At 38.7% G+C, this 72,089-nt stretch overlaps 2 protein-coding genes across 3 annotated transcripts; both read left to right on the plus strand.

Annotated features, from left to right (window-relative positions):
* The first annotated feature begins 3,047 nt into the window (after nucleotides 1-3,047).
* rbm20 (RNA binding motif protein 20) lies at nucleotides 3,048-55,620 on the plus strand. The gene is made up of 15 exons (XM_051945945.1): nucleotides 3,048-3,112; nucleotides 3,277-3,354; nucleotides 31,860-32,904; nucleotides 34,922-34,986; nucleotides 35,384-35,493; nucleotides 37,649-37,749; nucleotides 44,807-44,953; nucleotides 46,156-46,287; nucleotides 46,366-46,445; nucleotides 46,575-47,241; nucleotides 47,323-47,403; nucleotides 47,504-48,083; nucleotides 48,961-49,026; nucleotides 52,189-52,310; nucleotides 54,364-55,620. The coding sequence occupies exons 1-15, from the start codon at nucleotides 3,048-3,050 to the stop codon at nucleotides 54,430-54,432; spliced, it is 3,408 nt and encodes a 1,135-aa protein (XP_051801905.1). The 3' UTR covers nucleotides 54,433-55,620.
* A 4,862-nt stretch (nucleotides 55,621-60,482) lies between these two features.
* On the plus strand, nucleotides 60,483-71,737 carry pdcd4b (programmed cell death 4b). Of its 2 annotated transcripts, none has more exons than XM_022189469.2 (12): nucleotides 60,483-60,605; nucleotides 61,044-61,148; nucleotides 61,439-61,756; nucleotides 64,073-64,167; nucleotides 64,396-64,509; nucleotides 64,696-64,917; nucleotides 66,242-66,339; nucleotides 69,678-69,792; nucleotides 70,323-70,430; nucleotides 70,756-70,866; nucleotides 70,989-71,128; nucleotides 71,232-71,737. In XM_022189469.2, exons 2-12 carry the CDS (start codon nucleotides 61,106-61,108, stop codon nucleotides 71,290-71,292), a joined length of 1,425 nt encoding a protein of 474 aa, XP_022045161.1. In that variant the 5' UTR covers nucleotides 60,483-60,605; nucleotides 61,044-61,105; the 3' UTR covers nucleotides 71,293-71,737. The 2 variants fall into 2 exon arrangements, with proteins under 2 accessions (XP_022045161.1, XP_051801687.1); XM_051945727.1 differs by having other exon boundaries at nucleotides 60,542-60,605; nucleotides 61,073-61,148.
* Nucleotides 71,738-72,089: the final 352 nt, after the last annotated feature.

Genomic DNA, 72,089 nt, shown 5'->3' on the forward strand with positions numbered 1-72,089 from the left:
ATTTTTTTGTGGACCCCTTTTACGCTCTCTTAATAGACTGTGCATTACCTCAGTCACTTTATACATATGAGCAGTTAGTGTATGTGACAAATGATATAACGCATTTAGCAGTCCTTTCAAAAGGCCGACCTCTGACAGTATATAGCACCGACCGGGAGCACAGCTGCAGTTGCTCTGCTTGGCTGCGCTGGTCAGGCTGCAGACATGATTATTGCTCAGACTTTGGCTGCATTTGTGGTTGACATTGATATGTCCAGCTTTATGCAGTAATTATCTGAACTTGCAATGCTTCTCTCCAATGTGTTACCAATACATAAAGCCAGCACAAACGTTCACCCGACACACAACTGCTGCATGTAGTTAGTTTTACACCCATTGTAAGTTACTGTATCTTTGCCAGAATTGTTAGAGCCGAAGTCCAGCCGAGCCGTACGGCCACAGTCACAGCGACAGCCATGTCATCCCACGATGCAGTCATAAATAATCACAGCTACAGCCCGTCTCCGTCTGCCTCAGTAGCAGTGTTTGAGGGCAGCTTTCTTTTTTTTTCTTTTTTTTTTCAATCTACACTGCAGATTGTTTCTGAAGAGACACGTGAGGATGAGTTCACTCCTGCTCTGGTCACAAACAGCATCAGCCTTCTGCATTATACATACAATAGAATCACAATGCAGCTATTTTAACAAACTGAAAAACATGCTGAAGAGCACTCAGAACTGCAACCATTAATGTCTTCTTAATTGTCATTTATGTGTGACTGTGTGTACATGTGGGCTTTTAAGAGAGTGTGTGTGTGTATAATGTTTTGACTCACTGTCATGTATTTTAGTCTAGCAATGTTCTTTTAATTGGCATTTTTGTGGGAGTGTCTGTGCTTTTAAGAGTGTGTGTACATGTGTGTGTGTGTGTGTGTGTGTGTGTAATATTTTGTTTCACTGTGTCATGTACTTTTTTTTATAACATTGTAATGTTGTGATGTTTTTATTGTGACCTAAGGGACTGCAGATGAAAATTAGCTCAAAGCTAACTCTGGTACAATACATCAAATGGAAACATTTATGTTTAATATTGTACATGGTCTCTTTTTAAATAAACTGATAATAAATAAACAGCATTTGTCTGTGTACGTATAAGATGAAATATGAAACGTGTTGCCAGAGAAGCATAAAAGTAGTTTAGGGAGGAAAAAACAACAACAAAAGAAGATCCTTTGGAAGCTCAAGAGGAACCAAACCAGGACTTATGATTTATAGCTAAGATAAACTTTATTAATCCCATTTAATGTCAATTTAGAAAGTTAGAGTTGCAAATGTATAGAGAACATCAGAAGAAATCAACAAAAAATAATACATAAATACTGATTCATACATGTTTGTGTACAGGTAAAATAATCCTCTGGATGTGGATGTGTCGCCTTGGGGCTTGCTCTGGGGATCAGGCATATGGGTTCTGTAAAGCGTCTTGAGACAATTTGGATGTAATTGGTGCTATATAAATAAAATTGAATTGAAAATAACGGTATAGGACATATCAGTGGTATAGCAGTAGAGATTCTTTCATAAGTAAAAATATTGATATGATTTACTGATATTATTTACGTTATCTAGACTGCACAATTCTTCTTCTTATTGATTCCACTTGTTGTTTTAATTGCGCTATAATTTTAATGTAACCTTCCATCTTTAATCATCTGAACCAAGCTGTGCAAACCAAGCTACAATTTATTATCAAGATAAAGGCTGCTGAGTCAAGAGTCTTAATTGGTTGCAGAAAGATTTCCATTTTGTTTCATCCATTTCTGTCGGGCGAAGAGCTCTGCTGTTGCGCAGAATGCATCAACAAGAACAGCACTCAAAAGTAGTGTAGCAAGTTGTGTGTCTGGTGTTAAGAATAGTAATTACATGTCATAGTAACTGCATGTTCTAGAAGTCCAAGGACTGTACACGATATTCTCTTTTGAGAGCAACTATCCATTTTTTTTGTCAGAAGCCTTCTTTTCTTGCTGCTTTTCATGTTATTTTGTAAGGGTGATAATATTTTTATTATGTAAATCATCAATCCTTTACCTCAGACTAAAAACAAACCCACTCTGGTTTCTCAATGGGTCTTGAAAATCATTATAGAAAAATGTACAAAAAGCAATCTTTTTTGTTTCTGTGAAATAGTCCACTTGTGTTTGTCGTCATTTTCCCGACAAGGTACTGTGTAGGTAGTGAGCTGTAGGTGAGCTGAGTACGTGGGCACTCTGCATGAATTCAGCATAATTAATGCCCACATTTGCCTCCATGAGTCTTAAGTGAGTCAGACGCTGCTTTCAGATCTTGTCAGTGCTGCTGCTGAGCTATTTTCCTCCGACAAGGCCAACATTAGCAGGAAGCCTCTGCTTCTAGTTGTCAGTCAGACGCTGGGGGTATTTTTTCAAGATATCAGGAAGAAAGTAAAGAGGGAGGATTAAAGGCGGGTGTTACTTTGTTGACACTTAGAGTAAAAGAACTTGAGCTGACAGCTTTGTCACTTTCTCAAACTGACTGTTATGAAGTTTGCTTCTGCAGTGGAAAATTTGTTCTCCTCTAGATGTTGTTAATGAAATTTGGCAAATGCACAATGGCGACTTTTCTTGTTACATTTTTTTATTTCATACAGCTACACACAGTTCTGCTTTACTGTAGCAAAGACGTACTGTAAACGGTCTTATAGATGCTTCAGCTGACAAAGTTTACATCAGTTCCAATGCTAATAACTACGAGGATTTAAAATATTTGCCAAAAAAGTGTGTTTTTATGAAGTGCACATTCTCAGTCTACTCTAGCACTAAAGTTCCACAGTTAAAGCCTTCAAAACAAGCTTCTGTTTAGCTCCTCTTTAAAAATAAAATGACTCAGCCTCTGTGTGTCAAACTGACTGTGCATTTGAAAGACATGGCAGGTGATGATTTCCCAGTTTGACCCGGAAATAAGATGCTATTTGAAACCTGAAAGCTTTGAATGAACTGCTACATTATTAATTACAGGACGGCACTGGCCTGCAAGTCTTCTTAATTAATAGAAATGACTGTCTTTGACATCAGTCTACGATACAGCGATGATACGGCGATGTCAGCCATCAGCGCAAGGTCACACTTTACAAACACAGTCCAATGAACAGCCTCAGTAGTGAATCCAGAGAATGTACTGAATGCGTGTTGCCCTGCAGGTTTAACAGTAGGGGTGTCTAAGTGACACATACACCCACCCCCTGTTTTAAGTCCCACACAGCCACTCTGTGCTGCTCTGTTAGGCCGGCACCAACAGCTGAGGCCGGGGGAGATTGGAGCACGTGTGCTCACCCCAAAGGCATCTTCCTTTCATCTGCATGGTGAGAGGGCCACAATACAGGAAATCAAATTTACTGTATCGTCGTCACACACAGGTGGAGCTCAGACACACAGAAGGGTGAGAAATGCTTTTAGTAGAATGACAGATTTAAAGACTATGCCATCAGTGTCTCTTGTATACATTTCTATAGGCTGTTTCTGCAAGCCTTATAAAAATATCTTCTTTTTCCACACAGTTCACACAAGCATGACTTTCCTCCATCCCAAGATTATTTTTGTATATAAGCTGAAGGTTTGCCAGTACAGTCTGACCCTTTGTGCAGCACATTTTATAGCTTTCCATGAATCATCCACAGGGACTCGGAGGGACTAGTAGAAACATTCACCTATAACACATGACAAAGAAAGCATTCCTTTTATCACACACATATACTTTTAATGTTTATTTTATATAACTTAGAGGCATAATTACATCGCAGTTTGCCACAAAAATGACGAATGTACATAGAGATTTGCTGTTTTAGCTGATTTAGATTTGATTCATGCTTTTGTTGATGTATGAGTTTAGTCTGTAAGTGTATATTTGTGTTTGTGTGTGTTTGTGCATGTCTTGTGTGTCTATGTCCAGAGCAACACAGCTTAGCCTGATCTCACACAACCTATTACCATCCATGAATGTGTGCTACTGCATGGCGATAATCTCTGTTAATACAGACTGTTTTTATCCAGGAAAAGCAGAGCTGAAAATAAATATAAGACTAATAGAACCAGGAGTCTGTTGTGCTCTGACTTTACCCAAACCTTAATTTTAGGATTTGAAATTATTTGGTTATGTAAATGGAAAAAGCTGGAGTGTTGATGGTCATTGAATTAGGGCGTGAATTCTGTTCAATGTAGAGATGAGGGCTCTGGCTATGTTTAGGTCCCTAATAGCAGAAATACTGGGATCATCATCTCAGCCCTGAAAGAGATGCTGCTGAGGAGGGAAAAACTGAAAGCAGGAGGGAGGAGAAGGGTGATAATTATCTATGTGTAGTTATTTATAATCACCAGCTAAATGATGCATGTGGAACATGAGTCATTCATCCTGATTTCAATCTGCTGAGTGAAGGGGTCTGATTGTTGTTGCTCAGTGATTTTGATCAGGGAGATGTTTGTGTGTTGATTAATCAAAACAACACATGCAATTCAAAAGTTCTACTATCTAGACAGCTGCTGCTAATAACTATTGTTCGTGGGTGTTTAAACTTTACACCAGGTTCGGTGATAGGGAAGATGGTGAGATAGAAATAAATTTGTTACATGTACAATACAGTATCATCCACATTAACACTGACTGGGATCTTTAGTTGTGCACACATGTGGCGGATATGTGACTCTTTGTCTTGCTCATTTCTACTACACTATCATCACAAAAAGGTTTCAGTTCATTAATGATGACTAATGTCTGTTTCTAGTCTGCTTTGAGTGCATAAAGTACCCAAGCATTATTCAACTGATTGTTTGTTTGGCTAAGAATTACTGCTTAGATAGTGTGTTGGACACTAGTGGTTTAGTTTGACTTTATTGTCAGCTTTTTAATACACAACAAGTTGGCAGTCTCTTAAAAAGATATATTTTTTTGAAGGTTTAATTCTTTTTTATGTAAATTTCTATGTGCGAGACCCTGCTACTAATTGGTGCTGTGTCATCCAGGCTGTTTCTCTTCCCCCCTCATGCCGTTGTCTGATTGGACCAGCAGCAAACTGCTCACCTCCAATCAAGTCACATAAATTTTCCCAACACCAGTGTTTAAAAGCACTGCCACACTGTCATTAATCTGTCTCTCATTGCATTTCTTGAGACGCTAGTTTCGCAGCAGGATATTGCTTAAAATTAGTGACTTTTTTGTTTGTTTGTCTTAAATCTGTAGCTTGATTAAAAATGTTAGACATTAGATAGTGGTGCTTCTCCCTTTTGTACCTTTTGTTTTGGCTGGCATCGATAATGAAACTCTGGATTTGATATGGGGACTTTTATTTTACTCATGCTGTCAAGGTATTAGTGTATTTAACTTCTAGTAAAAGTCCTTCTTTCAGTATATTATTTTCGTTTATCTGAGTAGCATCCTCTCCTTTTTTATGACCTGTATTTGTGTTAATTACCTACATGCAATATAAAATCTAATCAGTTATGTTAAACAGCGTCCACGTCCCTTCTCTTTCCCCTTGCGAGCTTTGTTTTAACAGATGTTTTGGCAAATAAAGAAATGGTCACCAAGCGATTCATCAGAACCATTCAAGTTGAGCTACTGTTTAATCGCTGGGAATAAATAATAGATCTAAAGGCACAGTTCTCACCTTATTAAACTGAAGCACTTAACTGAAAGATGTTTTCAGAAGTATTATGAGGACATGTGTTTGTAGCTTTAATAGCTAATGTCCTTACATCTGGAGGAGTCTAAAGCCAGGTTACTTTGTGTCACTCATCACTTTTTGATTTACCATCAGAACACATACTGATTTGCAAAGTTCCTCTTGTTCCTTCTTGGGTTTTGTAAATGTAATATGAAGTAAGCACCGGTGGACACAGTAGAATGTGGCATTTCTTTCACTGTGGGATTTTTCTGAGAACTAAACGGCGTGAAGTAGGCATGTGACTGAGCAGCATAACTCATAGCTCACAGTGAGTCCCACACACTGACACTTGTACACGAACACATGAGAGGCAGGAACACAGAAGTAAATGCTTGAACACTGAACTTGTTTTACACTCTTATAAACTATTTGATCTACTCTGACCAGAATCTGATTAGAATCATTGATAGTGTATTATATGGCTGATCTGTGACTTTGTTTTCACTTTCTATTACTAACTTGTACTATTATTGTCATCAAAAACACTTTTTAGATCACTTTTGATTATTCAAGTTGATTTCCTAATAAGTTTTTAATGGAAAGAGGGCCCAGGAATGACCAAACTCTGGTTTGGCCATAAAGCAGCATGTGTACATTCTAAAACTTCTACGTGTCGTCTCACTTGTCTTGCAGATCCAGATTTATAGGTTTGGGGTCAGCAAGTTGCCCACCAGGAAGTCTAAGTTGTTTTCCATCCAGGGGATGCTATTACCACCATTAGAGCAACTGAGTCTAATTAACCGCCGCTTTTTTTTTTTTTTTTTTTACAAAATTATTAATAATAATAGATTAGATTTATATAGCACTTTTCCAGACGCTTCACAATGGATCCATTATTCATTCACTCACACATCCTTACTCTGGTGGTGGTAAGCTACATTTGTAGCCACAGCTGCACTGGGGCAGACTGACAGAAGCATGGCTGCCAATCTGCGCCTATAGCCCCTCCAACCACCACCAACATTCACACGCATTCGTACACCAGTGTGAGAGCAGCATTGGAGGCAAGGCGGGTAAAGTGTCTTGCCCAAGGACACAACAGCACATGACAAGGCGAGAGCGGGAATCGAACCGCCGACCCTTCGATCCTCGGACGACCCGCTCTACCACGTGATCCACAGCCGCCCCTTAAAACACTAATTGCACATGATTTCATGTCGAGGAAGGCAAATAGACAGTGTTCACATATATATATGCTTTTGACCATATGTGGCAATGGGTCTAACATGGAGGAGTTGGTGATTTGTGCTGGTATTAAGATACAGTGGGACATGTAATATCATTGGCTCATGTTGCTTTTTGACCCGTTCCCATTGGTTTTAGCCCTTCTAAAAGTGAGCGGGGTGTCTGGGCCTAGGCAGATGATGGTAGAGGCTGTTCTCAGTTGGATACATTCAGAAGCAAGGCAGTGTGGAGGGCACCAGGTGGGTGATGCATAAATTAAATGAGACATGCCACATCCTCAGGCCTCCCTGCAGCCCTCTCCAACACCAGCGGGGGGTCGGGAGTGTTCTTAGTAGTCGAGTTAATATATAACTTTGCAACTCAGCAATTGTAATCGTAGATACACTGCTACCAGTGGTAATGTATAGCAATGTGTGATACCCAGTGTGGAGAGTTCGGTCGCTTCAGCTTCTGCCAACAGAGGAAGCAGGTGAGCAGGACCACTGACATATTGACAGCTGAGAGCAGGCAGCTTACAGTTGTGAAGATAAATGAAGGTTGTTGCTACTGTGTAGAGATGTCAGAGTGACTTTCAACATTAATATCCAGTTGATTCGATGAAGCACAATGCATTTGAATTGACAAGTAGTTGTTGTTCATGTGTGTTTAATGATCCAGTTTTGGAACAATCCGCACAGACAAGCATCAGAAACATTCAAATAAGGCAACTATGAAGTAATTCATGACAAAAAGTCAAAGAAAGCGTGAAGAAGTCTGCAGCACAGGCTTGGGAAAGCTTTAATACAGAAGATACTACTGACTGATATCTGGGGATTGTCCACTGTAAAGAATTTGTAACCACAAATGAAGTTCATGTTAACTTCCTAAATTACTGGGAGACTATAAAAAGACCACAGTTATTTCACAGCTAATCTTGACTTTAAAGCTGAGAATTAACACTCAAACCTCCCTGTGTCATTTGACTTCATTGTGTTGAAGTCAACCTTCCGTCTCCTGGGTGCCGTAAAGAGAACAGCTAATGTGATGAAGGAGCTCTGTTTGGCAGAAATGCATCAGCTACAGTTACACATTAGCTTAAAAGCTCTTCTTCTTCTGTACAATACAAGATCTCACAGAACTTTGGAGAGAATTATTTTCAGGGATTAGATGTAAATGTGCGAAGCAGGACGGCAACAGGAAGAATGTCTCACAGGAGACCACATTGCCACCAGTGAGAACCAATCAATCTGTCACCAAAACCACTTTGTATTATCTTTCTTGTAATCAAAACCATGGCAACATGCCAGACTCTCTGCTCCGATGAGTGGATCACAGTTATTTATTTTAAGTATTATTTCAAAACTCGGAAAAATGGTAATTTTACAGTGAATCCCTCAGATAGTACTCGTAGCTATACTGTTGTTTTTAGAATCCGAACATTCCTTCTTATTTGATTAAATTGTGCTAACCAAAAAGGAAATCGGAGCATGTGTTTACATACTGTACAATAACATAGTTATGGGCTGACAAGCAGTTGGTCAGTAATCAGACGCCTCCTAAACCCACCATGTGTTGAACTAAGACTTGTAAATTTAAACTGCATTAAAAGTAATGAGCTATAAATTCCTTGAAGCGATACATGACTCTGCAGCTTGAGGCTTTTTATTTTTCATCTTTTTCAGTCAGACCATTTCAACAGATGGCTTCATGAGAGAACAGATGTTTTCTTCGTTACAGTGTTTGGATCTCACAAATAACTATATCTGTGGATCTGTTTGATTACTTGGATGTGTACCCGAGGAAAGAGGTTTCTCCATCAGATTTAAAGCTGAAATTATGTCATCTTAATCTGATAAAGGACAAAACGTTCATTATTCTTCATCTGCTGGCCAGAACCAGAGTACGTTGAGTTGCTTAATAAGGAACGATCTAAACTGGGCTAAGAAGGAAATTGCTTTCCCTCACTTTACACCCCAGATATTACTGCCTGTCTGCACATTTTTCCTGCACAAACCTATCTAACTGTAAGGCTGCCTCTTCATATGCATTTATTCACTGTATCATCTCAAATGGATTTCCAAGCTCACTCACTTACACACTGTTTGCTACACAGAAGACTCACTGGGGGATAAGAGCGGACAGCTGTTGATGAATTTCAGACTTGGATGTAACGTTTCTACACAACTATACATCGGATATTCCTAATTATCTCTGTAGCATAAACAAACGACAGAACATCTGCACCACGTCTGAGGCCCTGGACACCACAGAGTTGCTATTTTTGGACGTAGTATTTGACATATGTCTCTACAACAGTGAAATACACCTTTATAGCAGAAATCTGTGCACACCCAGCTTTATTTACAACATATTCTGGCTGTACTGTACCCAGCAGTGAAGGTGCCTGTAGCTGTAATGATGATGTTATATGCTAATCTTCAGTAAGAAATTTTTAATAAAGTTTTAAAAAAATGAAAAGAAAATTGCAAAAATGACAGCAGCTAACATCTGTCGTCTTATGTCAACAGAGACAGACTGTATTGTATGACTGATGTAGTGTACAGCTTCTGGTTACTATATTTTGTTATGTCGTGATGATTTTGTGTTGTTGCCACTTTATTCAACATTTACAGCAGTTTTTGTCATGTCTGCTTTTAGCATTTTGTGTTTGTTTTCTGTCTCATTTGCATCATTTTGTTGTTTCTGTCTCTATTGTGTCATTTGTGCCTGGCTTTTATTATTTGTTGTGGTTTTTTTTTTTTTAATTTTGTGTCTCATTACATTGTTTTGTGTTTGATTTTAGTCATTTTTTTGTCAATTTTAATTTTTTTGTGTATAGTTTTCATCATTTTGTGTCTCATGTCATTTTCTTTCTGGTTTTGGTTGTGTGTGTGATTTTTGTCATTTTGTGACCAATTTGTGTTATTTTTTTGTGTTGTTTTGTGTCTGTTTTATGTGTATTGCGTCTTTTGTATATGTTTTGTTATATTTGTGTCGTTTCTGTCACTTTGTGTCAGACTTTGATATTTTGTGTCGTACTTTTGTTAATTTGTGTCAGATTTTTGTCATTGTGTGTCATTTTGTGTCTTGTTTTTGTCGCGTTGTCTTGCTTCTGTTGTTTTGTTTCTGTATTTTTTGTTGTTTTGGGTCTCATTTGTGTCTGTTTTGATCTAATTTTGTGTCTCTTTTAATGTTGTGACTGACATATTTTACACCTTCCTTGTACTACATTTTGTGTGTCATGATGTTTTCGTGGTGCATTTCATAGTGGATGGAAATTTACAGTTTTGAACCCACTAGAAAATCTCTGAATCACTGTGCACTGGGCTAATGGCTGCTCTGAACAGGGAACCAGAATAGCTGCACAGCTTCACTCAACCCATGAAGTCTGTAAACATGCAGATTTCTAAGGAGGTAAAATTCAGTTTACCTGGAGAAGCTTTTACAGTCTGATGCAGAAGCTTAAATCTACCTTTGGTTTGCAGATCTCCATTAGTTCCAAGAGTCTGATCTGTGACCAAAGTCCTGCTAAAATTTAAGTGCTGTTCAGTGTCCCAAGGAGTGGAGCAGCAGGGGTTCAGATTTTGGTATATTTTTGAGTGCAGTGATGAGTCACGTAAAGGTTTGTGGGTCTGGAGTGAGTCACTGCGCTGTCTGTCAGCACAAACCTTACATAACGCTCAAACACTTACTTTGCAAACTAGGCCAGGTCATTCATCATCGTTGATGTCACACTTCAGAGTTTTTTTCTCTTGTCTCATGGAGGTAGTATTTTTGTTAAAATGCTCTGAGCTCTTTGGCTCTAATAGCAAGTTCATAATTACTTTGGCAGCTTATCTATCAACGTAGGCTAACGACAAAAGAGCGAAAGCAAAAGGATCCTCTTCACTTTGTCATTACACTTGACTCATCCCTGTTGTGTAACTCTCTTTTATACTTTGTTCTTTTTCTACAATTGCCACCTTGATGCATGCACATTTATGTGCATGTGCATGCACTCACCCACACTGGGTTAGACGGCTGTGCAGAGGTGTGATCGCACCTGTTGTTTGTTCCAACCCACATCAGAAAGGTTTACAGCATATTTGCATTTATTTACTTTTGCTCTTGCTTTGATTTTAATTAAAGGCGTCAATGCAAATTTTATTCCAGTCGATCCAACTTCAAGAAAAGATGAGAAACTTGTCATCAAGAGTGTTGACAAGATATGACAGGGAACATTCCCACAACGTTGGCTAACATTATCTACAATCATATTTTAAAGAAAGCATTTTATTCTAATGCTTAAAAGTTGTTTTAAGGATATTTCTCATCAAACAATGTTCATGAACATTCAAAGGATGCTTGAAGGATGTTCTAAAATCAACATTCAAAACGTGTTTTCAGGACTTTATCAAGACCTCAGAAGTATTTTTTATAAAAACTTTTCTGTAATGTGATATATTAACAACGGTGAAACCTTTTGCCTGCAATGTTCTGAAGATGTTTTGGGGATGTTGTTGAGGTAACACATAATATATGTCCTTCCATAAAACAAGATAACAAGGGAAGCACGTTCTCAATGCAACAGTCAGATAATGTTTTAAGAAGAGTGTTATGAGATAACTATGAACAATAAGAAATATGTAAGGAACATCAGCAGAAAAACAATAAATATACAATTCAATTCAATTCAATTCAATTTTATTTATATAGCGTCAATTACAGTCAAATCGTCTCAAGACGCTTTACAGAACCCATATGCCTGACCCCCAGAGCAAGCCCAAAGGCGACAGTGGCAAGGAAAAACACCCTTTTAACAGGGAAGAAACCTCGAGCAGAACCCGGCTCTAAATAGGGGGGACCCATCTGCCTGCTGGCCGGGCGGGTTGAGAAGGACAGAAGAGGGCAAGGGGGAGGGATGGGAGAAGAGGGAGGGGTGAGAAAGCAAGGAAAACACAACACACATTTGAATACATGCATGACAGGATATGTGACACAGACAAAGTATAAGCTAACATTGAAAACTGACTCATAGTTTACTCTTATGATGTACGGCTCTGACATTAAACATACTCCTTATATAGCTAGCAGTAAAATTCAAACAGTATGTAAGTTAGCATAACAGTATATTGAAGGCGATGCAGAGTTGACTCGTGGAAAAAGGGAATTGGAAGCAGAGGGCTGGTGGAAGGTCAGTAGCAGCATCCCACAGTGGACATGGTGGAGACTGGACCAGCTGGTGGAACATCGACCGCAGATCTGAAGCATCCAGCTCTGGGACCAGGGACACTCGGAGAAATAGCACAGGGGGAAACAGAGTGAATGTACTGCAATAACGGTATACATATTAAATGTAAAGGTAGATAGAGAAGGGCTCAGTGCGTCAAGAAAAGTCCCCCAGCAGCCTAGGCCTATAGCAGCATGACTAGGGGCAGAACGAAGGGACGTCCAAGAAGGAGTCAGCTGTACAATGAAGACACAAGCCGAACCTCTGTGGGTCACCCAGTCAGCCCCAACTATAAGATTTGTCAAAAAGGAACGCTTTAAGCCTGGTCTTAAAAATAGAGAGGGTGTCTGCCTCCCGAACCCAAACTGGGAGCAGGTTCCACAGGAGAGGCGCCTGATAACTGAAGGCTCTGCCTCCCATTCTACTTTTAGAAATTCTAGGAACAACAAGTAAGCCTGCAGTTTGAGAGCGAAGAGTTCTACTAGGATAATAAGGTACTATCAGATCTTTAAGATATGATGGAGATTGGTTATTAAGAGCTTTATATGTCAGAAGAAGGATTTTAAATTCTATTCTGGATTTAACAGGAAGCCAGTGAAGAGAAGCAAGTATAGGGGAAATATGATCTCTTTTGCTAACTCCTGTCAGTACTCTCGCAGCAGCGTTTTGGATCAACTGTAGATGTTTGAGAGAGCTATTTGGACAACCCGATAATAAGGAATTGCAATAGTCAAGCCTGGAAGTAACAAAAGCATGAACTAATTTTTCTGCATCACTCTGAGACAGAATGTTCCTGATTTTTACAATATTACGCAGGTGAAAAAGGAAGTTCTACAGACTTGCTTTATGTGTGAGTTAAAGGACATGTCCTGGTCAAAAATAACTCCAAGATTCCTCACAGTAGTACTGGAGGCCAATGTGATGCCATCCAGAGTAACTATTTGCTTTGAAAGCGAGTTTCTAAGATGTTTGGGGCCAAATACAATGACTTCAGTTTTGTCTGAATTTAGCAGTAGGAAGTTAAAAGTCATCCAGGTTTTAATGTCCTTAAGACAATCTTGCAGTCTAGCTAACTGATCAGTTTCATCTGGCTTCATAGATAAATACAATTGTGTGTCATCTGCATAACAATGGAAGTTAATACAATGCTTCCTAATAATATTGCCTAAAGGAAGCATGTATAATGTGAAAAGTATCGGTCCTAAGACAGAACCCTGAGGAACTCCGTGATTAACTTTAGTCTGCTCAGAAGAGTTATTGTTGACATGCACAAACTGGAACCTATCTGATAAGTAGGATTTAAACCAATCCAGTGCTGTCCCTTTAATGCCAATTGAATATTCTAGACGCTGTAATAAAATTTTGTGGTCGATTGTGTCAAACGCTGCACTAAGATCTAACAAAACAAGTATAGAGACTAGTCCATTATCTGATGCTATGAGAAGGTCATTAGTAACTTTCACTAGAGCTGTTTCTGTGCTATGATGCACTCTGAAGCCTGACTGAAACATTTCAAACAAATTATTCCTTTGTAGGTGTTCACACAATTGATTTGCAACTGTTCTTTCCAGAATTTTAGAGAGAAATGGTAGGTTGGATATCGGTCTATAGTTAGCTAACACATCTGGATCTAAAGTGGGCTTTTTAAGCAAAGGTTTGATGACAGCAACCTTAAAAGCCTGTGGTACATAGCCTGTTACTAGAGAGAGATTAATCAGATCTAACATTGAAGAATTAATTAAAGGTAAAATCTCCTTGAAGAGTCTAGTTGGGATAGGATCTAAAAGACATGTTGATGGTTTGGATGTAGAAACTGTTGAAATTAGTTCAGAGAGACATATAGGAGTGAAGAATTCTAAAGATTCATCAGGTCTAACAGCCAATTCAAAAGCATCTGTGACATTTGTAGGAAGGGCCAGATTAATTTTATCTCTAATCATAACTATTTTCTGTGTAAAGAAGCTCATGAAGTCGTTACTGGTTAAAGCTAAAGGAATACAAGGTTCAACAGAGCTCTGACTCTTTGTCAGCCTGGCTACAGTGCTAAAGAGAAACCTAGGGTTGTTCTTGTTCTCATCTATTAAAGATGAATAATAAGTTGTCCTGGCATTATGAAGAGCTTTTTTATAGATTACTAGACTATTTTTCCAAGCCACATACACTACCTCTGAATTAGTGGAATACCACTTTCTTTCCAGCTTTCGGGATGCCTGCTTTAAAGTCCGCAGCTGGGAATTATACCAAGGAGCAAGTCTTCTCTGAGATATAACTTTCTTTTTTACAGGTGCAACACTATCAAGAGTTGTACGCAGTGAGGCTGAAGCATTATTAACATAATAATCCACTTCTGTGGGGGTAAAATAATAATATTTGCCTTCTGATTTATCAGTAAATGTTGCTGAAGTAAACAGTGAGGGTATTATTTCCTTAAATTTAGATACTGAATTGTCAGACAAACACCTACTGTAATGATATTTGTTCTCAGCTGCTAAACAATCCTTTACTTTAAATTGAAATGTTATCATAAAATGGTCAGAAAGAAGAGGGTTCTGGGGAAATACTGTTAACTCTTCAATTTCTAAGCCATAAGTCAGGACAAGGTCAAGAGTGTGATTAAAACTATGAGTTGGTTTATTTACATGTTGAGAAAACCCAATTGAGTCTAATAATGAATTAAAAGCTGTTGTAAGGCTGTCGCTGTCTACGTCAACATGAATGTTAAAGTCACCCACAATAATAACTTTGTCTGAACTGAGCACTAATTCAGATAAAAAGTCTGAGAATTGAGATAAAAACTCAGAATAAGGAGCAGGAGGACGATATATAACAACAAATAAAACTGGTTTCTGAGCTTTCAAATTTGGATGAGAGAGACTAAGAATGAGATTTTCAAATGAGCTGTAATCAGGTTTAGGCCTCTGGTTCAATTTTAAACTAGAATGGTAGATTGCTGCTACTCCTCCTCCTCGGCCTGTGATTCGAGGAATATGACAGTTAATATGACTAGGGGGAGTTGATTCGTTTAGGCTAACAAATTCTTCCTGCTGCAACCAGGTTTCAGTCAAACAGAACAAATCAATCTGGTGATCAGTTATCAACTCATTTACTAGCAGAGATTTAGACAAGAGAGATCTAATATTTAACAGACCACATTTAATTTTCCTGTCTCTTTGCTCTGTTGAAATAGAGGTATTAATTTTTATTAAATTTTTGTGGTTACTATTTCTTTTGTATATTTTTGATTTGATTAATTTATTGAATTTTGGTGGTCGGGGGACAGACACAGTCTCAATAAAATTAACTGAATTAACTGAATTACTGGAGGGTGACAGCTGTGAGGAAACTGCAGAGAGGTGTGTAAGACTACAGCTCTGCATCCTGGTCTTAACTCTGGGTTGTCATGCTTTAGGAGTACTAATAAAATCAGCCATATTCCTAGAAATGAGAGCTGCACCAGCCAAAGTGGGATGGATGCCGTCTCTCCTAATCAGACCAGGTTTTCCCCAAAAAGAGCTCCAATTATCAATAAAGCCCACGTCGTTTGATGGACACCACATAGACAACCAGCGGCGAAACGACGACATGCGGCTAAACATGTCATCGCTGGTCAGATCAGGCAAGGGTCCAGAGAAAACTACGGAGTCCGACATGGTTTTGGCGAAAGTACACACCGATGCCACGCTAATTTTGGTGACCTCCGATTGGCGTAACCGGGTGTCGTTACCGCCGACGTGAATAACAATCTTACTATATTTACGATTATCTTTAGCCAGCAGTTTCAAATTTGCTTCTATGTCGCCCGCTCTGGCCCCTGGGAGGCATTTAACTATGGTCGCTGGTGTCGCTAGCTTCACGTTTCTGACTATGGAGCTGCCAATGATCAGAGTTGGTTTCTCAGCGGGTGTGTCGCTGAGCGGGGAAAAACGATTAGAAACATGAAGCGGTTTGTGGTGAGCCGGGACAGCAGGCTTGAGTTTAGGACTGTTTTTCCTACGAACTGTCACCCATCCACCCGGCTGTTCGGGCGCTGCTAAGGGACGGCTAACAGATGCTACACAAGCTAAGCTATTGCGGTCCGCACCGGCTAAGGGGGCCTGGCTAGCTGCTAGCGGGTTATTTTCCATGGTGCGGAGCCGCGATTCCAATTCGGAGAGCCTCGCCTCCAGAACTACAAAAAGGCTGCACTTATTACATATATCGTTATCACTAAAGGAGGCAGAGGAATAACTAAACATGTGGCACACTGAGCAGGAGAAAGAGAGAGAGGGAGAGGGAGAGGAAGAAGCAGAAGCCATGCTAACACCACAACACAGTGCTGGAACAGGAAATGACGCAATACGCTCACCGTAACGTCAGACGTCCAGGGAAGAGGGACGTCCTTCGCTCCGTCCTCATGCAAAAATAGTTCTTTTATATGTGGGTATTCAGATTGTTCAAATTTGTCTGAATGTGGAAATAAGAATATTGCACATTCTTTCATGAGTAGAAATACTGACGGTGTATCAATATTGCATTAATTTGTCTGTGAGAAGAAAATATTACAATAGCACAGTGTTGTATGTCACTATATTGAGACTAAATGGAGCTTTGCTGTCTTTTTTTTTTTTTTTTACTATTTAGTATAGAAATCAAGTTTTGAATTGTTGTCACTCTAGTTTAAAAAAAATCTTAAAAGTCAAGCGGTGTTATTACAGACGTAGTTTGTGATTTTTGTTCAGAATCACATTGAACTCCTGCCCCATAACGACAACTCTGCATTCTGAAACTCTCCATTTCCAGAACTACCTCATGTTGCTGCCTCCAAAGTAGAAACAATGATACATCAGCCTCCTATTCCTGGCTGCTGCTATCAGCCACTCTACTCTTGCTATCATCGAGTGTCAGGCCTGGATGATGAAGAGACGTCTGCGTGTCTCTGCCGAGGGAGGAGGGGAAGCTTGTCTGCAGAGAGAGTGAAGCACAAACAGGAAGACAGACAGTGAGATAAGAGTAAAGATACATCCCCAAACACAAGGAGAAAATCACAGAGCCATGCTGTCATTTCCAGGAGTTTGAGGAATAGATTAGGAATCAGGCATGCTAATGGAACGCCGAAAATACCCAGTGTGATGAGGGAGCAGGCCTGGAGGGTTTCTGTTTGTCATCGCAAGGTCAGAATCCAAACCAAAGAGCTTCCTGTCAGTTAACCTCCCAGCTAATCAATTGCACCTCAGGGAGGTGGGAGGCCACAGGTGGTGGGCTCTGACTTCCCCGTTCATGATAGGCAATCATTGCTGGCTGATTTGTTTTTGTCCTCTGCATTCTTCTAAGCAGCCGTTTCAGAGAAAGTTTATGGAGTCGCAGCACAAGGAACAAACAAAACCGCTCTCATGTTTTCATGTTTGTGTGTCCAGATGAGCTTAGATACAGCTGTCAGTGAGTCATCAGTGTGACGATAACAGAGCAGCAATGCTTCTAACTCCCAGCACTCTGCTTTCATTCGTCCTCTGTTGCAAAAAGTAAACAGAAGATAAAACTTTCTATCAGACTGCTGAAGCTTTAAATGCGTCACCTGCTGGCTATATTTAAGATATTTGTCTTTTTTTGTTTGTTTTGTGTTTTTATGTGACTGTTTTTTGTCATTTTGTGTCTGATTTGCATTGTGTTTCAGTTTTTTGTCATTTTGGTTCTCATTTGGATCCTTTTGTGCCTTGTTTTTGTCGTTTTATGTCACATTTATGTTGTTTTGTGTGTAATTTGTGTCATTTTGTGTCTTTTTTGTTGTTTTTGTCTCATTTGTGTCATTTTATTTTGTCCTTTTGAGTCTGGGCCATTTTGTGTCTGTTTTTTAGTGATTTATGTCTGATTTCTGTCTCATTTATGCTGTTTTATGTCCAGTTTTCGTCATTTTGTAAGAGGATGAACAGCTGCATGAATCAGTGATGAGTAATGAGTGATCCACATGGTGTGTGCATAAATAGGAGGTCTGTCAGTAGTTTTCTGAGTTTACTGTAGTTTACATTTCTAAATATTGATTAACTGACCACTGATCTTCTCGTTAGCAAAACTGTCCCTTTGTTGCATTTTGGATAAAATCTGATCTTGTACGCTTTCTGATCTTGTACGGTAAATTTACAGCATACGGATTAGTCCCTATGCTCTAAGTTCACTGTGCAATATATGTCACCATTTATTTTGCCGTATATGTTCCCTGCTGTGAATATTCTGTAGACCCCCCTTGTACCACAAAAACAGCTCTGACCACAGATACAAGGCCTCTGATGGTGTCTGACACCAGGGTCTTGGTAGTTTGTCCTTGGAGTCCTGTAGGTTGCAGGGTGGGGCTTTTGTGATCGGATAGGCTCAGCAACTCCTCCTTTTTCATTCTTTGAGCTGTTCCTTATCAGTCCTTGTACTGTGGTCGAGCACACTGTCCTGCTGGAGGAGTGACTCTGACATATTAGGGGTTATGCTTGATACAAAATCACATTGCCAGTCCTCTATTTTCAGTTGTGTGTGTGTGTGCTCACACGTATATCCATATAAAGTGTGTTCATGTAAAACAGGGGTTTTAAAAATCTGTGATTAAAAATGGAATATGATGATGTCTGCTTTGTAAAAGTGTTTGTACAGGCAGTTCAAATGTACCCTCATAAAATGCACAACTGTTTTCTGAACATGTAAGTCAAAACCTACAGTGCAATTTTCCTTCTGTCAGCAGCTGCGGTTTCCTCAATCTCAGATCCTGTGTGGAAAAATGCAGATTAGGTTCGTTTATGTGACTGAATGTAAAGACAGATCCCAACGTTGTATATCTGTAGCCGTAAAACGCTAACACAAAATGAACAGTCTTGTTTTATTGTGTCTACATTACGAGTGTGTATCATTTCAATGACCCAGCTCAACAGAGAAGTCCCCTGACGGTCATTACTCCAGGGCATAGCCAACCCATTCTGTCCACTGGCTTTGAAGGGGATTTCTCACCCATACTGGGGTTTCGCTGGAACTCCCTCTTTTTCCTCTGCAGTTCATTTGCCGATTTACAGATTCTGCACAGCAGCTGTTGGAAAAGTTGTTAAGTTCACTTGCTTTCATTGTTTGGGCTAATTTGTACTAATGGCTATTTGAGCAGCCTGTGATGCCAGCAGCTTCCTGAGATGAGACATGTTGAGCCATATGGCAGCGGTGCTCTTTCTGTCGCTGTCAGAACTCAGTATTGTGCTGTGTGTCCGCCATGTATTGGCGTGATTGCCTGCTTTGCCCTGAATGTTTGATCCATCTGTTTTCTTTATTTCAAACAAGACTGCCATCTTTATTACCGTGCCTCTTCACTTTGTTTAGATATCTCAATACATCTGAGATAGTAGTAGTAATAATAATAATAATAGTTATCCAGTTACATTATTAGTAAAATATGACTCAACTGTTAAACAACACATTTCTGGTGGAATCAGTCTTAATAAAACTGTCTGTATTGAAATTTTAGCAGGAATTAATGTCAAATTCTCACCAGTTAATGTAAACTAAGATATATACAGTAAATTACTGTTTGCTCTGTAATCATATTAACCTCCATTACCATGTCTGAATTTCATCTGATATACACAATAGTATTATATATTTGTCTGATGTATTTGTATATTTACATATATATATATATATATATATATATATATATATATATATATATATATATATGTATATATAAAATAATGTCAGGCAAAGACAAAATTGCATTATTTTTAAGGAACAGGAAGTTATGTCTACTTATACCAGTAATTTAGAAGTAGAGGCTTATTCTAATTATTGCATTCTGTTGACTTTCTTAATGACTGATTTCACATCAGAGGACATGCAGTTTGTAAAACATGAATTATATTTTCTGTACTTTTGATCATTTTTTTTCACAGTTTCTCAAGTTTGAATTCAGTTTAATCCTTCTTCGAATTGTTTGACACAATGGAAGCATATCTACTGTCAAGATTCAATAATTTTTATTTCACATGCTCATATATGCAGTCAAATGCAAATTCATGTCTGAATTTCACCAGATATATGCAATATTATTATTGCTTAGACCGATATACAGATTGATATACTTTGTCTTAATCACAGTGATATGCTGCAATTTAATTACGTAGAAGCTAAGGTTGATTTTCATAAATTCTTTGAGCGGCGTTTTTTTTTTTTTTTTTTTAAACTCTAACCATGTCTATACCGTAGATACATTTTAATTCTAACAATAACATTTGGTGTAAACTACACTGAGCAAACAGTGACGTATGCAATGATTTTTGCACCGGTTTTCAACTCGTTTGGCAACATGTTGAACCACCTGTTGCAGTGTTACTGGGCTGTGGCTGTTGGTCTTCTGTGAATACACTTTTTGTATCACTGATGCTACAATATACCGTGATTTGTTCTGAGAATGGGCAATTTTTCTCTAACTCCCCATAAATACACAATACTGCAAAATTTATCAGGAACCGCTAAAGCTAACCAAGATGTTTCACAATCGGAATGAAGGAATTTCAGGAATTTCAGGAATTCATGGGAGGTAAGAAGGAAGCTGCGCTGCTATTGGCTGGAGGGAGTCAGTGAGTGGGACGCTACAGCTGGGTGTGATTGGTATTTGCAAGCATGACAACACTGACAGATGGTAAAACGCACTGCTTGCTTTGGACTGAGATGGAGGAGAGTGAGAATGAGGTAAGACCAGAGAGAGAGGGATCTGAAAAGGAAGGATGGAAGGAGAGAAGGGCTGAAGGAGGGGTTGTGGGAATCATCGCTACGTCACCTCGTACACAAATATAGCTCTGATGTTGCTGACCACAGCCGGGGAAGACTCCAGTCAGGTGTTTCTTACTGTACCTCTGCAGCTGCTCGTAAACAGGACTAATAAGTGAGCCTTGTGGGAAATGTAATGGTCCCTTTTTTTATAGGTTTACATTTGGAGCTGCAGAATATCATAAAGAAACATTTAAACTTTTAATGTGTCACCGCATGGCAGCAGCCAGTGAAAAGTAAATTTACTGTCTACACCCGGGCAGCAGCTATAAATAACTATTTCGGAGCAGAAGGAAAAATGGCTGGTCAAGCTCAGTTGTCAGAGCCAACCCAATCCTCCCCCACTGCTCATATTACTTCACCTCCGAGTCTTGTGACGGTTCCTGCGCTTGAATTTCCCTCTTACGAATATTTCTCTAATCCAGTTTAGACATCACCTGACCAAGGAACAGCATGATTTGGGCTTTTTTTTTAAATGTAGTCCCTGCTTTGTCAGCTGTTTCCTGGAGGATTAAGAGACAACAAGGTTTTTTTTTTCTAGCTGTTTACAAAGTTTAGTCTTTCCCCGTGAGGTCGCCATCCTTCTATTTTTTTTTTTTTTTTTTTTTGCCAGCAACCACTTGGACAAGCCAGACGGATCTCTGATGTCACTCTGTCCAGCGTCCAAGCAATCTGTCCGGAGTCACCTGGCCGTCCAGCTCTCACCACCCAGTTTGACACTCAATGTCAGCAGATCCCAGGTAACTTAAGGGCTTTTCTTGGCTCTTGTCAGCACTCCCGCATCAAAACTGACCACAGAACACCCGATAGGCCAGAAAAGAGTGTTGAAAAACCGTGGTGTTAGAATTTATAGTTTATGTTTGAGGGCTTTGCCATGCGAAAGCTTTGTTTACATTATGAGCGAGAAAGAAGCCAAAAGTTTGACATCAAGTGTCCAATCATGTTTTATTTCATAGCTTTAAACAGGTGTCACCCCAAAGTCCTCAAGTGACTAATTGCTGCTCGGGGACATATTTGTTGGAATGCTCTTAAAAGTCCACAGTTACGAGTAGCTGTCAAGTCCAAAGGGTTCTTTTGACCTGTATGTTTCTCTGTGACCCCAATATCCCACCATCCTAATGGTCAAAACAAGATCAGAACACAGCTACCACATGGAAGAAGGCCTATCAGGGTTTATTTACATATCTCTGGATTGAATGTGGGTTTGTTCGTGACTCTCGACCTGCAGGTTTCATCTGACAGGCCCAAGAGGCGAGTACAGGCGATTCTAGTTACCTCGCAAACTTCAGTGTGCCTTTTGATTTCGTTTCGTAAACCCCCGTGACTGATCCCCAGAACCAATCTGACCATTTTACAAGCCTCTTCAGAGAAACACGGCATCAATCAAAGTGATGCCTCCGAGTTGATGGGCTGGCCCTGTGGGGGTCATGAAGGGCTAGAGTCCCTCCGTCTCTGTGGCCGAGATACCTCACCCCATTGCCGGGGTGCAATAAATCAGGAGTCACCCCCCTTGCAACTGTACCAAATGCGGAGCAAAGCAAGCTGACCCTGCTTCCTCACTCATACCAGGCCCCGTGAAGCCCGTCTTTCATAGCTTGATGGTGGCTATGTGTTGACTGTGCATGCCGCCGCTATGTGTCTCATTTGATGAAAAGTTAAATTAAGGCTCTGGAATGTCAGTAAGTGTTTATGCCTTATTAGGAAGACTGAGGGTTGCATCGGCTCGTCTTGATTAGTATTCCTGTCACTTCCTGTGCGTATGCATTCATATGCATCCACATTCTGTCTGTATGCCATCTCTGTGTACGGGGTTGAAGAAGAATTTATGAAGCACCTGAACTGGTAATGTCATCAAAGTGACACTTCATTATGAGTCACACTATGTAAATCATCACCTGTAAATTGTAAACACTGTAACTCTCATTCTAACAGGCTGATTGTAATGAGTACAGTGCCCTCATATGGCAGACTGTCACATCTCCTGGGGCCTGAAATGCCAATATGTGGCTCCACCTAGTGGGCCACAGGAAAAGTGTTTTAGAGGACACCTACACTGTGTTTGCGAGTATGTGTGGATATAAATCTTTCTCATGGTGTGGAGACTTCACCTACATTTGGAGACAAAAATCAAGACCCTAAAACATTATATATTCTAGTGTATAGTTAAACATGAAGTGGTTGGGGTAAGGCTTCAGGAGACGAATGAAAATCAATCAGATACTACAGAGAAGCAACTTACCATGCATCTGACTAGAAATTCTGTCCTACAGCACAGGGGTAAGAAATAGCAGATTCTAGGCTCAGATTTAAGATATCTTATTTGTCATATGTTCATACAGCACTGGCAGTGAAATGCAAAGTGACTGTTCCACAAAACTGTGCAACAATGACACATCCTTCCATTTTCTGTACTCTGCTTTATCCTCACAAGACATCATAAAAAAACCAAAAAAAAAAAACATTAGTTTTAAAAGCAAAAAAAAGTCCTAAATAATGAGTAATGAGATTATGCACCTAAAGTGCAGTGTGCAAGTGTGTGTGTGTGTGTGTGGATCTATACTGGTGGGGACTTGAACCTTACTCTGAGCTATATAGGTGGGGACTCGTCTTACGGTGGGGACCTAAAATGAGGTCCCCACGGGTGGCAACAGTGTTTTCTTGGCCATGTTGTTGCTACTAAAAAATTAAAAGTGCAAAAGCGTTTCTTTAGGGTTACGCATTGTTTTGGTGTTGGTTAGGGTAAGGGTTAGGGGTTAGATATGAATGGGAGTCAATGGTAAGTCCCCACCGGTACAGATCAACAAACGTGTGTGTGTGTGTGTGTGTGTGTGTGTGTCCATACACCTATATTGTTTATGCATAGATTTTCTAATCAAACACAACAAATATAAATAATAGAAAATATATAATTAGATAGAAATGCTTTTTTAAGATTATTAGTGTAATTTCTTCAGCTTCAACGATTAAAATCTTTCACTGGATTGAACGGTTTTTAGGTGAACACCAGCGACGTCTCTGCCTCTAAGATTTGTGGCTTTCGATCCATTTCCAGCTGTAGTTTTGAAACTAAAGCTCCCACATCCATCCAGCGCCACCTACTCACATTTGCAGCTGCTCACCAAGACTGGACGTTCCCCTACGGAGCATCCAGCATCATGGGAGATTTCAGCTACAACAACAACAGAAAACAGAAACGCACGCAAAAAAGAACGAAACAAAAAATTAAATATACATATCAGGACAAAATAGTATCAGAATGATCACTTTTCTTTCAGAGTTAATTGTATTTGTCTGTTGGATTTGTCAGATATCTTCTTTGTTGTGTGCATGTATTGGTCATATATTAGGGATGTTTTAATGTCAGATTTAGTGCTGAGTCCCTTTGAGGCCACAGAAGTGGGGCTGATTGTTGTTTAGCAACTGATGTATCCTACACCTAATAAAGATAATAAGAATAATTTTATACACTTTTATCCTTTAGATATAGCTTGTATGGTAGTGGCGCAGGGTGAGAAAACGGCTTGCTCTCCCCTTGCTGTCTGGGTGTGATGCTAACAGATGGAGAGACTGTAAATCTGTCCGGATGAAGCCTCCCTGGGAGCTGAATGCTTCTGTGCTCAGATAAAGTGCTCGTTTACAGCTGCAAAAAAAATTACAGATACCACGCTACTGAAAAAGTCAGGATTTAAAATATAAAATAATCAAACTGGGGAGTTACATGTGTTTTTCTTGAATATTATGTGTTATTTCTATATCAATTACATGCCTATATTATTTGTATAACCCATTTGTTTTCTTTTCATTTGCAAAAGATGCAAAAAAAAAAGGATTTTGGAATTTTGAATGATGTTGTTTAAGCACCAATTAAATTGGAAACAGAAAGGGAAATTGTTTTTAATTTCTTGACATCTTTGACGAATAATAAAACATGACACGACATTTATAAAACTGCTTGTTTAAAGCAGAAAAAGAAATGCATTGCCAATATATAAACACTTTTCATTTCTGTGGTGCTTTAATTAAATTACTGAATATAAGAAAATTAACATTCAGGTTTATTTTGCTCATAAAAAGCAGAATGACATCCTTAAATGTAAATTACATCTAAAATGTAATTTGTTAAGGTTGTTCACACAGTGCCGGCACTAGAGGACATAAAGAACAAACATATGGCCTGGAATAGCAGCCTCTCTGGTTGCAGTGGGCTTCAGGCTCGTCGTGCTCCTTCAGGCGGCATCTTATGTAGAAAGCAGAAGTTAGGAACGTATCATTCACAATGAGACAAAAAAAAAAACTAAAGAAAAACAACTCCATAGGCTGGTTTAGAATTTGACAATGTCATGCTTTATCTACAGTTTTATGGCTTCAGTGTGTGACGTTTTCAGTGACTTCCCAGGATTTTCAGTTCAGTTGTTTGAAGATTCTAACTCAATCATTTGTTTACTGCATTATCACTCAGTATTTTACTTTTTTCCCCATTTGTTTTGTTGTATAAAGAAATAACTTTAACACGCTTTCTGGTAATTTAGAAATTGCATTTTACAAACCAAAAAAAAGAATGTTTTTAAAGTTTGTATTGTAGGTGTTTCAAGCTCTCTATAGAAATGGGAGTCATCTGTGTTTTGCATTCTTTTTTTCTTTTTTTTTTTTGCTTTTGGTAGGATATTTGTTTACAATATAGAAAAAGGAAAGCTTTACAGGTTTTTCCCAATGTTATAAAAATGTGTTGCTTTAAACTTTAGTTCACTTTCACTGCAATACATTACATTTACATTATATTACGCAGAGTCTGTCCATCACCAGGAACATTCTGGAAACAGCGGAGATAACTGCCAGGAAATCACTCATTTTTCAAGTCAGACTGTTTGGGGTTTCTATAGAGAAAAAGAAAGGGGGAGGGGAAAAGAGCATTTTTACGCCGCTTCAAGAGGACTGATGGAAAACCTGATTTATTGTCTTACATGTGTTCCCGTATAAGATGGATGCTGGTCGGAGGTCAGGAGTAATTAGATCAAGTTTTACTGGTTTTCGCCACTTTGAACCTGACAGTGGAGTCTTTAATGCCACCATGGAAGCTGCAGGTTCAAGGTTAAACAGCTTTACCCAGAGGCCTCCCCTGTAAATACTTTGTGTTGGTCTACTCCGGTCCCCCCCCTACACACACACACACACACACACACACACACACACACACACACACACCACTTGTGGCTTTTCATCACATGCATCTGCTCTAACACAGGGAAGCAGCGTCACTCACATGAGGGTAAAGACCGCTCTCAGTGATGTTATGCTGGTGTACATGTGCTAATGTTGGTCGTCATGTTAGAGGGACGTCAGTGAGCGGCTGGCCAGAGGTCACACTATGGAGGAGCAGAGCACGGTTTAGTGTCAGAAGTGTAACTTTCACTGCCTGAACTTTCCCAGGTTTGTGTGCTTTTTCAGTGTGTTGTGGCGTCCTGTCAGCTGCAGTGTGTTGGGGATCTGCGCAGAGCGAGGATTTATGGCTCTCTGAGGAGCTGCGGTGTGTTTGGACATTTTGTTGGATGTTTCAGTGGAAGGCTGCTGTGTAGCTGGACCGGACTTGAATCCTTCCTCTAATTTGTTACTTCCTCCGGTGAGGCTCTGAGGTCATTTTGTTATGACTACGGAGCCGTCGTTGCTCTTTGTAGATGTGTGAGAGTTTTCCAAGTACAATCATGTGGCTTTAAATTCAACAGAACAGTTTCTTCTCCAGCACTAACCTTAAAAATAGACATATTTGACGTAACTAGAATTGTGTAATTAAAGCTATGGTTTGGACTGTGTCACATAGTTTTTAAATGCTTGTGTTCTTATTTTGTTATATTTTCTAACAGAATAGAGTTCAGACTGGTCTCTAGACTGCATTATGCATGTAGTGTGTAATAACTGTCAAATGTTGATAGTAATTGTACATACAAGCTGTTTTTGTTCACGCCAACATGCTTCACTCCTTCTGCCATCAGTGCATGCTTTGTGAGGTTTTGTCAACATATATTTCACTAAGAATTTTCTACAGTGCAGTTTGATCACTCTGCTGTGGAAAATCACAATTGAAACAAATTGCAGCGTGATAACGTAAAGTCATAGCTGGATATTAGGAATTCTGCTTATGTGGTGCACTGTTGAGCAGGAAAAGAAGCAGACATGTTTATCAGGCCATCTGTTGCAGACCAGAACTCTTCTTGTTCAGCTTTCTACCTGACATTCAACTTATTCTGGATAAGAAAGTCTAATCTTGAGAGCAGAGGGCAGCTGAAAGTCGTATTATCATTCATACAACCCCTCAACATTAACCCTCCTTTTTGCTGACAAATACTAGCGTGCAGAGCATTCAATAACTATGTGCTCCTATAAACGACAGAAAAGACACAAAACTACTCTTATTACAATGTAAGGAACTGTTGTTACCGTTGTACTGGATTCAAAAATGCGAGAACTTTGATTTCAAAAAATTTATAGTTTGCCAAATTTGATTTTTTTTTTAATATGTCAAGACATTCAAGCAGAATTTTCACCAGGCTGTTGAGTGTTAAGGAGTTAACCTTTTATTTTTAATTCTGTTTTTTTTTTTTTTTTTTTTTTTGGCACAAATTTCTCAGTACACTTATATCTGAAGTTCCAGTGCAGAATCCTCCATTTTTAAATTCTAGGTTACACTTCCCACTATACTTCTAATAGAAACTTTATAAATCCTGGTCAAGGTAAATGAAAATGTAAAACATAATAAATACATCTGGACAGGCCAAATTTGCAGCAACAAAAGGCTGCATTGCGGAATTGTTAAAAAGAAATGGGAACTAGCAGAAAGAATAAAATTTCACTCAGAATATAACCAAATGAGATTGTGGATTGCTTAAAACTAAGCCATCACTTTGGTTGTATGTGTTTCACTCACAATTTGACCTACAGATGACTAAAATTTTGTACTCTTTATAATTTAGATGTTGTACATTAACTAAAATTCTGCAATTTTTTTTCTTTAACCAAGTGTTAATGTTCTTTTCCTCTAGATTTTTCTTTTATTATTATAATTCATTGTGAAACACAACAGAAATGTATTGTAGAATGGAAATGTGCCCTTTTGTTTACAAGCGCATATCCACATGAAGCTATTCTGAAGACTGAACTGATTCTGGCTGCTGTTTGTCAGAGGTTCAGTCCTGAAGAACGGCAACAGTAAATGTGGAAAACAGACGTGGTATTACATTTGAATAATAAATGAAAACATAGGTCAGAATATCATAGACAAACATATTCTTTGACTATTATATTCTGATCTCGTACGTGACATTATGCAAGCATAATTTGTGCAACGGTTCTCTCTTTGTGTATTCGTCTGTTCTTAGTGTGTAGCAGGGTTAAAATATTTTTGAACATACACGGACTTCATTCGAGGTTGTCTGGTACACTTCAGAGGCTTGTTGAAGTTCAAATTTTATTTAGACATTTACTAAAATAATTCTTCAGTGTAACAGGAAAGTAAAATGCTTTTGCTATTATCCGTCTCTAACTCAGTCAAATGTTTGCGGCTGCTACTGAAAGCCTCACAGCAGCCTCAGTTTGGTTTCCTGTGTTCCATAAGTTAGCAGATATTCTTTTAAGTAAACTCTTTTGGTTTGACTGCTAATTAAAATTTTAAAATCTGTTAATATTCCTAGTATTCCACCCTGCTCTCTACTCAAATGCAGAGACAAAGCAATGCTGTCTGATTTATCAGTTCTTCGGTCTGTTTGAATAAAGTTCACCCAATTTTTTGAATCACTGGGTTCATTAATTTGTCGTTTACCACATAGAAAAATAAGGCATATATTGCCTAATTAATATTAATTTCCTTACGCATTTAACTTTGTTTTTAAAATAAAACCATATACACTATGAAAATGCCCTTCTGTCACACCATTCATATCTTTTCCTGTTTTTAACTCCTCCCTTCCACACCTGGTTGAAGTTTGTTTGACACTTTTATTCCCTGTCGTCATCACAAGATTGGTCTGAAGTGTCTGGTGCACAGTGCCAGCTGCCCAAGAGTCCATATTAGTCTATTAAGGACACAGTGTATCGGGATGGTAGAGGGCAACTCTAGTATTTATAGCTTTGAGTCATAAGCTGGAATGGTGTAAACGTATCTCTCCATCAGCGTGCTTGTTCGCTTAAGAGTGTGTACATTCGGCAGAGACTGGATGCTGTCGTTTGTCCAAAATGAGCAAATGATCGTGACTACATGTGTAAATGTGGATACTGTGGAGTATGATTGTGCATTAGTATGGTATAGTATGCTTTTAGTATTAGTATAAGTTGTATGCATTGCAAAAACAAACAAAATAAAGAAATTCTTGCTTTTGCTCAAAATTCCGCAACTATTTATTTTTATTTTTGGGGGGTTTGATGATTAAAAACATTATTTAAAATTTTTTTTCTTGACGGAGTGCTTTACAGGGAGAACAACAAACAGAAAACATTTTTATTCATCTTAAATGCCGATCAAATGTTTGCAGTAATATTAGGTAACAGGCTGTAACATTGAGCATGCCTGATAAATGGAACGTGCATGACAAGTGAAAAGTTATATTAATGTAATAAAGTCATTGACACAGAATCTGTTACATGATTATGCAATTATCTGGTTCTATCATAGTGTTCATTGTTCTGTTATTATATGTAAGCCACCACACCTGCACTATGGAGTATTAACTGTGAATGCACAACCTTTACCAAAATACAGCATCTTGGCATAAGGTCTTAAGTCAGCTGCAGATTTTTAGGTTGTTCAGTCATCTCCAAACGCAAAACAAGCTTACAAAGTTTCATTGAGTTTTCATTTCCCAGCTCAGGGGTGTGATTTCAGGGCTGTATGTTTACAGCACGATGGTCTATAGCCCAGTGGGAGTATGAGTGATGGTTGTCATATGATGAGTTTATGATGTGGTGATGTAATCATAAGACCATATCACAACTAAAGAAGCCAGCAGGACGACGGACCTGGATGTGATAATCCTCTGCAAGATTGAGTTGCATAAATTAATATTTGAAAATGTCTCATGAATTGTTTTCATATTTAAAGACAACCACAGCACAGTTTATAATCAGCTCTTGGTATGTGCAGTTTTATGCAGGATCTTAAACATGATTGCAAATAACCATAATTCCAATGCGCGAGTGTTATTTCTGCATGTAAACTCTCTGGCTGACGATAGCTTTGTCTCAAAAGCGCTCTGCACGCAGAGATCGGAGCAGCGTCTGGACCCGGCAGTGTCAGGTGCTTAGCATAGATGATGTGATGAATAGTTGAGTAGACTAAGTTTAGATAGCATGTGAGAGCATTCATCAGAAATTGAAAAGGCAGAGCAGTCAAACAGGGTCACAGCAGCAGTGGACGATGTGGTTCTAAGGTTTTCTGTTACAGCAGTTTGTGTTGTAGGAAGTACAGAGTAGCAGTAGGAAAATATGTGCTTGATATCTGAACTGTGTCCTGTATAGCTATTCCTGTTTCACTTAATATACTTTTGCTTTTATTGAAGAAATTAAAATTACATTGCTCAACCTGTCTGTGCTCGGTCTAACAAAAGGCTTCACCTGTAGCGCCTGGACAGACATTAAAGTTGTTGTTTAAACACAATGTACTGTCAAAATTACATTTATAAGCATACAAAGCAATAATTTAAAAAAAAAAGAGTATCAGCAAAAAATAAATGCATCATACAAGATGATATTCCTATTTGCTATAAGAGTCCAGTAACAGTAACATTATAGTGTTTTTTGTAATTTGTGTATTTCACTTCTTGCTCTTTGCCTGTCAATAATTCTCTCTGCTCAACATTTTCCCTCTGATATGGATACTGTGTACGTAAACAGACTTTTTTTGATTTTACTGGTGCTTTTTGCATTCGTTACGCTGGGAAGCCGAGCCAGCAGGAGCGGGTGTATTGGTTACCTCAGTCATTAGCCGATTGCGCTCTCCAAACCCAAACTACTGATCAGTGTGAGATTTTAAATTCCCAGTTGAGTATAGAACAGAGAGAAAGGAGGAGAAAGCATAAACCCTCGTGCAAATGTAATAGATGTGTTTTGGTAACCAATACCCAGTGGGAATATCAAGAATGCAGTATTGTGTGCTTTACTAAGATGTAGCTGCAGGAGGATACTCCACACACTAACTTGATGGTTTTGAGACTATATAGGTCGACAGAGGCTGCTGAAAGAAAGGAGGGAGGATTGCAGGACAATGCAGTGTAATGTTGGATTAATAGATAATGTAATCCTGCACATTTTACGATGAAATAGTGTCTCAGGCCCACATGCTAAACACTGAGCTGTGAGTCTATATCCATATTATTGTCCATGTTATGCATACATTGAGCATGCATACATGTGCCATTATGATTGATGTTTACATACACCATCATCTTCATTATGATCAACAACAACTCTGACACCTCTACATAACAAACTTGGTGCCCCAATACTTTCAGATTAATGTGAGGGGACTTTAACATTTATAAATGAGATTTTACTGTGTACGTGAACATGTTAAACTGTGAGTAAAACTTAAAGTGAATAAGCATGTAGTTTACAGACGACTCTGCAGTTGTTCGGCGTCGACAGCAGCCAAGAGACATAAGATGGTGAACCGCTTTAACATTCCCGCTGTTTTAGGTATGTTGCAAACAGCATTGCTTTAGTGTCTGTGTATTCCCTGGTGACTTGTGTTATATTGCTACTATGTACATAAATGACAGTATCATCTGCATGTTGACGTGCTAAATCGCAGGGAATTGGACTTGCTTGTGTCATCTGCATACTTGAAGTTCTTAGGAGTGTGTTGTGGTCAACAGGTATAAAAGTGGATTCCTGCTAACAGGTCTTGAAAAGTTAAAAAGCAATCTGTAGTCTAAGAACAGTGACTGTATCAGCTCTACCTATCATCATGTAATATCTTACATGCAAATGTCCTATGAGATTTCTAATACATATGTTTTCTTTATTGCAGCATCACTGTGGTCCCCTTGGACAATACTGATAAGAAGGGCCTCCAGGTGGGCATCCAGCTGCCAGGCAGTGTACAGACGGGGCCTCAGCAGCAGAACCAGCAGCTCCTCTTGACCCCAGCCAGCCTCCAACTTGCTCAGCTCCAGGCCCAGCTTGCCCTCCATCGCCTCAAACTGGCTCAGGGAGGCAATACAGCCACTGCTGCCACTGTTCTCAATCAGGTTCTTTCCAATGTCAACATGTCCCAGCCCCTGTTCAATCAGCTAAGGACATCATCCATGGTTGGGAATCCACAGGGTGCCTTCCCCACAGGGGTGCTGGGTTTCCCATCTTCAAATTCAGCCTTGGGGGCCTTGGTGGGTGGTGGATTCAGCCAAACCCCAGGGAATGTGAGACTGAACCATCCTTGTGGAGGGGGCACAATGGGCCAAGAGGGCGAGGAATTTGGTAAAAAATCAGGATCAACTTTCCCTTCTGATACCGACCGGCGTCTTCAGTACAACTTTAGTGGAGGGACGTCTGCAGCATCAGCCACTGCTAGGGATGGACAGTACTCAGTGATTAACACTCAGGCAAAGAACATGACCAATGTTGGTTTTCACAGAGATTTCTATGGGCAGGATCTGCAAGGGCAACAAGCTGGGTTTAATGTCAATGAGCAGAAAATGAATGTCTATAACTCCACTGGCCATAAGGAGCAGTGGAAGGGCCATGCTAACTTGACTCACACTGGAAAGGTGGATATGGCTTCTAATCCTACCGTCTGGGCAGCAGCTGGACAGTCAGTTCGGTCCAGAACTGAATTGTATAACCCAGAAGAGCCAACCTCTGACCCCAAGTTAATTTGCAGTACTGTGGTTTCCTCATTTGGTTCAAGTGGCAAGCAGGGGTTTGGAGGCTACCAGCCTCTTCATGGAAGTGAGGAAGCCTTATCTTCAGGTACCAGGATACTTCAACCTTATCAAGTCAATGATTTCCACGCAGTGACACCCACTCAACTGCCACACCAGTGTAGCATCTGTGACAAGAAGGTCTACAACCTTAAGGTGAGTAACTGATCTGATCTGTGTACAATATATAGATGTCAGAACTGCATCTTATGTAATTGTGATTGTAGCTCTAAAAACAAAAAACACATTTATTCACCAGCAAGTATAGTATTTGACATTTCACGCCTCAATTAAACAATAGACAGTGTACTTTGTCTTTCAAAAAAAGTCAAGGGACATTCGAGATTTTCCAAAACTCAAATAATTTTTTTTTTTTGGTTTTAGATAAGAAAATGGACATTTTAGCCAGTAAATAGCTTATAAACTGTAAGAAAACATTTGGATTTGAGTGTCAGCACCTATTAAGCTAATCCAAGATATTGTCTCCTTAATCACTTCCAGACATGAGCATATACAAGAGGGTATGTAAGAGCTACTAAGCAAAGGCTTAGTGTGTACAAGCTGTCTGGACAACTGTTTGATGTTTGGACTGAGTGTATGTGTACAGCAGGGTGACAAATCCAAGGAATAACCAACATAGAGTGTCTCAGTAAGGTGTTGGGCCACCACATGCCAAATGCATTCTCCAAGTCTCTGGAATTCACTGGAGGGATGAACACCATTCTTTCAAAGGATATTTATTTATTCATTTGCCATTTTGATCGTGGTGGAGAGCGTTGTCTAAGACTTCAGTCCAAAATCTCCCATAGGTGTTGGTATCTGGTGACTGTGAAGGCCATAGAGTATAATATAAATCATTTTTATATTCCTCAAACCATTCAGTGACCCCACATGCCCTGTTCTCATTCTGAAAGAGTCCACTCCCATCAGAATCAAAATTTTTCATCATAGGATAAAGGTAATTACTTAAAACAACCTTACCCTGGTTTCAGTGATTCTTCCCTCTAAGGGGAAAAGTCAGCCCACATCATTCCAGCAAAATGTCCGCTGAGGCATCACAGAGACACTGAATCCCCTCTAAGGCCTGTAGTGTTTTCTTGGTCTACGTCACACATGCATCTAACTGTTAGCCTAGCCGTGCTAGACCCAGCTCTGAAGACACAAGGGTCTAGGAACTCTCGACAGGGAGGGAGGCGGGCTAAAAGATTGTTTTTCAAATCATTCTACAGCAATTGGGTAGGTATACAACCAATCAGCGCAACGAATAGGCTGACGGAGTTCCTAGAGCGCCGGAAATCAGAGGATGCGGGAGTTCGGTGAAGCCTTATTTATACAGTCAATGGGTGAAGCTCAAGTATATTACAGACATGTTAACAGAAAGATTATTCAGAGTCGGTGCTAATGGAGCTCAACGACTGTTGTCATTTTTGTTGTCGACCCTGGCAGAGAATTAAATTCGTTGCCGTGGGTTGTCTAGCGTGGCTAGGCTAGTTGTTTCCGGAATCAGAATCGTTGCGCCTCTGTCGTCTTAGTTACGCCCGCCTTCTGACTCTACACTTCATGGTGATTCGTCGGCCAGTTTTAGGAGCATCCAACCTCGAGGCTTACCGAGGGTAACTAGACCCACCCTGGCAGAGTTAAATTCTTTGCAATGTTGTTTTCTGTTTCACTAAACTCTCAAATATGCATTCTGCTCTGTACTGAGTGGTTTCTGCACTGCAACCCTTCTATTATGTCTCTCTCTAAGTGTCAAATAACTGTTCTTGTTGACAGTTTAGTTTACTCGCCTGTTTTTCTGCCACTCATACACAAGCAATAAAGTCTTCATATGTGCACTGTCAATCACAATTTCTGGGCCTTTTATCTGATGTCTTTCCCATCGATCTAAATGCAGATGTTATTGTTGCTGTAGAAACACTATAGCTGTTTGAACAGCCTGTGCCTGAAGCTCCTGCCATCTGTGCCCCAACAGTAAACCCCCTTTCAAAGTCACTTTGTCTCTTGCCATCTTGATACAAAATCGGAATCAGCGGAGCATTTCTGTGCATGCCACAGGGTGTGATTGTAAATTAATCACTTAATTGTACCATGCAGTGCAGCTGTGTAGAAGCATCTGTTGGGTTTCTCCACTTATTTATTCATGTTTTTGTCACACTTCTTTGTGTATTTTTAGGACTGGGACCAGCATGTGAAGGGAAAACTACACCTGCAGAATCGAACTTTGTATACAGCTGAAAGGTGAGTTTTTTCCAGCTCCAAACTTATCTGGAAAGAATTTAAAGCAGGTTGCAAAATATGCTCTTCCATTGTTTTAATTCTGGGTCTCTCTGTAGATATCCACAACACTTGTAGCTGCACATAGTTTGTTCTGTTTTTTATTCATTTATCCCTGAACATGGCTTGGCAGTTTTCCTCACTATCTTACCAGCTGTGTTTACATAATTTTTTCAACTTTGACATCATGTTGATCACTTCAGAGCGAACTGCCCTTCAGTGTTGGAAGCTTTTTATTTCCCTTTTCCTTGTTCTATATACAGCTGTCTTAATCTTTCTATGAATATGAGCTCTGTCACAAGATATGAGCGAGCAAGGCAGGGGAGAGGCAGCTAAAATCAGCCTTCTCTGATTGTTGCAGCTCAGCGGTGGTATCAGCTGGAGCTGTTCACTATGCCGTCGGCAGGCCTTCTGATGGCGGTCTGAACACTGCGGGAACGAACACCATGGCCTGTTCTGCTGCAAGTCAAGGTAGGATAACCTGTTTGTCAGCACCACCAACCAAGAAAGCTCTTTCTAAATGGCAACAGGGATACTTTTTCTGATGGCTGGAGTATTTTTAGAGTTACGTGAGAGTATGAGGCAACATATTTTTATAACGTGACACAGTGTATTTTGATACGATGTTGTATGCTGTTAGAAAAAGCTGTTTTTCAATCTAAAATACTGTGGGCTACAGTACTTGTTGAGCATTTAATAACTTTTGGTACATTGTGTACACAAACCATGTGCTTCTGTTGTGTTGTCTCTCCACATAAACAGATTCAGCACCTGTGCTCAATCACATCGATAAAGTATCTCTATCGCGTTACATATCCTTTATTTCTTTACATGCTATTATGTTAAGACAAACCACATACAGGTGATCTAAATGTGCATTGTGCCTAACTTTCATGAGACTGATCTTTGAGGAGTCTCAGCTTAGAAAAATCTCAATCTCACTGTCTTTGTCTTCCGAGTACTGTGTTTTTTGAGCAACAAACACAAGTGTTACAAGTAGACCAAGATTGTGTGCTATTTACAAGCATTCTAAAGTCATAATATTGTAATTACTGCACATTCTATTAAAGGCATTATGGAGGATGTTTTTTTGTTGTTTAATTTGTCTGATTCACATAAAATGAATATACTGACCTTTAGTGGACTTGTATGTATGGTCTCTAAAAGAATTAAAAAATAAATAAAATAACTGTGGACATGGCAGGACCTGAAAAACATCAGCCAATCATTGCGCTCGGACCTAGGCGTTTGGTTTGCTCCCTTTCCTGTCAATCAAAAATTCCGGCTCAGGCCTAGTTACGTAGATTACGTACGCCTTGGACTTACGTGTTTTGTGTATGTGTTGCTTTGGTATAGCTTCATAGTTAGCTGGCGACTTGTTTTGCTCATCTTTTTTACATAATGGCAGATAAAGATCCAGGGGGACCCAGCCGTAAAAGAAAGTCTTTTTTTTTTTTTTGAGGTCAGAGAAAATAAAAGACAACTGGATCGCGAGAATGCAAAAACAAAAGTGATTATTGGCGAGTCATTTGGGCGATGGCGTCAGCTCAAGCAACAAATGGACCTTAAGACAGATGCCTTGGTTGCTAAATTCCTTCTGGACAGGTAAAATGTATTATTGTATTACAGCCATGGCCATAAGTTTGGACACAGTATGACTTACTATGTCTGTTTTGATGTCTATTACAGAACATAACTAATATTTTTTGACAGCACCAGTTTAATTAGTCAACAAATCAACAAGGGATATAATATTATCAATAAATTCCAACAATTGGAACAACTTTGTTCCCAAAACATAATATTAGAAGAAAATAACAAAAAAAATGCAGTACTTTCACAACCGAATTTGGTAAGAATAACAAAATGACACCAAACTCTTTTGATGTTTTTTTTAAATATGAAACTTAATATAGTTCTCAGGAGTTGTGTACTGTATTGTAAGTGACAATTTTGTGGTATTTTCTAAGATTCACAAGCGTCATGGTACTTGTGTCCAAACTTATGGCCATGGCTGTATACTGCGGCTGTAGGCAACTTCACTACTCCTACACAAGTTTCTGGAAGGGGGCATTTCTTCGTAAATGCTAAGAGGGGGGAGGTTAGAGGGGGGTGAGGGAGAGGTTGTATGTGCGCATGCTACTGTACGTTGAAAGTCGTAGGAAATTAAATCTCCTCTAATGCCTTTAATTTAATTTATTTAAAGCTTAGAAAGCCTTGTTGATGTTGTTTTGTTTTTGTTTTGCTTAAATGAATTTTAACATCTGGATATGTATTATAGAAATATCTAATTCTCCAATTTAAAAGTTATCAAATTGTCAGTTGTAAATATCAAACCACTGCTAGAACAACCCAACTGAGAACCTGCAGATCTGTTTGCAACACAGTGGAATATCATTACACTTTCCAGTTGTCAGTTCTTATGAATGCTACATTTTTTCACCTTTTTTCACAACTGCTTTGTTCAAATTCCATCCAAGAACAACAACAAATTAGATATCAAAAATGGGAAAACTAATGCTGATGACTGATATTCTGTTGCAATTTTTTTTTATACTGAGCCACAAAGTCAACTTTTTTTTTCTTAAGAGGAATTTTAAGTCCACATTTCCAACTGTTTCCACAGATGTATCCTCAGGATCCAGTACGACATACTTGCCAGCTACAGCCATGAAGACTTATCCCATGTCAGACACAGGATTTCCCTCACACCAGCCAGAGTCAAAGGTCAGACAAATGTTTTGGGGCTTTCTTTTTTTCTGGATTATTAGACTTTGTCTGGGCACATAAATCAAATCTTGTGACAGGTTTAAAAAATGTCAGTGATAATAGAACAGCTGTTACTCAAGAACATGAATCCCTGATTGTATGGAAAAAGCAATAAATGAGTAATATTTGACTCTTGTCAATTACTTTAGGAATTATGTGCCCAGCTGGCGCTAGCTGTTGGTATTCTTTTGTGCAGAGTAAGATGATATTTTACTAGATGTTATCCCTAATGATGTTTAGACTGTTGCTAACACCAAATGTCTTCCTTGTGTTTTTGAAGAGTTTGTAGCTCAGCAGCAGGAAAAGGTTTATAAGGTGTGTAATGAATTGACCCTGAATGTGTCCTGTGTAATGAATGAACTCAGATCCTCCTGTTGACAGCTGCTGGGGCCCAAAGCAGGCTTTGTTCAGGCTTGACAACTCTTTTCCAACGATGCGGATAACTTGACAAACTGGATCATTAAACAGTGGATAAAGGAATATGTGTTTTTTCATATATTCGTATTTTACCATCGAAGGCTTCCTCATCCTCCAGATACAATTTAACTGTACATTTGTAAAATCATTTGTACTTTCCGATTGTTGTATGTATTATTTAAAACTTCATCATACTTTTTTTTGTACTTACAATAACTAATTTATTTTAGGCTAGAGGAAACACATTTTAAATTTTTAAGTGCATCTATACAGTAAAAATTCTACTGCACCAGACACTGTTCAACCTTTGATTTTCTGCCTTTTAGAACAAGAACAGTTCCAGTAACGGCATTAAAGCAGCTGTCTGGACAGGCTCTCTACAGGCCCACGCTCCAAATAAATCACACATGTAACACATGTTTATTAGCACTATATCTTTTTTTTTTTTAGTTCACTAGAGAAGCAACAGATTTTAGTGACATTAAACATAAGCTTAAATTTATACGCAGAAGCTTTGTTTTATTTTCAGGTTTTCACTCAACCCTTCAGCCTGTAAATGCACGTAAATTTAGCAGAATAAAATTGAGGGTATACGATCTATTTCACAAATGTGGAGGTTTACCAAAAATGAAGCAAAGATTAATGTTAAGCTCAACACATCATCTGAAATTCCTATTAATTAAGCGTATTCCAAGGAGCTTAGCTTTCCAACCTACAGCCCTGCAGTCTGTTTGCCTCTTCGGGAGCGTCGGCTTTTGACTCGGGCAGAAAACAGCAGCTGTTGATAGGCGTCCATCATGGTAGTCTCTTGAAAAGTGCAGTGCAAATGATAAGTGAGGTGAAAGGTGCCTGAAATTAGCCCCAGCAAACCTGCTCTGCTGCTTCCTAGCATGGAGCTTTCAACAGTCGTTGGGCATTAATGCGCTCACCATGTAGGAGCATACATACACATACCTAGCACTGTGCAGGCTTTACATTATTTATCTTAGCTGCAATTTTGTCAAGCTCAAAGTGATGCACCAAAAATACATTGCAGAATGAGTATCCGCATCGGTTGTACATGTTCTTTAGTAATACTACACTATTTATTCTATTCTCTCACACTTATGTATTTTTAAATTGCACCAGTTTAAATGGAAAAGCTTTTGATGTTTTTCAGCTCAATGTTTTTCATGTCTTGTTCTTTTTTTCCCCAAAGTTTTCACAGACATAAAGTATAGTTCAAAGCATTTTATCAAAATTCAGCTGAAAACACAAATAGTGACAGGACTAACTTGAATGAATTTCGTTTAAATTGTCCAGAAGTCACTGTAGTTTGGAAGATACGTGTTTGATGCCTGTAGACTCTCAAATCTTATTTTGAAGTCACCCGCCTTTTGCAGATGCAGTTTGTCTTTTCTTAATTTAACCACTTAATTTACCATCTAAACTTAAGGCACAATGTGTAGTCTTTACATAATCATGCAATATTGTGCATTTTAGAGATATAAAAATCAATAAAAATGTTTTTCAATAAGAGAAAATAAACAATAAGGCAAAGAAAGATTGCACAACTCAGCGATGAATTTAAAAATAATTCGTCAAGTGAAAAAAAAATTTGAGTAGTGAAATGTAAGATCAAAATACATAGGAGAGTTTGGGCAGTGTGAAGAATGTAGGACTGAAAAACTGATCCAGATTTTGATGCCATGTTGGTTCAGTTACATCCCTCTTACTGCAAAGCCACTTCCTTCACATGCGTGTCTCCGTTTTGTAGCAGCCATTTGTTCTTTCCTTTTTTGCTGAGGGAATCTATTTAACAGGACCATGAACTCATTTATGTGATGTGTCGTATGCTTCACTGGACGGGTATTGAAAAAGGATTTTTATTGTATTACAGTGGAGGTATTTATAGGCTGTGCTACATGAGCTAATGTTAGCTGCTATAAACACACACCTGTTGAAGCAGAACATGTGGTTTTACTGTTTTTAAAGCTGTGCATTGAACACAGAGCACTTCAATGACACACACAACAGCATGTAATGTGAGATTTTCAGTGTACTGAGTTTTTGTGATTATTAAGCAGATAAAAAAAACATTAAAGGTAATTACATTTACATATTTGTCCAAATCAAACCAAAAGAAATACCTTTGGTAAAGTATTTCAAAACATGAATTTCAATAGATTTTGTGATTCAAAAAATAAAGAACAGAGGAACATTTACTACATCCTGCACATAGAAGCTTGTACATACATGTCTGTCCATATATTTGCAGACATACAAACTGCTTTGAACAGCATTGTTCAGCGTGAAGTTGCACAGTAGCTTCCTGCGGCAGAACTTGAACAGAGATAAACACAGGATTACAGCTAACTGCTGTTAGGAGCGCAGACCTAAAGACCCCTGGGTCACACCCCCAGGCAGCGGTGTAAAGTTTCAGTCTGGTGAAAGACTGGTAAAGTGATCCGTGGAATGGTGCGAGCAGTCTGCACAGGAACGTGGGGAGAAACTGTGAAACCAAACTGACCATCTCCCTGGATCCTCCAACACGGATCCTACTTTGTACAAATAAACAGACAGGTCCTTAAGAGAGATTCCAGCTGATGTCGGGCAGCTCGCTGTCAGTGAAAGCAGCGAAAGCACAGCGTGAAATGGTTATCGCTTTACATCATTTGGTCCTTGTTTGCAAGGTCATAATGTTGAGAGTGTAAAGTTTTTAAGGTCAGAATATACAGCTGAACGCACAGGAGGAGGTAAAGGATGTTAAGCAAGTAACATTTCCACAACATCGGCTGAAATTACCCACAAGTTCTTATAATCTGCCAAGGTTAAAGTGAACTAAGATAGAACTTTTTAGGATATTTTTCTTTTAAAAAAATATTCTTATAAGGTTAAAGTGAACTAAGACAGAACATTTTAACATTCAGAGGATGATGTGAAATTATGGTCCTCTACAATAGAAGGACCAACATTTTCCTTAAAAATTCCTGTAATGTGACATAACAAAGGTAGAACATTTTGCCTGTGATATTCTGAGGATGTTTTGGGGATGCTGCTGTTGAGAAAGTTCTTCTAGAAACAATTCCTACAACGTTGAATCACAACAAAGGATGTTCTCAATGCAACATACAGAAAATGTTTTAAGGCCATTCCCATTTAAAAGACTATTCTTGGAATTATTAATTTTTAAAAAAAAATATCACTAGAACTGTGAAAAGAAAAAAATCTAGCATGGTTACCATTCTTTAGTGTAGTCTGCACAGCTGATTTTTGATATTAAAGGCTTTACTTGTTTTTATATCTTTTCTCATAAGGCTAAACTATAATGATGTGAAAGTTGAAATTCAGAAGTATAAAAAAGCCTCCTTTAATAGAAACTGTAATAAACTCATGCTTAATTGCCAGTTAAATTAGAAGATTTTTTAAAACTAATTAGGCCTCAGTTTCACTACAAAATGAATTTCCACTCTTCATTTATTTCTTCCTGTATATTTGTATTTAAATCATTAGAATCAAGCTCAAGTGAATGTTAACAACAACCCTGCTCCATGTTGGTGATTCACTTATCCAGTTTTTTTATTTTGGTTGTTCCACGTGTCAGAAGTCCCGTCTGCGTTTTAAGGAGGCCTTGGCAGCACGTGTATTACCTCCTTGTGAGGAGGCAGTGACACCATAACTCTGTGCTTCTGATCTAGCTACTGTTGGACGCCTGAGCCAACCTTGAGAGCGATATCACTGCTGTGGTCAAACTGTCTGGAGCTTTCAGACACAGACAAGATTTTACAAGTCAGGCTTTTAGAATGTACAGCGAGCAGCGACCAACACTCTTGTTCTCTTTAATATTCCAACGACATAAACAGCCTATTCCTGGATCTGTTTATTGAGCCCAACCTGCATTGACCTTTCTGTATTCTGGTGGTGGTGTTGGCTCTGGAATGGAGCTCTTAATAGAATTATCACTCTTACATCTGGAGCTATTAATGTCAATGTGCTGGCCAGAAACCATTAGGTTGTAAATAGAAATAACCAATCAAAATGTAGAGTGTTTGAATTGTACAAGAGGAATGTTGAAAGCAAACAGACCACCTCACGTTTTTGTAGTGAGCAATGCATAATGTCTGTTTTTTTTCTCTTTTGTTTCAACATGCACAGTAAAGTGTATTTCTAATTATGAACATTGCCTCTTCCCCTTTATACATTCTACGCTTCAGTTAAGTGAAGTGTGTGTTATTGTTGGATTTTTCCCTGGACAAATTCTGTGTAAAAACCAAACCCTGACTGCTGGTCCAAAGGAGAACAGCACCGCCAGTCTGTCCCACACATGGAACTGTCTGTCAGGTCTGTCAGCCAGAGAAGCGGGAGGAGGAGGAGGAGGGGAAGTGGACAAATTGCAGTTGCAGCACAAATTGCAGAAATAAGACTCCGAGATATAACAAGCTGAATTTACAACCGCTTTCTGCAGTGATGTCAAAGGAACATGAGGTGTCAAACGGCATGTTGACCAGCTACTTTGGCGATGGATATAGACCTCGCATTATATAGCACTGAGACAAACAGCTACTAAAAGGAGGCATGCAGCTCACTAGAACACTAAAGGTGAAAACAATGAGCCTTCGACACATACAACTGAATAACATCATCATCGCTGCATATGGAGCTTGTTGTTTCGCTGATCTTTGACACATTCTGCTCTCTAAAGGTTGCTTTAGACAGAGAAAGAGACTCGAAAAAAGGGAAGGATGGAGGTAAAGGATAAATAGTTGCAGCTGGGAGCCGGAAAAGAGCTATGCACAAAATGTATGAGATGGGGTAAGAAATTACAAAATAAAATCTGACAAAGAATGAGAAGACTGAAAACTATCAACTTTATTTGTGTAACAAATATGCTACAGAAGTAAATTACAAAAATAAGGTGATGCTTTATCCAGAATTAATGAAACATGACTCAAACTCAGAACAGACACTGTTATCTCATCTGTTCTGTCTGCAGTCTAGACTGCAGCGTTGTTCCATGAGGCAAACATAATAATCCATCCTTTGTTTACCCGCTGTTCTTTCAGAGAAAAAGGGTGAAAGACAAGATGCTGTGTACTGCTGATTTGAAAACAACATTTAGGCTCAGAAAAGAGAAGAAAACAGTTTGGATCAGCCTTTTTGAATTATGACAGCTCATAAACAAATTATGTTCAACCAGCGAATTATATTGTCTCAGAGAATGTAGCCTTTCCCCCAAAATAGATGATTTTTAAACTAACAGTTACTTAATTACTGGTAGAATAAGCAGGAGTTTGAAGTTTTTGAAGGCTTGAAATCCTGACCTGGGGAAAGATTAAATTATTTAAATGTACTGCAACTTGAATTCTGTTTAAAATCAATTCATGCAGAATTTACTGTTTAAAATTCCACACAATATTAGGTGTAAATACCAAAATGATTTTGTTAATACAACTTAGCTCAACACTTTAAAATGTTTATCTAAAATAATGTAATATGATTTTTATTTTTCAATCACACCTTCAATAAAATGGTGGTAACAGTTTCTCTTAATTCTTTCAAGCATTGAGAGATGTGTTTCAATTGTATGAAATGTCTGAGGTCAGTCAGCCAACAAGTCTTTAAATCCAAACAAGAAAACTTCCATTATCACGACTGCACAACTGCCAAGGAACTATTACTAGGTGCAGTGAGGTGGACTGTTTCAAGGAGAGAAATGACATGACGTGCTGTCTGACAGTGCTGCATTGATATGTGACACACTAGTTTTCTACAGCATGTCTGACTTTAATGTGATACACAGAATTGTAAAATGTCACACAAATACTTTTGGGGATCCACAGCACACACACTGTACAGGTGAAAATCAATACACACTGCACTGGTGATCAACACTATCAGACAACACTTGACTCCAGTATGATGACACTAATGGGTGTAACAATGGGTCTGCAGTGTTGTAGGCAACTCCAGCCACTGTGTCCACCACAACCAACTAACTGTTACCTATCAGCTGTAAAAAATACAACTCTCTCAATAATATTGTGTATCTACACAGCAGGTGCCCTACAGATTTGACTGAACACCATTTAGCATGTTTTTTTTGTTTGTTTTTTGTTGCTAAGTACACAGTTATGCAAGCTGATCAATGTCAACTCTCTGTTGAGAGTTACAGCAGATGTCACTGAAAGAAAAGAGAAAAGTGGTCGCATAAATTTGTAGTAAGTATTTTAAAAGTATTTAAAAATAATTTCTCCACCAAAACTATTAAAATTATAGGTTATGACTTTAAAAAAGGAGCTCTCAGCCTTCTGTTTGGAGCTGTATTCATTCAGTGAGTGCCGTCCTGTGCTCATTATGGGACTGACGGGTTGACACCTGAACACTGCTCCATGTCCACTGGTTAGGGTGTTAATAGCCTTGTAAACAGGATGAAGTGATTTTGATTTTGGCACCAGTGCAAGGCTGAGCGTGTAACTACAGATAAACTGGTGGGAAGGTTGTTGATTCAGTTCGTCAACAGCCGTTTTAATGTCTGTCGGTCCGATTATTGGCAAGATTTTCATATGCATGTTTAAAACAACGCGATTACTGAAAGTTTGTATTATTTTTTTATTTCCAGCCATTTCCTCCCAGAAAAGCCACCGCAGGTCGAGTCGTTCACATCTGCAACCTCCCTGAAGGCAGCTGCACAGAGAATGACGTAATCAACCTGGGGCTACCCTTCGGCAAAGTCACCAACTACATTTTAATGCGCTCTACCCATCAGGTACAATGTTTGGATTATTTATCGGCGCTGACAATTTGTTATTCCTATCCTATCCTAAAAAAAACCCATATATTTTGCTTACATTAGTACAAAAGGACCAACTTCTACATTCAAAATAAGCATGGAACACCATCAACCAAAATCATTTTCTTTATTTTGGTGTTTACACGTGTTATTGAAGAGCAGCGGCTTGTCAGACATGTAATATATAATGATGGACCTTTCATATTTATCCTACTGATCAGGATGCTTGCAGACCACAGAGCTAAACTAGATATATATCGCGAAATCTCACAGATGCTTTATTTATTTATTACACAGTTTTTCATGACTCTGCGTTATTTAGAAATACAGATGTTTTGGGATCAATCATTTTGAAGGAGAAAGGCACAAGTAAAGTAAAATATTGTACTTGGGATAAAGGCTGCCATTTCTATCAAAGACAAGTACACATTTTAATTTTACCCAATGCAAAATTGAACTGTTTTTCCTACATTAAAAATAGTAATAATAATTTATTTTCTAGATTGCATCAATTGATTTGAGAGGAGATAAGAGAATATTTTACTTCAGTGGTTGTTTCTTACAGTTCTTTAATCTTGGAGTCCCCAGGGAGTCTTGTTGGCAGTCCTTGAATGTTAAATATGTTGGAAGAATGAGGGTTAATCCATGCGTGTGTCTAATTGCATTCTGCCAAACTGACAATCATCTTAAACATCTTGCTGGTTTCTGTCCCAGGATCTCCTAAAAATGCATTGAATCCATTTTTATCCTTGGTTTGGAACAAAAGCGTCAGATCACCACTTTATCTCTGTATATCTTTATGATTCTCTGCATCTTTATCCTGCTGCAGCTGTTGTGTGATATCGTGTACTCTGTCATAACTTACTGGCTGTTTAACTACCAGTACTTGACAGCTCACTTGGGTTTCAAGGTTTCATTGGTGGAACATGAATATCACCCCTATCAAATTCAAAGCATTCACACTAAAATCACGGCGCTGGTAGCGGAGACTAAGGCAACCATTCTGATGATTTATTGTGGTGATAAAATGTGATCTCTTATCGTGATGATTTTTTTAGATTCTCTTGCATTCCCTCTGTCATCTGAAGTGTGAAATATGTTTGAGTAGATTAGTTATGAAATGACAAAGCTGTCAGAAGGGGGTTATTGTTTATGGCAACATTCTGTTCTCCATGAAGGCGTTTCTGGAGATGGCGTACATGGAGGCAGCTCAGGCCATGGTTCAATACTACCAGCTGACTCCAGCTATGATCAACAATCAGAAACTTCTCATACGAATGTCTAAGAGGTACAAGGAGCTGCAACTCAAGGTAAACCTGAAGCATAAGGTCAACAGAAGGTTGTGTATGTGGTAAACAATACTAAAATTGAATGTCTTTTCTGTGTAGAAACCAGGTAAAGATGTTCAGTCAATCATCCAGGATATTACCTCACAGCGGGGGAGGGATGAAATGCAGGAAGTTGAACAGTAAGGCAATTTTTTATACTACTCTGGGTCTCAGATGCTTATTTTTTATCTAATGGGGGTTTGAATGTAAATCCTGTGATAAGAAAATGAGGATTTCTTTATGTAATCTACTTCACAATCTTTCTCCAGCTACATGCCAGAGAGAGCTCGATCTCGCAGCCCAATCAGCCGCTCTCTGAGTCCTCATTCCCACAGTCCCAGTTTCACATCATGCAGTTCAGCCCACAGTCCTCAAGGTGCACCATGCAGGGGTCCAGAGAGAGGCAGCAATGGCCTGGGCCCCCATCGGAGCTCCTGGGATTGGCCGAGGGAGCGAGATGACCCGTGGAGGAATGGGAGCAGCGTAGATGATGATCGGCCAAACGGACGGACGTCTGACCGTCGGAAGACCTACCAGAAACCCTTGGATCATCTCAGCCTGAGATCTGCGGATGAGCGAGGAGGAGGAGGAGGTGAAGGGATGAAGGGCAGCAGAGACTGGCACCCACGAGGAAGCCCTCAAGGCTTCAACTCATACAGGAAGATGGAAGATGAGTTCTACATGGAACAAGCGTACAAGTCCGACAAGCCGCCAAGGCCTCCGTACCAACGGCACGAAACAAAGTCAAAGAGGAGGGACGGTGGCGACTACCACAGTAGATCAAGACATTCTGAGTTTGAGATGACTGAGGATTCACTTTGTAGAACAGCAGAAGACAAGAGGCAGAGTTCACCAGGCAGAAGCAGGAGCAAGAGAAGCAGCAGGAGGCACACAACTGCAGAGAAACATGAGAGAGAAAATGCTACTGAAAATACTGTGAGTAGCCTTTGCAGTTGTGCATTATTGTTGTTACTTTACATCCACCACGGCCTTAAAGCGAATATTTTCTTTTTACAGGATCGCCATTCAAAAGAAAAATCTATTTCACCTCAGCAAAGCAATAAGCCAAAAGAAGCTACTGAATGTTGTAAAGACACTGTAAGTAAGCCTGATCTATGTTACACTAGCACACGGGTTAAGTGCAAACAAGCTCACATTATGGAGTGTTAGCAGCTCTTTTCTTGACCTGTTTCCTCAGGAGAAGGAGTGGGAAAGTGCAGAAGACACGGATGAAGAGTGCTGGTATCCTAAGAACATGGAGGAACTAGTGACTGTTGATGAAGTGGGAGAAGAAGATGATTCCATTATTGAGCCAGACCTTTCTGAGCTGGAGGAGTTTGCATCCGGTCCTAAAGAGTCTGCGGTGGTCGAATCAGTGGAGGAGCACGTATTGTCATCTGCATCTTCTTTGGAGGTGCAGCAGACGTCGAATGAGAAATCAAAAGAGGAAGAGTCTTGTTTGAATATTGGAGATCAGGCAGCAACAACAACTGAGAAAGCAGAGAATGTTTCAACGGCAACCAGTCCTGAAGAGCAGAAAACCAGTCCAGTGGCTTCTGAGCTAGCGGTCACTAACCTGAGTGAATTCCCCACTGAGGAGTTTAAGGCAGCACTGGAAGAAACATGCACAGAGGACAGTAAAGTAACAAACAATGGGCCACCAGAAGAGCCAGTGGAAAATCACATTTGTGAATCAGAGGACAGTAAAACCCAGGAAGTAGCATCGGTCATGGAGACCATCAATAATGTCCAACACAAGGATGGCCTTCTTAAAAAAGGTGCCTCTCAAAACTGGAGTTTGCAGAATAATGAAGTCATTAGTTGCAGAAAGAACCTTAGCTTAATATGTTTCATCAAAATAACACAGATTTACTTTCAGTAAACATTAAAGTAATGTTGGTAATTTCATGGACAAACCTCTCTATTTTTCCTTTATATAACTGATTCATTTTCTGTATTTTTGTCATATTCTTTGCTGTTTAAAGTTACTTTATTTTCTGTGGTTGTATAGTATAGTACAGTACAGTCCACTATAGTATAGTCCAAAAAAATGTAGTTTTTTTTTTGGACTGTTTCTAATTGTAATTATTTGTCAAATTACAGATAATACCTAGTAAAATCATAGAAAAAAGTATTGATTCAAACACAATAAAAAAAAGGTCAAATGTGGAAATAAAGTCAACATTAAAGACCTGTATTTTGATGTGTTGTAAAAACAATAATGATTAAAAATAGTAAATAATTAATTAAACAGTTATTTTAGAGATTTTCTTTGTACAAGTTACAACTGTTCATAATGTTCACATCAGAAATCAGTATTTTCACTCTTTCACAATGTGTCACCACAAAAATAATAATCAGACTATTATTTAATTGTTTATTTATTTTAGATATTGTAGCTTATGATTTTCTGGCCTTTTTCTTCTTTTTTAAATTTTTTATGTGTCTTATTGTGTATGACCTTTGTAATGAATACACCACTTGTTACAAACCACTTACTGTATACTTACTATTATTTATCAAAACAGTTGAAGATTTTTTTTCTGCAGCTCTCCTATTTAGTGCCATGAATTCAGATTTTTAAAAAAAACCAAAAGTGAACAGAAGTGTTATAGAGATTTTGCCTTTCTCATAATTTAATTCTGCCTTTCATAGAGATTGAGGCCCCATCGCCATCGCGTGAACAAGACAAAGCTGTCAGTGAACACAGCATCCCTTTGGGTAAGTGGAACACATTTTATTGCTGTGACTGTCATACTAATAAAATCTTTGAGGATTATTGAGTAGCCAAAGTGTCGTCCATATGTTTCTTATTTTGTCATCAAATAACAACTTACATAAAATAGATTTAGCAGTGGCTAAATGAAAACTATATCAGAAGCTGGATAAAACCCATCTACTTAGCATTTAGATTTCAGTTCAAGCTATTTTCACAGGTTTCCAATTTGATTTAATGATCATGAAATGTCACACATGAAAAAGTCTCAAACAGGCTTCACAAAGCTTATTACTTGTAATTTTGATAAACCAGATGGAAGTTTAAATTTGAGTAGTCCTTTAAATCCAGGAGTGGAGTTCCCTGTCTTCCACAACATCCTGTAGATCTTCTTGTGTGAACTTGATACTAAAGAAATAATCACCTTTTTCCAAAGTCATTGTGGCTTTCTGATCATCTGCACAACTATTTTTTATTAATTACGAGTTTCGGGTAATTGGTAATGGACTGCACTGAAGACTGCCAGAGTGAACGGCCTGATTGTATGTAGAATTCAGTTCATGTTTGGTGTTCAGTGCCGTAACAAATGGCCCCCTCTATCCCGGTGGTCCAGGACACATCCCCCGTGACTGAAAGGACACCCGACTGAATCCAATGAAAGTTCTTTAATCCATATATGTCAAAACAATGTGCCTGGAACCTGCTTATCAGCACTTGTGGCTATATTTAATCATTGCCACTGACACAGGTTGATGGAGGCTTGAGCCTGCAGTCTTAGTCCTAAAGATAAAGTATTATCTTATACAATATTAATAAGCGCACTGACAACCTGTTGCATTAGCACTCTAATTGACTGGAATTGCTTGGCCACTTGCTGACCTATTTCTGAGCAGGTTGTGAAATGCGCCCCAGAGAGATGAGTATTTATATGATTAGGTTTAGAATGACACAGCCAAGCACATGGCCAGTGTCAGGCCTCTACATGGAGACTTACGTAAGTCCTGCTGCTGCGTAGCAACAATAGACCTCAGGACAGACACAAGAGCAGTGTGTGTCATGAGTTGTGTGGCTATTTCTGTTGTATGATGCCCCGAGAATGTGTTTGTTTGGGTGTTCACAGCAAACGGCAGAGAAATCTAATAGTGATGACTTATCAGGCTGTTGCTGTTAAGTTATTTTCTATTATCAGAGCTCAGAGAAACTTGTCCTATGCTTTCTAATTCCTTTGCACTTTACTGCCATAAAAATTCGTAATTTTGAGATTTTTTTTTTTTACTTTGATTTATTTTTTGTTATGAATGTGTGAAATCCCTCACTTGGCTTTCATTTACAAAATTTAAGTTATAGTTGTTTTCCACTGATTTATGAAATGTGTTATTTTCTCTGGTGACTGAAAAGGATGATATAAGTAATGCACTGACAAAATAGATGTACACAAGTACAAACAGAATACATTAGGACAATAAACCATTCTGCATTTTAAAGAGAAAACAGAACACATTTTTTATTTCATTTTAATCTTTTATTTGTGATCCCGTGAAACTTATTGACTACAATCATTTAATTTTATTCGATGGCGTGTGGAAGTAGGTAGTGTGGCGGGTTTGTTAACTGAGGAATGATTTCTGTTCTTTGTTTCCCTTAGGTGCACAGAGTAAAATCTCATTTTAGTGGTGGTGGAAGAAGCATTCTGATCATTTACTTAAGTAAAAGTACTCACGCAGCAATGTAGAAATTACAAGTAAAAGTCCTGTATGAAAAGTTATTACTTGAGTAAAAGTCCATACATATTAGCAGCAAATTACAATTAAAGTAATGAAGTAAAAATACTGCATCTGTTCCCCTCCCTGACATGTCAGTATATATGATTTTATTAGATTATTAATACAGAGGTATCAGTGTGTCTGCAGCATGTTATTGTCGTAGCCGCTGCAAGTTCACACTACTTCATGTATAGTTTAATATACAGGGACACCAGGTAAATCTGAGAGGTCATGGCATGATTAATACCAGATGAAGAAGAAAAAACAAAGCTTGGATGCACAAATCTGTGTTCATTGATTTATGGTGAAATATTGAATCATTTGAGCATTTACCAAAATTAAACCATGTAAGATTTTTAGAGAGAAATACGCAGACAGAACAGATGAACACAGTGCGGACCAAATACCTTAGGATGACGGGAAAATAACAAATACATTACAGAACATTTACAGTTTTCAAAACAAAACTTTTAAAAAATTATATTTTCTATGGAGGAAAGGGAAAGGAAAGACAAAAACTAAATACAGTCAAATTTTCAGAGCAGCAGGGGATGTTTATAAGCTGTCTGGTGTGATCTACCAACACTTTGGCCAAATCCATCAATCACAGTGGGTGGGGACAAAAATATACTCGCCCAGTATGAAAACATAAATAAATGAATAAATGACATCACTCTAGAAAAAACCCAGTGCGGTGTAATGTGAACCCGCACCAGCATGATGTTCCCAGGGAGTCATACAGGCCCAGTAGATTGAAAACTAATTTATATTTCATATCTGAGCCTCACTAAACATTTAAAAGGTTCATAAAACTGTTTAATTTTGTTTTCATCTTTTCTTTGTGATACATGTTGACTTTTTCCATTCTTCTTGAAGTTTTGAAGTCCTAAATCATAAACTTTTTTTTTCCATTTTTCTATCATAAAATCTTATCTCATTGTCTCCATTCAATCAAATTGTCATTATTATTATTATTATTGTTTTGGCCTTTTTGCCTTTTATTGTACAGGACAGTGGAGAGTGAGATGACACGAAACATGGGTAGAAGAAAGAAAGAGGGAATAACATGCAGTAAATGGCCATAGATCGGACTTTAACCCACGACTGCTGCGTCAAGGATTATAGCTCCTGTTTATGGGTCACCTGCTCAGTCAGCTGAGCCGTCTGTACGCCCCCAAATTGGCCTAATTTTAGTAGTTATAACACACAAAAGATGGTGCAATGAGTTTATTGACAGAAGCATGATTTATGTTCTTTGTGTGATTGTGGATGAAAGATGAACTCGTGGCATAAAAAAAACAAAAAGATGTTTCATTTTCTAAATCGTGGTGCAAACCTCTTGTGAGGCCCCTCATCTGTCATGTGCTGATTTCTGGGATTAAACTCTAATTATTGTGTGAACAGGAGTGGAGTTCATTGTGCCAAGGACCGGCTTCTACTGTAAACTCTGCGGCCTGTTCTATACCAGCGAGGAAACTGCAAAGACATCTCACTGCCGCAGCACTGTGCACTACAGGAACCTGCAGGTAAACACTGAACACACCCCATCTTCAGGTGATGATGATTAGCAATCTGGAAATCTGGATTTACACATTCCTGCATTACAGTCAGTCTGCTTTTTTTTGACTTACTGCATGTATGCACATCTGACTTTGTTTACACATACACACATCTGTCTGGGCGTTTGATGTCATTGGTGAATGAGGTGTTAAAACCTAAAATCTGTACATCTGCATGTGGGTGCTGCTAGTGTGGTCCACAGTCAGTGTGGTCTGGTAGCAACAGCCTTGAGATTATAGCACCTGTTGTCGGACTGGTGAGTAATCGCTTTGTTTCATATTTTACATTGAGCACATGCATACTATATCAATTTTCCTTGCCTTTCTTCATATGCTGGTTTTATCGTGGGGATAAGTGCTGCCTTCAAGTGTTTATTAAACATGTTGTTCTCTAAACAGGAGTGTGACGAGGAAAATTTATCACCTGTTGCTTGATATGAGCTCCTGTAATGTACTGTACTGTATAAACTGTGTGGCTTATTTATACATGAATCATATCTTCCAAAAGCATGCAATCACACAAATTTGAAAAATGCAGAATTTTGGAAAAATTACTTTGCCTTCAAAGAAAAAAGAAGGACTAAATAGACTGCAATTTGGTAAAAAGTACAACTATGACTAGACAGTTTAGTAGAAAACCGCCACCAGGATAGTCAGTATTATGTTAATATTGATAATAAATAAATACTTTTGTGTCATTTGCTGTTAAAGTGTTTGCTGGCCCCACTTAATTCAAAGATTTACAGTATTATAAGTGTTTGTGCTTCATGCTGTTAACTAGACAAAATAAGCCAGTTAGAAGCATCACCTTGAGCTCTGGATCGTTTTAAACATTTTTTAATCGTAGCTCACATATAAACACACAAATATACGCACTTGCATGTAAACCTGCAACTGTATTAGGTTTCCAGTTTTTGGCCAGCCAGCACCAGGCCTTCTTGCATTTCTCTCGTCCCCAGCAGCACAGCTGAAGCAAACCAGAGGAGCGTGATTCGCTCACATTTGATGGATTACATACCAAGAGGAGAAAAACGTTTTTAAACAGCTGTGCTGTCTGTCAAAGCTCTGCATGTATGTGTGTTCTGGTGTTTAATAGATTTGTTTTTGAGATTCAGGCTTTACTTTACTCATCTACAACACATAGTTAGCAGGTATTGGATAGTGGAACAAGTTCGTATATACATTACCAGAATAAAAGAACCAACTTCACTTTTTAGGGGAAATTTTCAGGCTGTGGATGCTGCTTGATAATATTATATCTAGATGATTATTATCTTAATTTACAGATTAATGTGTCATTTCATAAAGCACTTGAACTGCTCACTAACACTGTTGACACTCAGCTGAAACTATGTTTAGGCAATGCAACCCTGGAAAGGTTTCATAAAAATTGTATAATTGCCTCAGACATGCTGCTGATATAAAAGACTGACCAGATGGTCTGCAGTGCTGATGAAATGCTGTTCAGTTTTCTTGTCACGAACTTTGTTTGCAGAAAAAATAAATTAATCTCCGTGACTGGATAGCTTTAGTGTAACAAATCATAGCTGTAGAGGTCTTAGACCACATTACCTCATGTTAGGAAAATACATCGGTGCTGTGGAATCATTTACACTTTCCAGTATCTTTTTACATACACTGATGAGTGAAATAATTACAACCACTCGCCAACACAACTCACCAAAACGGCAAAGCCTGTGAGATGCTCCCAGACTGCAGGAGGTCTGAATAGGAGCGAACCATGAATAGGTGGCAGGGTGCTGGAGGATTTACTGGAACAAGCCTGATCCGTGAGGGCTCCTCCAACTTACAGGGCTTAACAGGTCTGCTGCTAATGTCTTGGTGCCTGATACCAGAGGGACACATGCGGAGGTCTTCCAGAATGTACATTCTTGTTCAGCTGCCATGCAAAGGACACATTAATAAAGATCGTTCATAATGCTGCGGCTCATGAGTCCGTACTTTATATATTCAAATGTATTTCAGATTGTAAATTCTCCATTTTTTTTCCTTTTTGCAGAAATACTTGTCTCAGCTGGCAGAGGAAAGTCTGTCAGGCGCACTCACTGACCCTTCAGCTGCACAGTGACAGCAGCTTGACCTCTCACCTCTTGCACAGTGAACAGAAGAAGGAGTTGCGTACGTGTGCAGTTTGTGCAAAGCTATGGACAACTACAGCATGGATAATGTGACACATTAAAACTACAATATTGTCAACAGTTGCAATGGTTTTAGTATTTGTGGGAGAGTGAGGCTTGAAGGTCTTGAATAGCGCTGACAATCTCAGACACAGAGGATCTCACTTTTGTACATACCTGAAGTGAAATGTATAATTTTCTTACAGTTTTGTTTTATTTGGATTGTGTGAGATAAAAATAATTACCTATTTTATTGAATTGAAAATGCAATATGCATTGAAAGTTCCTAAAAAGACAGTCTTTTACAACATGGGCTTATAATAGTCTGTTTGCTGAATTCAAATCAATTCACATTATTCAAACAACAGATATGCACTTACAGCTGCAAAATGACTTGAAATATATGTTAAGGAATGTTTTCACAGTGGCCCTGAGAGCACAATGAGCTGCAACATAAGAAAACATGAATAAATAAAAACAATAGATGCACATTTGTAGCACTTCTCAGTATTTGGTAGCGTTTTCTAACTTTGCAGATTTCTTTTAAATGCTGTGCCAATTGCCAGATTTGTGAAGATGTTTTCTCGGTTTGCTCGTGTTTTATCTACTAGTATTTTGCTGCAGCACATTTAGATCTCAGGGCCACTGTATTTATTCTCAGTTTAAAAACTGAAGCAGATTCTCAGGTTCGTTGTGCGCTTTGAACAGATTTCAGGGTATTGAACATTTACATTTTCATTTATGTCTGGGGTTTTTAAAGTTAGGCTGTTTTCTTTCATAGTGTACGTGTTTGTGCACTGCAATATCTCTCTGTCAGGTAAGAATGTACATCATGGAGAATAATAATGATGCAACTATGCAAAAGATTTTTATTTATTATGTTGGATTTAATTCATAAGGCAATCCCAGTCGTATTTGTGATCATATGTAATGCCTTAAATATCAAAGACCTTAAACTGGACCATGTGTTTTATTTATCAGTTAAACATGAAGTGTTTCTGGTTCTGGATTATCAAGCCAGACTCTGTTTTTGTATACTGTGAATACTGATCCTGTGACTTCGGTGATAGTGTTGTCTTTCTTGACAAACTTTTCATATGATTTTTGATGCAAAAGACTTGAATAAACATTATAAATGTTTCAAATTCCACGTGCCCTATTTTTAAAGACTAAAATCAGACCATGCAACGAGTATTTTTACCTCACCTCAAGTGAAAGTCATACATTTTGTAAACGTCACACCAACTTAGTTAAAATCAATGTAGTGGTCTAATCGTAATGAGACACTGATCCGTCTGCTTTTTTTTTATATATGAAGACTTGCATGAGACTGTTGTGAAAGAGCTCCCCCAAGCGTTGAGGCAAAAACACATCTGGTCTATAGGAGCAAATAGTAAATGTGAACCAGTGGGGGAAGAAGTATACAGATCACTTACTAAATGTAAAAATACAATTTCAGCATTGTAAAAGTACTTCAGAACAAGTCCTGCATGAAAAGCTCCACTTAACTAAAAGTATATAAGTATTACTAGCAAAATGTAGTTAAAGTATGAATGTTAAAGTACTGGTTTGGTGCCTCTGACTAGTATATCATTACGTATGTTAGTTTGAGATTATTATGACGGAAACATCTGTGTGCAAGCAGAATGTTACTGCTTTAGCTGGTGCAGGTTTTCACTTATATACAGAGTTATATACAGGGACAGCAGCTAAATCTGAGAGGTCATAAAATGACAAGGATCTGAAAAAAGAAAAAAAAACAATTCAGATCCACAAACCTGTTTTCTCTAATCATTTATTTATGATGAAATATTGAATCATTTGAACATTTACTGGATTTAAACTGTGTGGCTGAGAGAGAAAACATTTTGGTAAAACTGTTAACAATTCATAATAGACATCTTAAACTGAAAACGCTGGTTTAACAGTTTGCAATGTGTTGTGTTTTAGAAAATTATTACAATTATTCATTGTGTAAAATCTTCAGTTTTAAAGTAAGTAAATATGCCAAATCAGTTCATTAAAGCAGAAAGTGTAATCTTTCCCTCTAAATTGTACTAGAGTCAAAGTTTAAAGTGGCATAAAATGGAAATACAAAGTAATTCATCAGCGGTACTACTTCTGCTTTACATAAAGGGAATGATAAAGAAGAAGACCTCCACATTCTTCAAAAAAAATTAGAAGTTATCAGCCAGAAGGTTGAGTCTTGGATGCAGTTAAGCGTTTCAAAAAGACGATGACATCAAATATACATAAAAAAGTTCTTTTTCTTTTTAAAAGAACCCTTAAATAAAGCTACAATTGTGAGTTTGGACTGGTCTTCCCAAAGTTCTGATTTAAACCCTATCAACCCAGGGACTGTACTGAAGAAACAATTGTGTCAGAAAGCCAACAAATTTTCTCACGCCACACTTCAAATATCACACGGGCAAAAAACAAAAAAAAGTTCCACTTTGTTGTTTTGGGAATATATATTTTCTAATTAAACATTCAATTTTTTAATAAATCTTTTGTCTTTTTAAAGTCTTAATAATCTAATTAAATGTTTTGCATTTTTAAAAAATGTTTAATGTTCTTGTTTAATTGGATTTTTTTAAACATATCTAAAATATTTCATCTTTAATGTTCAATATTTTAGTTTAAAAATAGTTTAATTTCATAATTACATTTTGTATCTCCTGTTTATCTAGTTAAATGTCTGTTTAATGTAATTTAATTGTATTGAATGTTTAATTTTCTTTTTAAAAGTTTTATTATATCAAATGTTTTTTCCTTTTATTTATTTTTTTTCTGTCAGATTTTAACCTTAAAAATGGAACAAACCCTTAAATCACAATAAAAATATTTCTGTTGTCACAATCATGAGTTAGTCAGTTATTCAGTTTATCAATTCAACTTTATTTGTTTAGCACCTTTTACACAGATGACAAAACTAAACAAGCAAAGAGAAAAAACTGCTAAAATTATTAAAACTCAAAAACATATAAAAAAATGATTTAACATGGTAATAAAATCTGTTGTGTTGAGGGGATGGAGGGAGTTTATTGAAGTCTTCTTGGGCTCACACAATCATTTAAAATAGAAACTTGATATTCAGTCTAAGGCAGGGGTGTCAAACTCAGTTCCTGGAGGACCACCATCCTACATGTTTTAGATGTTTCCCTCTTCCAACACACCTGATTCAAATGATCAGGCTCATTACCAGGCTTCTGCTGAGCTTGATGATGAGCTGATCATTTGAATCAGGTGTGTTGGAAGAGGGAAACATCTAAAACATGCAGGATAGTGGCCCTCCAGGAACTGAGTTTGAAACCCCTGGTCTAAGGAAAATAGAGTGGCAGAAGAACCAACAATATCTCCTGTTTTCTCCTTTAATGAGTTGACTCTTCTTGTGCTTTTAGGCTAAAGAACTACAGACTCTTCACAACCTGCTTAAACTCTTGGTACAGGAACTCACATGAGTCAAGAAGGTTTCCTTTTCATTTTTACTCTGAAGCTCACCTTCTCCTGCTCAAACTGCTGACAAATGTTTCTGCTGCTCTAGAGTCTGGTCTCCAGAACTTCCTAAAAACTCTCTTCCTGCTGCAGGTTGTTTTGTAGAAAAGTTACAGAAAACCTCACTAAACCGCATGGGGAGGCCTCAAGATAGTCGTCCAAATGAAACCGTACAAAAACCAAACTAACACAACCCAAACACTAAAGTCTCCTGCAGCCTACCAGAGAACCTCTTTAAACAGAGAATCAAGACAGGAACTCTTACCTTCTGGACAACCAACGTTGGTTCACAAACAAGAATACAGAATGTGTCTGACCAAAAACCTCTAAAGACTCACTACAGCCAAGATAAAGACACAACTCAGCCGCACCAAATCCACTAATCACTGCACACATTAGCACCATGTGCTAACTGTGGCTAAAGAACCACATTTACCAAGACAACTATCCAGTACAAAGCCCTAAAACTCACCAAGAAGCACATTAAAGACAATTTTACTGCTGGAAACTGCAAACCAATGCCTAAAGAACAAACTAAAGCAACAGAGCCAAACCCAGTCAGTGAAGAGAAGCAGAGGAAATGTTTGACTGCAGCAAAATAAAGGAAGACACTGAGCTGCTCAGGTGTTCCTGATAACACCAAGCAGCCACCTGGACAGCCAACAGGAACACAGTGTACTGGAAGTCCAGAGGGCTGGCTTAGTAAAGTAAATTTAGTTTAAAGTTGAAGCAGAAGGTTAACAAAGAAAGTTGAAAACCACCTTCTGATACCTGAAATCTCTGAGTTTTCACACAAAGAACACCTGAACATCTCAAACTGGTTTCATAGTAGAACTTTCACTGTAAAAACGTCATAGTATGGTGTGTTGCTCAAAAAACATTACGACCTGGCTGTCTATGGATAAGGAAAAGGATAAACTTTATTGATCCCACAGTGGGGAAAGTTACACTGTTACAGCAGCTCCAGAGAAAAAGTATGATAATATAAAGGCAGTACAAAAATAAATAAGAAAAAAGAAAGACAGTGCAAAAATTGCAGATAACATTATATACAGATGATTTTTAAAAAATTATATAGACTATATACAGGAGGATGAGGTATCCGTTATTGCACATAGGTGGAATTGGGGGGAGAAAAAAAGTGCAGCAGTAAACAGTATACAGTGAGGTTTATAATGCGGCATTGTACAATCTGACAGATGCTGGAATAAATTCTAGGGTCACCGAGGAGCGACACAAAAACAGGACAAACACTGGTTTCCAGGGGGATGGGCGGCTATTTATTTGAAAGAGTAAGTTTACAACAACACAGCATGTGAGCAGAAAAATCACAACGTCTGTCTTTAGTTCAACTGAAAATATTAGTTTTTGTCTTTTTTATTGACCAAACTTTTCAGGAAGTAGATGAAGAATCATTAAAGCTCTCATGTAGAAGTCCAACTTATTTTGGATCCTTGTGGAGATTTTAATCTTAGAGTTTGTAAAGCTGTTGAGTTTTTAGAGTCACATGGATTGTTTTGACATTTAATAGAGCGTTTAGTGTCTGATTGTATTTCTGTTCAATGAATAGATAATTTAAGTTATGAAGTGTTATGAAGATATGTTTTGTTTTTGCTGAAGCACTTTTTATTGTTTAGTTCGCTGATGTGGTCAACTTGAAGCTGTTGAGTGTGTGTATTAGAATCCTCCAAGACAAATGTTACAAAGTGGTTGCTGGAGTTATTTCAATTATGCAGATATTTATGGAAAATACTGAAATGTGTTGTGCACATCCAGCCACAGAACTTTCATCAGTATTTTACATGAAGAACCATTTTCAATACTGCCAGCCCATGCTCTGTTTTTTTTCTGCTTTTTTTAAGCTTAATGTTTTTTTTCTTGTCCCTTAATGTTATCTCCATAGTAAGATTTTAACAGGCAAAATGCTTTTAAATTACACCAAAATGCAGGAAATTGGAACAATAATTTTCAGACCCCTGTCAGCATCCTGCAGAAACCAAATTCACTCTAAGGTCTGGCCCTGTTGTAAGTAAATTGCACATTAATTTTACTTGATAAAAAGTAGTTACCATCCACCACTGTTTTTTAACCACTGGTGGATTGATCTTGACCAAAATTACAATTTTCTTCTTATTTACCTACTAACTTGCTTATTCACTCACTTAGTTGAAATTTTCTCACTTATAGGTATTTTGCGTCCTAGATTCAGTTTGCTAATACTCACACTTGAATGCATGATATTTTAAGGGGCTTAAATATGTTCATGGATGGTTAATATGCCTTAGCAGAAGAACTATTTATTTAGACAAAATCAATCGATTGTCATCATAGATACCATCACTGTTATTATTTTTGAAGCAGCATGGGGTGGCTGATGTCATAAACGACCAAAACAGATTAGAAAACCACAGACGACAGCATAGCACGCCGTAAAACACACGGGCCTCACAGAACATGCGAGAAGAAAAATTCCGTGTTGCGTTTTGATTGGCTCTCCTTTTTAAACCCCCACTTCCCGGCAGCCAATCAGAGGAGGAAAACATTGGCCTACGTGACTGCGTTGCTGGGTAGGTAAAACAAAAAAACAACAGTGTTCGTGTCAGAGTTTGAAGCTTGGACACAACTGACGGTCAGTGATTTTATTACGAGTTTGCCTTTTAGTTGACAAGAGCGGTAGAAATGCATGTTTTATATGAGGGCGTTAGCAATTGCGTCGAATAATTTAGAAGCGGTACACCGAGTCCCCAGAATATGCAGTTTGATTGTAACATTTACTGACGTTTGGGCTTCGACAGGAGATAAGTTAGCTAAACATAAAAACAGCTGTAAACCTTTCATTTTGGTTTTATGTGGGGGTACGTGTCATTTGGAAGATAGAATTTATTTCTTAGTAGCTTGCACTCTGTTTCTCATGGCAGTAAACATTCAAGCTAGCGTAACGTTAGCCATTGTTTATCAACAGTGCGACTTTGAATGAATAGGGGGAGGGGAGGCTGTTGTGCTGCAGCATGTCTGGACATATTATCAACGCATATATGCTCATAAAATGTCCTCTTTATTATTGCAGATATATTTTGAAATTCGTTTTTTGCACAGTTTTGCTGCAAAATCTATTTTCTACTGGACAACATGGCAACTGACTGCGAGGCCTGGCTGAACGCAAACCCCGTTGGTAAGTGAAAGCCACAAATACATTCACATTGACTAACTTACTGGCATTTAAATGCTTTATCAGCTGTATCAGATGTGGGGCAATGGGACTTTTTCATGCGGAAGTGGTTGATTGCTTGCTCTTTTGCAGTGACATAGAATCTGTCACTCATTTTAATCTGCATCCTGCACTTTGAAATAACATAAATCATGCTTTCCTGAGTTTACTATATTTGCCCCGGACAGAAATTTTGCATTTAAATCTTCAACTCAAACATAAACTCTGCCTAATTTTTTCTTGCCATCCAACAGAGGCTCAGGACCTGAGTGACTCCTTTTTATCTGGAGAAGAAGACAATGGTGGGAAGCTCATCTCAAATAAAAATATCAACAATGAAATCAATGGCAACTGGCTGTCCTCATCTAGCAACAACATCCACGAGGCACGTCTCAAGGCAAAGGCCAAGCGGAGGCTGCGAAAGAACTCCTCCAGGGATTCTGGCCGAGGGGACTCCCTCAGTGACAATGGGGATGTGGTTCGGGGAACCACTGTGACGCCCACAAGCCCCAAGAGCAAGCTGCTGGACAGGAAGTCTCGGCTGGGGAAGGGCAGAGGGCTGCCAAAGAAAGGTAAGAAGACTTAACATATTAATAAATGAAGATGTCACTTCAGTTTTAGTGGCACCGTTTGCTGGTCCATCACCACAGGCAAGCAAAAGTTAATCAAAGAGCCACTGGTGTTTCACATCCCACTGCTTCAAAGCGAAGTCACAACATCATGTTGTTTCATGCTGTTGTCATCCCCTGTTGGCTTTCCATCTAGGAACCATAAACCAATTAGCCTGTGAACAAATGGTTCGACAATCTTTAGCAGCTCACACCTCTCTGAATGTACTCTTTCCTTTTCTTGCCATCTGTTCAGCAGGGGATTTCCATTTAAAAAAATCAGGGCAGTGCTTTGTGCTGTACCAGAATTGCATTTGTTAGTGATACAGATGCTTTGGATGTGATGTAAACATTTTATTTAGATGACCATGAGGTCTTACAAAGAAAGCTGGCTATTGTTGTAAGGGAAATCACATTTAAGTACTTTGGTAGGGTTTATGGAGCTTCTGCTTTTACTGTTTTATTTAGTTTGTTTTCGGTTTTTGTGTTGCTGAAGGGGGATAATATGTGTCAGTGCATGGTAGCAGCCATAGATAAATACTCTTTTACACTGTGTGACCCTACTGATGATGTTGCACAATGGCTTAACGTGAGTCTTTGGTACATCACTAGAATTCAAGCAAGTGTTAATATTTTCCATTCATCTCGCTGTCTCTCAGTGATGTACACTGCCCACTTACATGTTTCTGAAGACTGCAGTACAGTTTCGACACTTTGCTCTTCCCATTGGCAGTAGAAAAGAAGCATGCCTACTTTCTCCTGGCACAATTTGTCCATTTTTTTTGGTTACGTAACAGAACTGCCACACCAGTGAAGCCCTGTAATTTCAGTTCTAAAGCTTCATGCTTTGCAGTTTTGAGAGACAGTTGCAGTGGGTGCACAGAATCTTTGGTGAAAGGAAACTAGAGTACACAATGTTTTAACGCTGAAGTGGGCCAGCTTCTCATACCCAGTGTGGGCTAAGCTAAAAATAGTGACATCTCATACGGCACGTACTGGGTGGGACTAATGCAGGTTTTAAAGCATGTCTGACAAGCTGCTTTGGTGTTGGGCTTCTTAAACTGTCTGCAATCTGCTGGTGCTGACCTCAGACCCCGCAGATGTTTGCTGCATGTGTCTACAGAAGACGTAGAAGCAGCTTCATGGGTATGACAGACACAGTATTGAGTTGTACATCATCCACATTTGGAAGCGCTCCGTTCTCTTTCACAATCATAGTTACGTATGTCAAATGCAGGAGCATAGATTTGAGCCACTGTGGTTTGTGTTTACAGACGTAGAGCATTAATAAAACGTAAGCTGTTGTGCATCTTGTACCGACAGATGGATTGTTTTGGTGCTGCGACATGTACAATGCGTCACCTCACCATACAGAGGGATTATGACCCATCACGTTTGGCCCTGGGATTTTAAAAATGTAACTTGGGAATTAGCACAGATTACACACGCAGATAGTCATTAATTTAACATTACCAGGAATGTAACAACAAAAGTATCCTTTTGCATTACTGGACAAGATCTTCATAAAGTCAAATTTGTGTTGTAAGCCATAACTGTCGAAAATAAGAAGGTCATATCGGGAATGGATATGTTTTGTGGGGTGCAGAGATCATGCAGTAAATTAAGCATTGCCAGGGTAAATCAGTTTTGTGTTTTTTGGTAAAGCACTGGCTGCATACTCATAAAGAGAAAAAATTACCAGTTGGTATTTTGTTGAACTGTCTCTTGCTTTTTTTTCTCAACTTTTAATTCCTACCTGACATCAGAATGCCTCCACACTTGAAGATGAATAAATCAGAGTAATTACATGTCCTAGAAGGAAAATATTCTCCATATATGAAAACAATCTTGAAATCTCTTACTGGTGTGGCATTCTTACAGCATGTGCATAAAATTAGTTGCATCGTACAAGTTATGTTTGACCCTAAGTTGCTTACAAGGTTTTAAAGTGACAAGTGTTAAAAAAAAAAAAGAACTAAATTAGATTTAGCCTTAGATCTTTCTGCTTAGTAGCTCTTAATATCATGCCCTTATAGTGCCAGATTTGCAAATTCTGTATCTGATTTCAGATGCATAATGTCAAACTACCCAGGTGCTCTCAAAAGCTGCTACTGAACTTTCTAAGCTGTTTCTTTCCCAAACAAAACACCTCATGTTTCAGGCAACTGAGATATGTAGGCCACTAAATCTTTGAAAAATGACACTACTCAGTCTCTTTACATGTGCGATAATAATGTTGTCTATACTATGTGTAACAATGTCACTGAACTTTGTCTGCAGGTGGGGCTGGAGGAAAAGGTGTGTGGGGCAGATCTGGGGAAGTTTATGAACCAGAGGAGGTAGATGAGAAAGACCCCAACTATGATGAAGCTCAGGTAAGGATTGTTGGAGTGTGAAGTGTTGGATAACATGTAAAATCTATTTCAAGCCAAGGCGCAGCTTTGCCTACACTCTGTTAGCGGGTTCACTTTCATTTTATTGATGGTTTGTAAATTACTGTAGCGCAATATATTCAATTGTAATGTATTGTACTAAAAATGTAAACACTTTTACGTGCGTGTCTGCCAAACAGAAGACCTGAAATATGATTTGTGTTTTGGCAGGAAAACTGCGTGTATGAGACTATGGTTCCCCCGCTGGATGAGAGGGACTTTGAGAAGACAGTCACTCCTATAGTGCAGGAGTACTTTGAACATGGAGACACGAATGAAGTAGCTGTAAGTGCTGCAAACTGCAATCCTAAGCAGGAAAGAACTTGTCAGTTAACGTGTCGCTATGCATATCAGAAGTTGAACTCTACATAGAATTCATTCTTTTACAACGTGCTCCAAATAAACAAGAATGAACTGACATGAACACAGCTATAAAGCCCATGCCACATTTATTTGCTTTCCTATTTCCAGGACCTGCTTGCAGAGTTGAATCTGGGGCCCATGCGGAGCGAGGTGCCCTCATTGGCTGTTTCACTGGCCCTGGAGGCCAAAGCAAGCCATCGGGAGCTCACGTCCAGGCTGCTGGCTGACCTGTGTGGGCCTGTTCTGTCCCACAGCGACATGGAAAAGTCCTTTGACAAACTGCTCAGGGAGCTGTCTGATCTGGTCCTGGACACACCAGGAGCCCCTCAGGTGGGTCTACCTGACAGACTGCAACAAAAAAAAATCCTTTTACATCTGCATCACCTGTAGACACCACGGTCCTATTATTACACCTGAACTCCAGGTGGTTTTCTCCTGACTAGATCCTTGCTTGTGTTGTATCTACTCTCAGATGTATGTCGCTTTGGATAAAAGCATCTGCTAAATGAAACTGTAGAATAAGCATGTGTAGCTATGTATTGAAAATTTATCAGGTGCTGCATATAATTTTAGGCTGAACTCTTTTCTTAAAAATAACTATAATACTGGATGAACTTAAATTTATTGGAGGAGATGTTGATGTGTAGTGAACAAAAGAAAGCTGGCAGAGCAACTGTAAATCCACATTTACAGTGTTTCTTGTTTATGTTTTAAGATATGTTGCATTTTTTTCGTACCGTCTAGAATATTTAAGCCGATCTTCAAAACCATGTCTCATTTTAGCCACTCCCATTACAGAAAAGGCACAGCACTTTTTAGACTCATCAGCTAAACGTGTGGTTTGTGTTTGAACAGTTTTAACACAGCCTGTGGTGGAGCACAGGGGAACAACGCTGTGGTTTTTATGGGCTGGTGTGTGAGAGAGAGCCAGTGTGTTTGCATTTGAGCTCTTTGCTTTTCAACCTTTACAGACATGAGATCTCTGGCTATTGTCTGTCTGAGCTCGCAAAATGCAAGCTCAGCAAAGGACGCTCAAAGGGTTATTGGTCGTCCTTCCCCCTCAACCCCGCCTTTCACAGTCTCATTTGGTCTCACTGGTCATTTCTGCCCTACTGTCTCATTTCTCAGTGGGTTTACAGGGGCATTATGACTCTGCCCTGCCCCCACTTCCTTCCTTCTGCTCTTTCACTCTCTGTTTCTCAGTTTTTCTCCGTCTCACACACACACTCCTTTTCTCCTCGTATGCCTGCCAGTCTAGCCACAGCGACAGGTCAGATGAGATGTAGCTGCCTCTTGTCTGTAGAGGAACAATGAGCAGCAGTGACCACAGGCTTTGTGTGGGCCAGAAGAGCAAAGCCAGCTCTTTAGTTGCCCTAAATCATGCACTCACTTCACTGTAAACAAAGATACACGTGCCACTGAGGCCACTGTTGGTCATCTGTCCTTTCAGTGATTTTGTGGGGCCTTCAAAATGAAACTTTGACACTGAGACAATTTTGTGATTGTTATGTAGGTTGTTGATAGTTGACAGGGTCCTCTTGTCTGGTTTAGCAGACAGATTAACAAGTCTAAGGATTAAGCTGCACGACATATTGTATTATTATTGTGTTTTGAGATTGTTTACATAATTCCATCTTTTGTGTGCCTCTTTCAGTTGGTGGGCCAATTCATTGCACGAGCTGTTAGTGACCAAATATTGTCCAAGAGCTACATCGAGGGCTACAAAGGAAGAGTTGACTGTGAATACTCAAGGTAGGAGATTGTTGATGAAGCTCTTCTGTCTGTGATTTTAGTTTCCTGTTTATGCTGCTAGCATGAAAGTCTGATTGCAAAAGATAAGGAGTCATTCAGTCAACAATAAACAGATTATTTTTCTTGCAAATATAACTACACATATAGTTGCACCATTACATATAGCTTAGGACAGGAATATAGAAGTTAAAGTATCTCTTTAAACAATAATCAAATGCTAATGTCAGGGCTCCAGACTAACTTTTTTTCCTTGGAGCACAGTGGCCCCTAACTTAAAATTTTAGGAGCGCAACCAGAAAATTTAGGGGTGCACACTAAAATCAACTTGCAAAGTAAATATTCACATTCCCTCTCATTTTCACTGTGTTACTGATATATACTTGTACAATAAATGCAGAAACTGTCTTTAATAAAAAATGACCTTGTGCTGAGCACAGGCATGTGTCATGCATGAGCACGTTATGTATTTATACCAAATCACGTGTAAATTACTCTTATAAAGGTCTGTTGATCAGTTCATCAATTTCGGAAAGCCTTTGTTTTGCTAGTGTTAAAATAACCGTTTCCTCCAGGCTTTTATTTTGAAGGCGTATTTTTAATGCTGCGGGCTTTTATTTTGTGACCATTTCAGCGGCACAGGAACTGGTTCTCTAAGAAGAGCTTTCTTGACATGACGAAGACGCTGCCGAAAAGTCCGAAAATTCACGTAAAGATGAAAGAAAACGGTTCCACTGTTGCTGTCTAGCAAAGGATGTGTTTAAACTTAGAAGCACCTGGAATGGGGACAAGAAAGGAGGGAAGGACAGGGAGGTGAATTTCTGTACAAAATAAGGCCGAACATACACAGTCATTGGCCCGCCTTCTTCTTCTTTGGTGTTCGTCTCCTTTCTGCTTTTGGAGTTAATGTCGGTTAAACCATAGACATATATATGTCTATGGGTTAAACCAGCTCATTTGCGCATTACTGTCTACTGAGCTGAAGTGTGGAGCATAAGTTTATAAGCAATAAAAAATATTCAATAGTAATTTGAAAAAATCGGCAAATTTACTGGTCGCACATGCATGAGTAGATGAAAAATTTACTGGCACTCGCTCAAATTTTGGTCGCAAAATGCGAGCATTTAGTTGCAGTCTGGAGCCCTGAATGTAACCAATAAGTTTGTTTTTCTTGCTGTGATAATTTCTGCTGTTGGTGCTGAACACTAAAAGATTCCTTCCAAATATTTTGATTGTAGATTGACTGATATATTTTTCACACAGCTGATCCTGATAATCAGTAATCAAGAAGACAGACAACTGTCATTTGGAACCAGTATCTATTTGCAGTAAAAATTTTAATGTTATTGTCATAGTAACATAAACACAAGACTGTTGAAATGCCTTTCGATTTTTTTTTTTAATGGTTTTCATACATTTAATGAAAAAGAGAACTTTTAACATTTATCCTTTAGTGTTTATAGGGTATTTATTACTCAGGACATGTAACCATTCATGTATTGCTGTAGGTTTGATCATGACTTGGTGACAACAGATTGAGGGCAATGGGTACATCACACCCAAAGTAGCACATTTAAAAAAAGCTTTAGCTGGAATTGGTTTAAGAAAATAACGATATTTGATCGCAAGCTGAAAATAGATCAACCCCTAATATTAATGTCGGTAATGGGAATGAATACACAGATTTTGCTCTGTCTAAAATTATATTTCAAAGTGTATCTGAAACTATTACAAAGTTTCAAAAGTCTGATTGAAACAAACAAGTACAAAGTCAGTCTTTCAATTCTAGAATTCACTCTTTGAGTGTTCCTCTTGAGCTGCAGTGGAACAACAGTAACAAAAAAATGTGTAATTTTATTTCTTCCCGAACTACAAGATATGTAAAAAAATAAAAATTTCAACTTGATGGTCAAAACTTCAGTTAAGTTCAGCGTAGTAAGATAGATGTCGATTTTGTCTCCTACACTGAAAGAGCATTAGGAATGGAGGCTTAAAGCTGCTGTCCGGAGTTTGAATCACAGCGTCTCCCAAAACGCTGTTGGTCCCACCCTCCCTCTGATTTCGCCCCTTTATTTGTGCACGCGCGCAGTACATGAGAGTGGTGCCCGGAGTGCTGCAGCATCTCGCCTGTTTTGCTGTTTTCCCCTCTTCTGCATTTAGTACATTTAGTAAATAATAAAGGAATTACGTTAGAATGCTGTATTGAGTCTAACTTGTCCTAATACCAAAATAATATGAATCTGCTAGGACGAACGAGTAAAGTTTCAATATGTGATTACACTCGTGTATCCCTCTCGATGACGTTGTTTATCAAACTTAGTGCATTTACGCGTGTATATGTGTTACATTGTTTATTTATTTCTATCTAGAGTTCAGAATTGCATGACTCCTCTGACGAAGAGTATGTCCCAGACGCCCCAACATCTTCCTCCAGAGGTCGGGCATCTAAACGAAGCCGTCAGGCGGGCTATGGAGGCCGTGGTCGGGGAGCGAGGCGAGCACCCCGAGCCAAAAAACGTCCTGCAGTCTCTTGGCCTGACAAGCCGTGGGATCGGTAACTTTTCTGGAAGTTGCTGATCCCTGATGCTCTCTCCTCCACAAGCAAAACAAATGTGCTCGCGGTTGCGTAGTGCGTAGCTCGCCCACCTCTGCATGGGCTTGCTTGCTGTGCGCGTAACCGTTGATTGACAGCATGACAAAGCTGAAGCTCGAACTTGATTGGTCGGCAGCGACCGGCGCTTTTTGGAATAACATGGGGGTCTATGAGAGGAAGGCGGAGCTCAGGAATAAATTTTCATATCGCGTTATACTAACTTTATATTATAGTATCGAACTAGACTAACACATTTAAGCTTTGTTAAAAAATGATACATAAATTGAAAACAAACGGAAACTCCGGACAGCAGCTTTAAAGGGCTAATGTAAAGAGGATGAATATCAACAGCATGAAACAACACGGCTCAGTGTTCAAAAGACTCTCAAATGTTGTTTCAAGACACACTCAAAAATTGCAAATCTATCGGTTAAAGTTAATGGCAACTTGAGGATGGAACCTATTGTAAAACAAAACAATCTGAACTTCCTAACTTTTTGTTAATGCATCTAAACAAGACTGGAAGGAAAATGGTTATAGGAGCTTGTATTTGTAGATCACATCTGAAAATCAAGTCCTTCTTGAAGTGTCTTTAAGGGAACAATGAAATAAACAATAGTTTCACTACATTACAAGAAAATATTGTCAAATCCACAGTGTTAAAAGAAATAGTGGAATGTTTGATTTACTGTGTGCCAAGAGAAGTTTAATTTGACTTGCAAACCTCGTGTGTTATTTTTGGTCTCAGGGCAGCACTAGACCGGGCGGCTGTACTACTGAAGATGAGTATGGGTGGGCTTCGTATCGAAAACCAGTGGGGGGCAGGTGGTGGACAGAGGCCTGTCATGCAGCTCATTAAAGAGGTAAATTATATTAAGCAGGATTTCGAAGATGCTGCCATTAGATCAGCTTTTTGTGATCAAAATTTCAGTGTGTTTTGTTAGTAAATAGGTTTTGTATTTGTTGTTTTGTAGTTCTTTTTTATAACCACAACCCAGTAAAACATTTTTCTCTATAAACAATGATTTTGTGGTAGAATGCTTCAACCAATTAAATAAATTCTCCCAATTCATTATAGTGAGGAATATATATGTTTGCTGGTTAACTGAGTAACAGTCATAAACGAATGAAGATATTCATCATTTAATTCAGCAAAACTCTTGACACTGCTCTCACTCAAATCAGTACAGCACCACTTTACCAAAATAATACTCTACGAATGTGCCTGTCTTAATAATCAGGTTAAAAGCCATTTAATGGAATATTATGAGATAAAATGATAAGTTCAAGTAATCCCTATAATCATAGCAGATTTTACCTTTTTGCAAATTGTTGTAGCTTTAAGAATAATTCCACAGAGTAATAATTACCATTCTGAATTCTGATCTGCCAGATGAACCTGCTGCTAAAGGAGTACATCTTATCTGGAGATAGCAAAGAGGCTGAGAGATGCCTGAGGGACCTCGAAGTTCCACATTTCCACCATGAGTTTGTCTATGAGGTAAATATATCGGTACATTTGATGTAGCAGTCAGAAGATACTCCTAATGCATTAAACTGAAATACAGATGTTGGTAAAGTGTTTTTCTCCTTATGAACAATATGTTCTCAGGGGAAATGTTGCAAAAATGTTTGCAACTGAAGCTACTGAAACAACTTGAGGGTGTTTTTTTTTTTTTTAAAGTCCTCACTGAGGAGTGTAAAACACTTCTTGTACCCTGTAGTGAGTACAGCTGTTTTGTGTTGAAAGTAACTGCTCCTGGGAAATACTAGTTAGGTTTTGAGGACTAATAAAAGGCTGTACCTGTTCCGGTTGGTTCCCTCAGGCAATAGTTATGGTGTTGGAGTCCAAAGGAGAGAAAACATTCAAAATGGTCCTGCAGCTACTGAAGTCTCTCTCCATGTCCTCCATCATCACTGTGGGCCAAATGAGAAGGGTGAGGTGCCATCTGGTGTTTGAATTGTGCATTGCAAATCAGTTCACCAAGCACCAACCCGTTGCTTCGGTAGCATTATAAAAGGTTATTTTAAATCCAGTGCCCTTTCTTTTCTTCTGTAGGGCTATGAGAGAGTTTATATGGACATTGCTGAAATTAACATCGATGTCCCACGTGCATACTTCATCTTGGAGCAATTTGTTGACAAGAGCTTCAGCATGGGAATCATTGATGTAAAGCTACGAGATCTCTGTCCCTGTCGGTAAGTGCATTAGTTTTGTTAAACAGATACTCCATGCTTATTAAAGGGAATGTGCTTTCTTGTTTGTTTTTTAAAATCATGTTGTTGATCTGTCTCTCATCAGGGGCCGGAAGAGGTTTGTCAGCGAGGGGGATGGTGGTGTTGTCAAACTTGAAAGCTACTAAGAAGACCTTTTTATGTGCCAGGTTTCCTGAAAAGAAGAGAATAAAGCTACTTTTTTACTTGCATATTTTTCAAAAATAGTTCAGTACAGATTTCTCCCTTCCAGCAGTCAAAAGAATGTACATTTCTGAAATTGAGGTGGGGTAAAAAAAACAAAAGACAACTGCACTTTTGATTGAAACTGAAGTAGATCACGTTCTCCAAGGCGTTACAATATGAACATTTACATAAGCTAGCCCTCGAAGTGCCACACCTCTCAGTGTCAGTCATTCCATGTTATTTTGTACAGTATTTTCTTGATTTCACTGCCACTCCTTTTGTGTTTTCTAGAAAGCAGTGTTTGTACAGAGATGACTGGTTTGTGTCAAGAGCTTTATAAAAGTGTATGGAAAAAAATAAATAAAAGGGAGCATGTTGGTTCAAAGCAATACTGGCTCCCTAACTAGCTGCTGTTTCTATGCTGTGCTTGACTTTTTCTTTTTTACCCTTTAAATCACACAACGATGTCATTATTGAGAGTACAATGACATGAGTATAGTGCTAAAACAAGTACCAGCCGGGTAACTTCACAAAATGATAAGAGTGTTTATTTTTATATTTGGGGAATACTGGTGTGTGAAATATGCCACGTAAAGGTCCTTCTATGTTCATTAAATCACTATTAAATAATCTAAGACTGTTTTTGTGACTGTCACAATATTACCACACAGTATGTGTTGGAACGTAACTCTTCCCTTATTAATCTGCCTCAACTCCACTCAAGAATGCTGTTAACATGTTGTATGCATTACTGCCAAAT

Source organism: Acanthochromis polyacanthus, chromosome 3 (genome assembly GCF_021347895.1).
Source record: "Acanthochromis polyacanthus isolate Apoly-LR-REF ecotype Palm Island chromosome 3, KAUST_Apoly_ChrSc, whole genome shotgun sequence".
Lineage (NCBI taxonomy): Eukaryota > Metazoa > Chordata > Actinopteri > Pomacentridae > Acanthochromis > Acanthochromis polyacanthus.

Excerpts from the sequence above, each read along its gene's own strand:
- rbm20 (XM_051945945.1), top strand. The coding sequence starts at position 3,048 with ATGACTGTCTTTGACATCAGTCTACGATACAGCGATGATACGGCGATG. Across the intron at positions 34,987-35,383 it reads ACTTTGTATACAGCTGAAAG|CTCAGCGGTGGTATCAGCTG; the intron begins GTGAGTTTTTTC and ends TGATTGTTGCAG. Across the intron at positions 46,446-46,574 it reads GAAATGCAGGAAGTTGAACA|CTACATGCCAGAGAGAGCTC; the intron begins GTAAGGCAATTT and ends ATCTTTCTCCAG.
- pdcd4b (XM_022189469.2), top strand. The coding sequence starts at position 61,106 with ATGGCAACTGACTGCGAGGCCTGGCTGAACGCAAACCCCGTTG. Across the intron at positions 61,149-61,438 it reads GCTGAACGCAAACCCCGTTG|AGGCTCAGGACCTGAGTGAC; the intron begins GTAAGTGAAAGC and ends GCCATCCAACAG. Across the intron at positions 64,918-66,241 it reads ACACACCAGGAGCCCCTCAG|TTGGTGGGCCAATTCATTGC; the intron begins GTGGGTCTACCT and ends TGCCTCTTTCAG.